General features: G+C 53.9%; 2 protein-coding genes across 7 annotated transcripts; both read right to left on the bottom strand.

The window, feature by feature from the left end:
- Positions 1-14,645: 14,645 nt before the first annotated feature.
- LOC122899465 (migration and invasion inhibitory protein) lies at positions 14,646-22,020 on the bottom strand. 2 transcript variants are annotated; one of them, XM_044237184.1, is made up of 10 exons: positions 21,955-22,020; positions 20,574-20,761; positions 19,989-20,324; positions 19,483-19,567; positions 17,446-17,554; positions 17,313-17,365; positions 16,509-16,638; positions 16,290-16,386; positions 15,258-15,392; positions 14,646-14,986 (listed from the first exon to the last, which is right to left on the bottom strand). In XM_044237184.1, exons 2-10 carry the CDS (start codon positions 20,685-20,687, stop codon positions 14,909-14,911), a joined length of 1,137 nt encoding a protein of 378 aa, XP_044093119.1. In that variant the 5' UTR covers positions 20,688-20,761; positions 21,955-22,020; the 3' UTR covers positions 14,646-14,908. The 2 variants fall into 2 exon arrangements, with proteins under 2 accessions (XP_044093119.1, XP_044093118.1); XM_044237183.1 differs by lacking the exon at positions 21,955-22,020 and adding an exon at positions 21,242-21,681.
- Positions 22,021-29,890: 7,870 nt separating this feature from the next.
- Positions 29,891-57,021, bottom strand: MFN2 (mitofusin 2). 5 transcript variants are annotated; one of them, XM_044237178.1, is made up of 20 exons: positions 56,938-57,021; positions 55,584-55,725; positions 55,083-55,167; positions 51,266-51,444; positions 48,915-49,050; positions 45,593-45,755; positions 44,778-44,902; positions 43,975-44,083; positions 43,745-43,852; positions 41,905-42,073; positions 41,395-41,462; positions 41,143-41,264; positions 38,271-38,397; positions 37,759-37,863; positions 37,390-37,492; positions 36,726-36,946; positions 35,980-36,135; positions 34,230-34,426; positions 33,264-33,398; positions 29,891-31,926 (listed from the first exon to the last, which is right to left on the bottom strand). In XM_044237178.1, the coding sequence occupies exons 4-20, from the start codon at positions 51,438-51,440 to the stop codon at positions 31,857-31,859; spliced, it is 2,289 nt and encodes a 762-aa protein (XP_044093113.1). In that variant the 5' UTR covers positions 51,441-51,444; positions 55,083-55,167; positions 55,584-55,725; positions 56,938-57,021; the 3' UTR covers positions 29,891-31,856. The 5 variants fall into 5 exon arrangements, with proteins under 5 accessions (XP_044093113.1, XP_044093112.1, XP_044093117.1 ...); XM_044237177.1 differs by lacking the exon at positions 55,083-55,167; XM_044237182.1 differs by lacking the exon at positions 55,083-55,167 and having other exon boundaries at positions 41,920-42,073.
- Between the last annotated feature and the right edge of the window lie 451 nt (positions 57,022-57,472).

Genomic DNA, 57,472 nt, shown 5'->3' with positions numbered 1-57,472 from the left:
CGTAAGAGTCATGCAGGCATCGAATGTGTCTCGAGGCAGCGTAACAGGCCTAGTTCGGTCACATGGAAGAAGGCAGATGTCAATGACTTAGTCACGTTTTCAATGAGAGTCAAACAAATTCAACCAAACCTGAACCGTATGAAACATTAATTGATGTCATAAGGTAAAGATCCCATCAAATCCAAACAAGTTAGGTACCTTAAACTGAATCAAGCAAAATGAAGTAAGGATTTAAATCAGAAAACTCCAGGGCGCTTGGGGGGTTCAGTGGGTTGAGCGTCTGACTCTTGATCGCAGCTCAGGTCCTGATCCCAGGGTTGTGCATTTAAGCTCCGTGTTGGAGAAATCAATCATCGGTCAACGAACTTCAACTCAAATTCACATCTAATAATTAAATTAAGTCAAAAAGAGAGAAGAAAAACCAAATTTAGATTTATTGAGGGTAAGTTAACGAGTTAACAAAGTAATTCAAATAAACAAAGTAAGAATCATATTTCCAACAATAGGCAGCTGTAAGTCCGAAATTACATATGGAATCTTTGACATCAGCTCTGGGCCCATCTAGAGAAGAATGGAAAGGTTATGGCTAAGCATAGTCTTTTGTGACTTTTCCCTCTTGAATCTCGGGGTGTTTAGCGTTCTAACAGCATGCTTAATAAAATGTACAACAAAAATAATAACTGAAAGCAATAGAGCTTCCCTGATGGATTCCCAAACATGTGTAGAGACGGGATTCCATCCCATCTTTAAGCATTTTAAAGGGTTACAGTCAGACCATGAGCCAGAACAAATCATGGGTTTGAAGGGTTTCGCTAACAACTCTAGAAAGGAATGTTCATCTTGTATTGTAGGTTTTGTATATCTTCGTTCACTACAACTAGGTTGTGTCAAGTGCAAAGGCCTCATGCATGGTCCATGTGGCACGTTGTGAAGTGGGTAGGCTCGCTGGGTAAGATCTGATGGACTTCTCTGAGTCCTTCTAAGTTTTCACCTAAAAATGTTACCTTAACAGCATACAACATTTTCATACATTCATTGTTTATGGTGATAATAATATCATTCATTCTAGCGTAAGGAGAGAACATGACCTCTGAAAACCCATTAATGGAAATTACCCAGTTAAAGTGTCCCATGTCTGGGGCGCCTGGACATGGGTTGAGTCTCTGCCTTCGGCTCAGGTCATGGTCTCAGGGTCCTGGGATCGGCCACTCATTGGGCTTTCTGCTTGGCCGGGAGCCTGCTTCCCCCTCTCTCTCTGCCTGCCTCTCTGCCTACTTGTGAGCTGTCTGTCAAATAAATAAATAAATAATAAAATCTTTAAAAGAAAAATAATAAAGTGTCCCATGTCCAGGGGCATTTGGCTGGTTCCGTCAGAAGAGCACATGACCCTTGATCTCAGGGTCATGAGTTCGAGGGTCGTGCTGGGTGTAGAGATTCCTAATAAATAAACTTTAAAAAATAAACAAAGTGTCCCTGTCCAAAAATAAATTTTCAACGGATGTTCTTTTTTTTTTAAGATTTTATTTATTTATTTTACAGAGAGAGACAGAGACAGAGACAGAGAGAGCACAAGCAGGGGGAGGGACAGGCAGAAGGAGAGAGGAAGAAGCAAGCTCCCCCCTGAGTACGGAGTCCAATGAGGGTCTCGATCCCAGGACTCCGGGACCATGACCCGAGCTGAAGGCAGTTACTCAGCTCAACTGGCCGAGCCACCCAGGCGCCTCAACGATGTTCTTTTTAAAAGGGAAAAGATTAGCGTTAATTAGTCCGTGCCAGGTATAATACATGGCATGAGACCATTGGAATACCATCTCTTTGGGTAACAAGCATTCATTAGGCCAGGAGTGGAAGCGTGTATGTGTTGCCCCAAGTACAATGTCACCACATCCTTGTGGCACAGCATGCATGTCATATGCTAATAAGCTTTGACCCCCTAATAGTCTTAACCATGAGCGTTTACATTGCCCTGGATTGTCACAACTGCAGGTCTAGAGGTGTCTAATCTAAAAGAGATTCCCCCCAGTCAGAAGAATACATTCTTCCTGTTGCAGTGATGTTTCCAACATCATTCCAAGCTCTCTGGAGGCGCTGATGCATTCTAGGGCAACTATTTTATGCAGATATCTCTGAGACAAAGTACATTTTGTGGGTAGGTCTGGGCCTTACGGTTGGTGTTCTAGTTAAAATCCCATTGGTAGGCATGGTAACCAGGTGCAGCTGAGACAGGGAATACAGGTTTCTGAATGTGAGATCATCTTGGGACCTAAACTGACGACTGCATGAAGCAGGGGGTTCATGTGTTTAGTGTTTTTTTTTTTTTTAAAGAGTTTATTTATTTATTTATTTGACAGAGATCACAAGTAGGCAGAGAGGCAGGCAGAGAGAGAGAGGGAAGCAGGCTCTCCGCTGAGCAGAGAGCCTGATGCAGGGCTTGATCCCAGGACCCTGAGATCATGACCTGAGCAGAAGGCAGAGGTTTAACCCACTGAGCCACCCAGGTGCCCCCTCCTGTGGTATATACATGCACATAATTCCTGCTTCATAGTCTGGACCTCTGCTCCCTGAATTCCAGAGGAAATTAGGTTAGCAATGATGCCTAATCCTACCAGGATTGTAGGCTTTCCAAACCTAATCCTATCCATGGGGAGGGGGATGGTCAGCTGGGCCATTTGTGGGTAGTTGTTCCTAGCTCTGTGCCCTAAATGTTACATTCAGGTTGTATATAGCACAAATTGAGTTGTTCTTTCTGGAAGATTATTTCTACGCTCTGTGGCATGGGTTTGTATACAACCCCCAGAGGGTTAGGTAAAATAGGCTCAAACGTATTTGGCCTGAGGAGTTGGTAAAAGCAGGTGTCCCTTGGGGCTCCAGTCCTCATGCAGCATGTAGCATTCCAGCATCTTCTCTCGATAATACGATAATATGGGGGCCTGGACTCCTGGGTAACACACCGCATTCGTCAAAGCTGACTCGGTGGGCTATGTAAATTGGTATGGGCGGATGGGTTCTGGGCATATTCTCAACAGGATGCCGCGCTGACCAGTGTGTTCCCGCCCACTGCACATCCAGTGGTTGCGTCAATAAGAAGAAATATTATTTCCATCTGCATCAGTCTGTGTTCCTAAATTTGCATTAAAACCAATTCCCAATATTTCTCACCATGCTGGTGATTTTCTTTGTATCATTGAGGCTTTATGAACCCAAGGATAGATCTTATCTCTTTTTTAAGATTTTATTTATTTATGACAGAGAGATGGAGAGCACAAGTATGCAGAGACACAGGCAGAGGGAGAAGCAGGCTCCCCACCGAGCAGGGACCCCGATGTGGGGCTCGATCCCAGGATCCCCGGATCACGACCTGAGCCAAAGGCAGATGCCCAACTGACTGAGACAGCGGGGCTCCCCTCAGCTATCCTATTAATGGGCAGTTGCCTACTTATGGTATTATTTAAGAGCTTTGATTCTATTCCATTCTGTTGCAGATGTCAAAGGCTGAATATGAGCTTATCTCTCCTGCTCTAGAGCAACTTACCGGTCCATCAGAGTAATGCCCACATCCTGTAATCCAGCGTTTTAAAGTCTGCATTGTTCCAGATGGATAATTTAGGCATGGGTTTCTCGAATATTCTGCGTAAAAATATCCCTTTGCATGTGCCGCTGTAAGGCTTCGTTGGAAGTATATGAGGATTTGTTTTAAAAGCATTGGCCTGGGTGGCTCACTGGGGTAAAGCCTTTGCCTTTGGCTCAGGTCATGGTCTCAGGGTCCTGGGATCGAGGCCCGCATCAGGCTCTCTGCTCAGCAGGGAGCCTGCTTCCTCCTCTCTCTCTGCCTGCCTCTCTGGCTACTTGTGATCTCTGTCTGTCAAATAAATAAATAAAATCTTAAAAAAAAAAAAAAGAATGTGAGTGGCATATTGGTATGAGATGTTATTACTGTCTTCACTGAATGCGGGATCCGAGCATCACTTCCTGCAGGAGCGGGTGGAGAGCAAGGGAAGTAAAATGCTACCTGCTACTCATAAAACTAAATCAGAAGACAATGTCAAGGAAGAAAAAACACGAAGAAGGTGTAAGAAAACATAAAGACAAATGAACCATCAAGTGAGGAAAGTGATCTAGAAACTGACAGTGAAGGTGTGATTGAACCAGATACCGATACCCCTCAAGAAAGGGGAGATGACAATGTAGAGATGACCAAGGGAATGATGGATCAGACGAATGATAAAAACATGGCTGTCATGGACGCCCTAAAGGATGGTGAGCTACCGAAAACCACCGACTAGTTCCCAGATGCCAACCAGCAGATTCCTCACTTGGCTCTTGTGTATGGCAAGAGAGCCTGTGTGTGTCTTCATCAAATTATGGAAGCCAAATGCTGTCACCCGAGACAGGGACAGAGCTATTGAAATACATCCTGATGCAGCTCAGCCTTACAAGTGGTGGCTCAGTTGTGAAGCATCTGCCTTCGGCTCAGGTCATGATCCCAGGGTTCTGGGATTGAGCCCCACATTGGGCTCCCTGCTCAGCCAGAAGCCTGATTCTCCCTCTCCCTCTGCTGCTCCCCCCAACTTGTGCTGTCTCTCTCTCTTTCTCAAATAAATAAGTAATTTAAAAAAAAATCAGGATAATATTGGCAATTATAAAGAACATTTCACCCGGTGGCGTGGTTGGCAGGAAACAAGATCGACGCTGCATTTTTGTATCCCAGTTGGTGATGTGTGTGTGTATGTGACTTGTCCTACAATGACAAGCGCAAGGTGAGCAGAGAGACGAGAATATATAGCCGTTTTCTGATCTGTAATATGGGGCCTCCCCGGTATATCATTTTCCTCCAGTTATTCTTAAAGTACATCCACAGGAGAAAGATCCTGGATTCTCTTAAGCTGCAGCCATCCTTTGGCCACTGTGGTCCAGTAAGAATGTCTGTGCCTGTGAACGACAATATCCTGTGATGAAACAGAATGGTCCTTTGGGGGGCGCCTGGGTGGCTCAGTGGGTTAAGTCACTGCCTTCGGCTCAGGTCATGACCTCAGGGTCCTGGGATCGAGCCCCGCATCGGGCTCTCTGCTCAGCAGGGAGCCTGCTTCCCTCTCTCTCTCTCTCTCTCTGCCTGCCTCTCTGTCTACTTGTGATCTCTGTCTGTCAAATAAACAAATAAAATCTTTAAAAAAAAAGAAAAAGAATGGTCCTTTGGTTTCTGTGATAAAACAGAATGGTCCTTCAGTTTCTGTGATGAAACGGAAACTGGGATGAAACAGAATGGTCCTAAAGTCGCTCCTTTATACGGAAGTCTAGGTCGGCCTGCTGTTGCCTGCCTTTTCCCTCTATCTGGGGTGGGAGTGTTTAACATCTTCTGGGGCCTGTCTTTCTGTAATCTGTCTCTGATTTAGCAGAAGGCAAGCTATATTCAGGGCCTGTTGGAAACTCCCTTGTTTTTCTACCATCGTAATTCTGTTTTTAATAATCCATTAAATCTCTCTATTCATCCCAGTGCTGTAGGGTTGTCTCTAGATGGTCATTCCAATGGAAGTCCCATTGATCACGGAGCTTTTTAATTGAGACATCTGTGAAATGAGGTCCCTGCTCACTTTCAACTGTTACTGGTGCTCAGACTTTTCACTGAGCAGAGAGCCCAACATGGGGCTTGATCCCAGGACCCCAGGGTCATGACCTCAGCCAAAGGCAGACGCTTAACTGACTGACCCATGCAGGTGCCTTTAGGTCTGCTTTGATCATCTTCCCCACCAGAGGTGATCATAGACTCCTGAGTCCTCAGGATGGGGATCTGGGGTCCCGAGGGTGTTTTGCCCTTTATTTTTTTAAAAATTTTTTGAAGATTTCTTTCTTTATTTGACAGACAGAGATCACAAGTAGGTAGAGAGGCAGGCAGAGAGAGAGAGGAGGAAGCAAGCTTTTCCAAGGAGCAGAGAGTCTGATGTGGGGCTCGATCCCAGGACCCTGATCATGACCTGAGCCGAAGGCAGAGGCTTTAACCCCCTGAGCCACCCAGGCACCCTAACCCTAACCCTTTAAACTTAAATTAATCATTGACCCGTCCTTCCTTATCACTCTGCTAGCTAGCTCTTTGCCCCTCTGCCAGTTCTGGTCTAACTGCGAGATGGTTTTTATTGGTAAGATGGGAACCTCCAAAATTAGCACCTGGGACACTAAGGACTTTGCATTTTTAGAAGCCTTCAGATCCATGATTACATCTCCTGGGGTCCTGGCTGTGAGCTTCTTTCTGACTTCTAACTCTGTGGGTTAACACGGGTCTCCTACACAAAGTATGGTGTCAGGCCTCTTGTTCCTCTTTAGTACCCTTTTCCGGCATTTAGCTAGTGGCCACATCTTCCTTCTTCGTAACCTAGCAGCTTGTATACATAATTTCTTAACCATGCAGAGTTCTACTTGCTATGTACATCTAGAAAATTCAGATTTTTCCACGATTTTTGTTCATGTCTTTCTGCCAAGTCATAGATTAATTTGGCCAGTAGAGGCTTGTATCTTTGCAATGTTCCCAAATGGTTTAATTTTTCTTAGCCTTCCAAGTGCCTTTCCAAGGCAGCGTCCCATGGTCTCGACTTTGGCTAGTTCCACCTCATGCCCAGCATGCCAGGGGGTGAGCCCTGGATGGGCCTCCGCTGCTGACCGCTCCCTGCACAGAGCCCATCGTCAAGGCTGCACCTGTCCACCCCTGAGGATTTCATCCTCAGTGGGATGCCTGCAAAGTCTGTATTCGCATCCATTTATTCCTCTGTTTACTACTTTCAGTTCTGCTACGGTCAAGTCAAGCAAGATTCTAGCATTCTTTTCAGATTCTTCTCAATTTTCCGACACACGATGAGTCAACGACATGGAAGCCTGCCGGCCACGCCAGCCGTCCTGAGCACGCGACGAAGGCGTGCACGCGAGCCGTGTCTTTCCACGATACCGGCTTTATTCCATAGTAAAGCAGGGGTGACATAATTAGGAAGCAGGTCCAGGATTCCAAACTCAATGACATTTTACCTGCTGATTAGCTTGGCTTCTTACAGGGCACAAGAGCAGAACACGAGACAAGCCACACAACAAACAGGAGGACAGAGGTCGCAGGAAGGTGATGGACCAGCCATGAAGTCCGTCTACGGGCGTCCGGTTGAGATGAGACCTCGGTCCAGCCCGGGGCAGCGCTCACCACTCACTGCTTCTTATGTTCAACTGAGAAGCATCTCAATTCTGTTTGGAGATCCGTCGGCCGGAGCCTCGGGGACAGCTGCGTTTTTGAAGCGATCAGACAGAGAGGGGTCATGTCTGAAAAGTCTGACCGTTTGCTACGAACATCCTCCCCTTTTTAAAGGAGCTTAATCGATCTCGGGCCCCTGCAGACCTGGTCTCCTTCTGCTGGTCAGTTCTGGGGCGTCCTCAGCTGGTACAGGTTTCAGCGAGACCTTGGAGCTGCAGATCCCTTCACTGCCCGCGTCATTGCTTGACATGGGCCCCCGCTTGGCATGAGGGACTCCATATTGCTCCGTCCAGGCCACCTAAGCAGATCATGACAGGGTGGACATGGTGGTCAGAGAGGGCTTCCCTGAGGAGGTGACAGACAGGCTCAGAACTGTGGGGAGAAAGCACAGGAACCCACAGAGAGCAGGGCTGCTGGGAAGACCTCGGCGAGGGCAGTTAGGGGGAACTTCCAGTGGCCCCATGGGGCCCACGTGTTGCTGAGGGCGAGGAGAGCCAGCTCCAGATGAGGACAGAGGTGGGCAGGACCCTGGGTTGCTTAGTCAGCACCCAGAAAGAAGGAGGCTTGGCCCTCCAGCAGCCCAATCAGACCGAGAAATATAGATAGGTAATAAATAACCACCGCTGAGTCATCTCAGGCCCTGATTTGTGAGCCTGCTTTGCAGCTCTCCTCAGCCTGCATCCTTCCCAGGAGGGGCCCCTGATTTCAAAATGACCAGGTCAGGCAGAACTCAGCACCCCCGGGGCCCCTGTGTGGGAGCTCAGCCCTGCAAGGGCCCAGGAGCCAAGGTGGCTTCTTCTTGCAGCAGCTGCGTCCCTATCCCCGTCTCTATCCCCGTCTCTGGACTCAGCAAAACGAAGAGCACATAGAAAACCTCTTTCACGTGATCCGTGCTGCAAATTTAAAACAAAAACTATAACAAAACAACACCACCACCAACAACAACAATAAAATGCAATGTTGGAGGTAGCCAGGTGTTGCTGAAAAAAAGAAGAAGAGTTGTTTGGGAAAGCCAAACAAAGCTGGTTTCAAACCGCTCCGCTGTCCCTGCCACCACCGAGCCAGCTGGAGGGAGCTGGTTAACCTCCCCCGACTGGCTTCCCCACTTCAGAGGGCCCTGCAAAGATGAAAGGAGCTGATGAGTCTTCCATAGCGCTGGACCCACAGGAAGCTCTAGAATATTCATTGGCCAGCAACTACGAAGATGGGGATCTATTCTAAACATGCAAATGTGTGATCCTCCAGGACAGAGAAGGCCCCCAGTCTCCCTGCAGACCCCAGTCTCCAGGGTTCCAGGAGGGAGCGGTTACCCAGAGAGCCAAAGGACCCCCACGGAAGCGCGGTTCCCGGAGCGCAGGGAGTTTTGCCCCAGTGGTTCAATGCTTCCCCTCCCCCCACCCCCCCACCCCCCACTGCCAGGACTTGGCCCTGTAAGTATTTGTTGGTTTAATGAAGACAGCCCCCCTGGGTGAGTAATAATGTTGTACAGTCCGGATTGGCAGCCTTCCACTGAGTCTGCTGCTAAAGACAAGGAGCCCAGAGTGCTTTTAGAAATTTCTTAGTCCTCTCTGCGGGGCGGGCAGCCAGGGCCACGTGTCTGAACAGATGCCCTTGCTGAGCATTCAGTTGTCGCCTCACAGTTTAGGAGACCGCCTCCACCCCCGCCATCTCCTAAGACTCAGCCTTTGTCCTCCAGTAACATTATTTTTATGATTTCCCAGCAGTGGAAGCCGCATTGAGGCCGCATTGAGGCCGAGGGTAAACGAACGTGTTCCCTGACCCACAGGGAGGCAGGCTCGGTCCCACGGCTGGAGGTGGTGCAAATAGACGGTGCAGGACAACAGCTGACCTTGGATGTGCCGGGACAGCAGGAAGAGTGACCTCCCCACCATACCGACTCCCATGCATTGAGCGGGGACTGTGCGCCTGCCAGCCACCACGGGAGCCCCACTATTAGCTCGCTGCTGCTGTTGTAAGAGACTACCCCGGACCGGGGGGCTTCAGACCACACACCTGTTTCTCCCAGTCCTGGAGGCTGGAAGCCCAAGGCCCCTGTGTCAGCAAGGTTGGCTTCTCCCAAGGTTGCAGACCCCTCTCCTCTCTCCTCGGTTTGCAGACAGCTGCCTTCTCAGGGTCCCCGCACGACCGCGTTCGTGCACGAGGGGTGCACACCCTCAGGTCCGCTTCCTCTTCGGCCCACTACCGGTTCGGGGCTCTAAGGGCCCGATTGAACCTTACTTCCCTAGAGGCTCTGTCCTCGCATTCGGTCACCTTGGGTTTTAGGGCCTCAAGTCTGGGCTTTGGGGCAGCACAGGTCCGTCTGTGACTGTCCTCACCCATGTGGGCTCTTTCATTCTTCCCCGTGTCCCCGGGGGGTGGGGGGGTAGCATTAAAACAGCCAACGTATGGCTACGAGATCGAGTTGAGAGGCGAATGGTCCAAGAAGGGAAAAAAGAAAGCACTTTTCTGCTATTCCAGAGATGAACAGCCCTCCTCTGCGGCCCCTGCCCCCCAGGTCCACATAATCTGGAAAGGAAAACGGGAGTCTGAGGATTTGGGGTCGGAAGAGTCTCAAAGCAGGAAGGGGCTGTTTTCTCCCACGGATCGTTCTAAGACTTTCCACTTAACACCTCTGAGTTAAGGAGGGCACAGAGTGCCTGCCCCCAAGCCACTGCTGGCAATGGCAGGAGTGCACTTGAGTCCTGCCTGAAGGAAGGGGGTGGAGAACCCCAAGCCCTGTGCCTGGGGGAGGGGCGGCACAGCTGGGGCAAACAGGTGTGGCACCCCCTGGGGGAAAGCTGCAGCGATCAGCTGGTGACCCCAAGGCCCTGAAGGGGCTCTAGCTACCACACTGGGATCCTCTGTGCCCCAACACTTCTCGAACTGCTCACAGGAACCCCCGGCTGAGGACGTTGCATGACACCCTTAGGGTCTGTCCACAAGCTGGGGCCCCGCGGTGAGCTCACTTCTCACCCTCACATGTCCTTCCCCGTACCCCCTTCCACTCCCCCCCCAACCCCCCCTACCCCTGCACCTTCCACTTTGCAAATAGGCTGGGCAGCTGGGGTGGGGGAGGGGCTGACAAGCAAGGCCCCCTCCCCCCTCCCCCCTTACTGGACACCTCAGAGAGGCAAGAGCTAAGCCCGGAGGTGTGGGGCCAGAGCTACAGCCTGTGGCGCAGTCAAAAACCACAAGAGAGAGACACTGAGAAAAAATCCTTCCCAGTCAGAATGAAAAGTGAGACCGAGAGAAATTGAGTGAGAAGCTCTCGGCAAAAGAAAAGCCAAGCGTTGGCTTCCATGAAAGCAACGCAACCTAGTGGGTTGTTAAATGACAGGACTGCTCTGCCCCCTGCTCTCGGCAGCGGCCCCCCGGAGCAGCCAGGGGAGCAAGGCTTTAACCCCATTTACTCCGTACTCCATTGCTCCTCCTCCCTGGGAGGAAGGGGGCAAGGAAGTGTGAATTCCGAGAGGGCACCACACCCCATTCCAGAGGCCCTGATCTTGTGACTGATGGGGCGGGGGGCTTGAACAGCCGGTGACAACTGTCGCGTCTTACCAGTTAGGTCCCTGTTAGGTCAGCCTCCCCACCCCCCGCTGGCCCTGTCACCCTTGACAGAGGGTAGGCCGAGCTGGAGTTATGTGACATGCCCAACGTCATGGTCAGAAAGCCGCCAAACAGCACGGGGTAGGGGGGGGGGTCTGAACCCCGATCTCTGACTTGGGGTGCCCAGTAGAAATTTTCTTTGTACCAAAATGTTGTCAATTCCCAGAACATCAGAATGCTGAGTTCAAACAACACACGGGGAGCTAATTCTGGAAAATCCAGCTTTTTGCTATCTTCTGGGCCACACGTGTTCCACCTCCATGAGGACAGAGGGGTAGGAGTAGGGTGCCTGTTCAGCCGCTCCAGGGAGTCACCCGCCGGGATGGCAGCTGGGAAAGGCTTCTGTTCTTTGGGAAGTTGGAGGGGTCCCCTGGGAGGCCAGCTAGCGGTCATTCCTCCGTGCCTTCCCCATCTGCACACCAGGGACTGGGGCCCCCAGCTGCTGACAGGTGCAGGAAGTTGCTGGGAGGGAAGGGTCACTCCCCACATGTCCTCCCAGGAGGCCAGAACCCCCTTGGTTTGCCAGAGACGCATGACAACACGACCCACTAAAAACCAGTGACAGTTCTCATTCAGACTGGCAGAGCCAACGTCCTGGGACGCGTTCTCTTCGGGTCCCAGTGGCCTCTGCCTCCCCAACACCTAGGGGCTCATCCATGCAGTCACTCGCCCACCATCTGACATATATGCCTTGTGCTGCTCTGGGCTACAGCTGAGCACGAGTCCCGGCCCAGCTCCTGCTCCCAAGCGTCTCACTGTTGAGAGTGAGGGGGCTCGGGTGGGTAAGCAGAAGGGGCCTCAGACACAAGCGGTCGTACCCCGTTCTGTGGGAGCAGGGAAGGCCTCTGAGCACCGGATGTAGAAGCTGAGGCTTGGGTGGGAAGAAAGTGCGGGGCAGAGGGAGCAGCGTGGATCAAGACCTGGAGGCCAAGGTTGGCCAGCGGCTTGAAGACTCAGAAAAAAACCTGGGCTGGAAGATTGCTCTGGGGGTGGGAGGCAAGGGGTGGGGTGGGGGGCAGTGGTCAGCACTCACCACCCCGACACGTTACAGTGTCAGCTTCTCCTGCATGGGGACTCTGGGGGGAGGGCAGGACCCTGCTGTCACTGTCGCCTGGTTCACTGCTCACTCTGCGGAGCCCCAAACAGTGCCTGGCACACAGGAGGACCTCAACGTGGCGACCGAGTGAGCGTGTGTGTGAATGAACGGCCCACGTGGGTCTGTGTGTCTACACAGTGATACAGGCAACAGAGGTCAGACTCCCCATTTTGTTTTGTTTCTAGGTTTATTTAAATAATCTCGATCCCCAACATGGGGCTCGAACTCACCACCCCCCAGATGAAGAGTCATGCACTCCACCAACTGAGCCCCCCCTTTCTTAAGTGACTGACACACATCAGTGTGGGAAGAAGTAGGCAATCTTGCTTTTTTCCTTTGGAATTTATGCCACATACTTGGAGGGGGAAGAAAGAAAAAGAACGTTACTAATCTGCAGGAGAGGGGAGAAACATGCACGGCCCATCAGGGTGTGCACCCAAACACGAGGCTCCTTCGGGAAACTAAAGCCTCGACGCAGGTGGGAAACCAGGCAGGAGGAAAACACCAAACCCTGAATACAGGTGAGCCACTACTTTTGAGAAAATGAAACAAAACAACCCAACTAAGGAAAAAAGACCCTTCCACTCTCACAAAATTACATGCCAGCGGGGGAGAGAGACACAGAGCAAGGAAGCTCATGATCAGGGACTTAAGCTGTAGGGCCGAGATGGACGAGAGTGGGGAAGAGAAGCGTGTGACGGGGGGCAAGGGGGCACCTGAGGGGCACAGCAGCTGAGATGTGGAAGGTTAAGGGACAGGAAGAGATCTGGGCGATCCTACGGGAGGGGCTGCAGGCTGAGTGGAGCGGGCCCGGGAGACACGAAACTGTCCAGGGGTGGCTCAGTCGGTTAAGCGTCTGCCTTCGGCTCAGGTCGTGATCTCAGGGTCCTGGGATCGAGTCCCCTGTCTGGCTCCCTCCTCAGCGGGGAGCCTGTTTCTCCCTCTGCCTCTGGGCTCCCTCCCTGTCTCTCAAATAAGTAAATAAAATCTTTAAAAAAGAACAAAATGAAACAATTTTTGTGTCTCCTTCATTCTAAGTAGCAAATCCTTTCACATTTTAACATCTCTCAGATTAGCACAATCGCACAGGCTGGGAGGCAGAGCTTAGACCCACTTTTCCCGGTGGCGGACAAAGTAAGGGCGAGTCTGACTGTCAGTAGGGTCACGGTGTTGGGAGACCATGGGTGTGGTTTCTCGTACAGAGGAGTGACTGGAAGTAAACTGGTGAAACCTACATTTTCAAAAGAATTGTGTTTCCAGAGAAACCACCTACCCTGAGGCTTTCGTGGACCCAACAGGCAGTCAGGATTTTGATAGGAAACATCTGTCTCGGTCCAACTGTGGCTTTTCTGGGTCAGCTGAACTTCTAAGCTGATCTCAACTGTAAATTTGTAACTTTTGTTTGGCTGAAGGTTTCCAGATTCTCTTTTCCCTCTGGCCAGAGAATTTCTAACAAAACCACGGACTCCCACAGGCCCTATGACTTAAAATGACATGTGAACAACATAAAAAAAAATCCAACAACAACAAAAAACCCCCAAACAACCCGATTTAAAAATGAACAGAGCACTTGAATGTATGTTTCTCTAAAGAAGACATACAGATGGCCCCCAAGCCCAGAAAGAACGTTCCCCATCACTCATCATCAGGATAATACAAACCAAAACCACAATGAGATACCAATTCACACCCATTTGAATGGTTAGCATCAAAAAAGCAGAAAATAGGGGTGCCTGGGTGGCTCAGTGGGTTAAAGCCTCTGCTTTCGGCTCAGGTCATGATCCCAGGGTCCTGGGATCGAGCCCCGCATCGGGCTCTCTGCTCAGGGGGGAGCCTGCTTCCCTTCCTCTCTCTCTGCCTGCCTCTCTGCCTACTTGTGATCTCTGTCTGTCAAATAAATTAAAAAAAAAAAAAAAGGCAGAAAATAAGCAGGGATGTGTACGCGGACAAACTGGAACCCACAGAAGGTCCTAAGAGTTGGCGGGTCCATCAGTTCCTGCAGCAGAACCTCCCCTGCCCTGACTAGAACGTGAGCCATGCGCAGCAGGCAGACCACGCTTCCCCGGCGTCCCAGCTCCCGTGGAGGCCACAGGAGACCACAACCCTCGTTCCAGCCCTCTGAGCTGAGAAACCTCAGAAAAACCATGTGCCTCCTCTGGGCTCCGGGCTCCCACTTATGCCATTTTTATCCTACAAAACCAGGAATTGCATCATGTTCTACCTACGAGGAGGAAAACAGATACTGGCTGGTAACCCAGGAGGGGAGATCTGGACCCTCTGCCAACCTGGCCTCCAGCTCACCGCCTGGCTCTTGGCTTTCCTGTCTGTGCCTGCGGTCGCTCTGATCACCCGTGGCCCCCAGGCTGGGCTAGAGAGGGCAAGGGAGGAGCCGCTGGCCCAGGACTTCAAGAGAGGCTCTCCGGCAATGGCCCCCAGCTTTAGGGACCAGGAGGAAGGGGAGAACTCACTCACTGCCAGCTGTCCACAGCTTGTCTTATCCAGGGGACCAGCATGAGACCCTGAGCCCTGGACCCCCACCTGGGAGGCCACCCACCCGGAGCTGGTAGCTGCACAAAGATCCACGCCCTGGGCCGTGGAATCACCCAGCCCAGTGCAGGTCCAGTGCAGTGTCTGTCCCCAGGTGAAGGGAAGAGGCTGCTGCCAGGGCACCTCCTGGCCACAGAGGGCATCAGCAGGACAGACCCAGCACACAAGGCCATCTGGAGCTACACAGAGTACTGAGCTTTATTTATAAACATGCCACAGAATCCTCTTCCCCCCACTTCCCAACCCTGGAGACCCCAGCTCTGTCCCCAGGAAGGAGAAAGGCCTGGGCCCATCCACCTGCCCAACTAGGAGCAGGAGACCCAAGTCCACCTCCAGCTGAGGCCAGGCAGGGCTCCCTTGTCATGGGTGCTCCAGCAGAGGAGAGGGGTCACAGGTGACGGTAGGGGCTCTGTCCTCCTCCTCCAAGTGGCCAGTCCTCAGGGCTTCAGCCAGGGGGCGTGTGGCTGGGGTTCTGACCAGATTGGGGTGAATGGCGGGACTCTGGCTGGTAGGGCCTGGATGGTAAATGGGGAGGTGTCAGAGGGAACCAGTTGAGAGATCCCCCTCGGTTCCCACTTCATCCCCTTCTGGATCAGAGAGTCAGGGTCACCTTCCTGGGTGGGGTCCGGGAGCTGGCAGGGAGTAGGACAGCCTAGAAGGGTGCCATGGGCTGGGGGTACAGGCCCCTTCCAAGAGATACTTCTGGGCTCTGCAGTCCCTGCCCCTGGCTGCCCCCCAAGGCCTGCTCCAAGGCATCTGTCCCTCCTGAGGCACCCTGGACCATACCAGGTGGGAAGTACTGGCAGCTGACAGCTTCTGGTGCTGGGCCTCAGAGAAGACACAGGACCAGAGGTCCAGGCTCTTGGGGGCTGAGCTCTTCTCAGACTTCGGAGGGACAATGTCCCAGCCCAGCAGGCAGTGCTGTGGAGAGCAAGGGGTTAAGGCGCCCGACCTGTGGCAGGGCTACCTTCTGATGAGGTGCAGCCCAGGGAGGCGGCTGCGTCCCCCCAAAGAGTCATGACGTGCCCCGGAGACTGAGGCTCCCCCAGGGCAGGCCTGTGCCCACCCACTGGGTTACCCCAGGCCTTCCTTTCACTACTGACCCAGGACCTGGGCCTGAGACGGAAGGAGGGAAGCCCGTGGATGCTGACAGAGCTCTTCCTGTGAGCCAGACTCTGCCCCACGCCCCTGACATGTACTGATTCACTGAGGTGCCCTACTCATCCCAGTCTGAGGACCGTATGCTGTACCCATTTTACAGATGAGCAGACTGACTCTCCTCAGCATCCCTTCTCCTCCCATAATCCCAGCTCCCCCAGCCTCAACTGAGAGTGGGGTCCCCACAGACCCCCCACCCTACCCGGGAGACACAAAGAATGCTTCCATGGGAGGCACTAGGAAACACGAGGACCTGGGTTCAAATCCCCACTCTTCCGCCTGCTGACCCAACACCTGTCACCTCCCTCTGCCTCAGTCTCCTTATCTGTACAGTGGGATGGCAACAGGGCCCGCAGTCTTGGGGGCTGGGAGGGCTCCATGAGCTCATCCTCCTAACAGTGCACACAGCACCCCAGAGCTCAATCCGCGAGGTTCGTGTGCGCGATGCGAGCAGCGGGCAGACGCTTCTGGAAGTGTTGGGGTGGGGGGGCAAGGAACAGGGAGCAAGCACAGTCACAGGTGACGGAAGGAGCCCAGCCTGAACTCTGGAGACCCGCATGCTCGCTCTCCTCGTGCCCAGCCTCACTTTCTGGGCCCCAGGATCCCCCTGGGGCCTGGGCTCTGAGCCCAACTCCACCCCCGCCCCGCACGGCGGCTCACCCGGGGCAGGGCCAGTGTGTCGGAGGCGTCGAAGCTCTTCCGCCGGTGGATGCGGTACTGGTGTGGGGGGTCCAGGATGGACAGCGGGATGCTCACCCTGCAGGGGGACAGCGGACTGGCTGCTAGGGGGTCCACTTTGCCCTCCCGCAGGCCGGGCAGGCCTCAGGCTCGGCTCTTCTCCAACTGCCCCGAGGTGTCCTACATACTCGGGCCACTCACCTGACCTGCGCCGGCGCCTCCAGAGTCTCAGGACGCTTCTGGTCCCGAGGGGTCCGGCATAGGCGGCAGGGGGTGCCGGGATCAGAAGGCACCAGAAACAGCCGCCGGTTGACGCGGTAGCAGTACACGCCTGCGGGGCCGTGAGAAGGAGCATCTCTTCTCAGCTGAGCCCCCAGATCCCTGCACGCCCCCCGCCGCTGCCCCCAACACACAGGCCCGCCAACACCCCCCAAGGCCACATGTACAGGCACACACATGTGCACACGTACAGAACATGAACACGCACGTGCGCCCCAGCAGGACACACACTTGGATCTTGCACACGAGCGCAAACAGGAACCGTGGCTTCATACAGTCACGTTCACAGACACACGTGCTTGTGCCTAAACGGGTCATCACACGTGGGACACACACACGTGTTCACGTGACTAGCCCTTGCCTGTGACGTACGCACACATGTGTACCGCACGCTGCAGCTGTGAACCCAAAGCAGAGACAGGTGCTCGTGTGACGCAGTCGGCGCTCCCACCCCCCAGAGCGCGGGCAGCAGAAGTGGGGGCGCACGGGAAAGCAGGTGGCTGGGGAGGGGTGATGGGGGGGCGGGGAAGGACACAGGGCCGACCCTAATCCCCACAAGGCCTGGCCTCTGCTCCCCCCACCCCACTCCCCAGCCCCCATCCAAAGTTTGCCCCATCCTGTCTGGACCTCAGGCCCCCCTCTGAGTCCCCTCCATCCCAGCTGCTCTCCCAGGCGCCGGAGACCTCACCGGCCGGGCTGGGGTGCCTGCCGGGAGCTTCGACTCACATTCATGGTCCTCCTCCAGGCCGCTGCTCTCCCGCAGGCCGAGGAACTGGGGGCTGTGAGGGGAGAGGGGTAAGCAGGCTGGGCGATGGGGGTCCCCCAGCCGCCCTGCTCACCCCTCGGCACCCCTGCTCACTCAGGGTCACTGTTAATGCACAACTCCTTGTTTGCTTCCCGGAAATCCTGTAGCTTCGAGAAGAAGGCCTCGGGCTTGCTGGTGATGGGGGAACTGTTGTCCAGAGACCCTGGAGCGGGCAAAGCACCGGGAGCTGCTGTGTGGCCACCGGCCGAGACTCAGGGGGGTCTTGGCACGGCCCTCTAGTCTGCGCTGCCCCTACTCTGTCTCGTAGAGACCTGGAGGGGACATGCCACTTGCTGTGACTTCTGCTCCTGTCTCCGTGCGTGTCTACCCTCACACACTATCATCCGTGCAAGAAATATTAAAACAAAAAATAATTACAGAGCCTCTCCTAGGGGACGCAGTTTTACGTGCCACGGGGAGAGGAGAGAACTAGACAAAGCCCTGCCCTCAGGAGCCTTACAAAAACAGTGGCAAGGGGGGTGCCTGGGGAGAGCTGTTGGTTGGGGGTCTGCCTTTGGTTCAGTCATGATCCTGGGGTCCTCGGATCGAGCCCCGCATCAGGCTCCCTGCTCAGTGGGGAGTCTGCTTCTCCCTCTCCCCATCTCCCCACTATTTATACTTTCTTTCTCAAATAAATAAAATCTTTAAATAAAATAAAGAGAGAAATATTTCATTGGGGTAGAAAATAACAGGTTGCAGCTTTACTGCTGAGCAGATGTAAGACTTTGTGAAGTGGCTCAGGGCCGGTGGTTCAGCCTTCTCATCTGTCCACGGGGACAGGGGACAACAGCTGCCCCGGCCTCATCAGATCATTGAGAAGAACAGAGGAGTTAACAGGAGCAAAGCCGAGGGAAGCTCATGGAACACCACACATAACAGGCCTGAAACGGCGCCCCATAAAACCTATGTTCCTCACCCTTCCCAGTGCTCACATGCTGGTGGGACCGATGGAGGAGGGAGAGATGAGGAGGAAGCAAATCCTCCGGGAATCCAGAGGGGACGGGGCAGAGCACACAAATGCAGGGACAGGCCTGAGATGGGAGCGTTCGTTCCCCCTCGGGAAGGAGAGTGAGCACAGGGACAGGGCAGGCAGGAGGTGGGTGTCTCCACTTTCCAGAACAGGAAGCAAGGCAGTGAGCTGACAGGCCAGGAAATCCTGGAGACAGCCTGCGTCCCCACCACCCCTGGGTCCCAGCAACCCCACGGAGTACCTGCCTCCCGAAGTAACTCAGCCTCTCTGTGCCTCAGTTCCCCCTTTGTGAAATGGGGAGCCAAACAGCAGAACCTCTTATGGCCGTTCACTCACACATTCGACAAGGGTTGTGTGAGGGCCTACTGTGCGCCACATGCCTCTAAGCCCGGGCTTAAGAAGATGGCTATGGCCCTGCTTGAGTGAAGCTTATGTTCTACTGGAAAACTCAGCTAAGAAACAAGGAAACAGGACGATTCCTGAGAACAAATGATATGAACATACAAATGACTGATGCCACAGGCAGGGATTTGGGGGTGGGTTTGAATCCCCACTCTCAGGTTCAGAGGCCCCTGAGCTGGGCCCTCAATGATGAAAAGCAACCAGGGAAGTGCATTCGGGCAGTAGGAATGGCAAGTTCAAGTGCAAAGGCCCCGAGGCAGTCATGGACCGCACAGAGGCCTGTGAGGCTGGAGCAAAGAGCCAAAGGCTGATAGTCAGAGATCATGTCACATGGCTAACTGAAGCCAGGTCTTACCTCATAAGTCTAGAGAGTAAGTAAGTCTAGATAGATTTTGGATTTTATTCCAAGTGCTAATTACTCTGATTCCCATGTTTAGAAATTCATTCTGGCTACCATATCAAAAATGGATAGTTAGGGGGGTGGACAAAGTCAGAGGGAGACCAGTCAGGCCACTGAGGCTGCTGGGGGCGGGGGTGTGGGGTGATAAGCAGTTCTATGTAAAGAGATGATATGCACACAGAGTTTTGCAGGGCCCTGGCACCAACACACACTAAATAACGTGGCAGCTCGGACTCCTTCATTCAGCACCGGCAGGGCTCGGGCAGGCACAGGGAGGTGGGCATACAGGGCTCGGGCAGGCACAGGGAGGTGGGCATACCTGCAATCCAGTCGTAGCCTAAGTACGGCCTCAGGCGCCAGCTCTTGTCAGGCAGTGCAGCCTCCTCACTGAAGGTCACTCTTGACTGAGCAGGGAGACAAAGAGGGGCAAGGGCTAGGCAGGCAGGCCCAGCCCAAAGGGAGGCCCCGCCTTGTGGGAAGGAAAGGGACCAGGTCTTAACTTACACCCTGACATGGGCCCCAGGGCTCAGCCAGGGGCCTGGGAGTTGGAAGATAACAGTTTGGCCCCCAAGCCCCCCTCTACGGGTCACTCTGAACAAGCTTAGCCTCTGATCCTTGGTCTTCCCATCTGTATAATGGGCTTATCACCTTCTTCCCAAAGTGCTGAGAAACAACAACCAACCACCACTTTTTAAGCGCTTCCGTGGAGCTGGACATGACTCAAGGTATCTCCGAGAAGCCTCCCACCCTGAAGGGAGCCTGCCAATGAGTACTTTGTGAGACAGGGAGACTGAAGTTCAAGGAAATGCTGTTCTCCCATGTTACCTTGGACAGCCTGCTTTGCTGATCCAGGGTGGAGCCCTGGGCCTGGGACTCCTGAGGCCCGGGACTGTCCAGCTCTGCTGAAACGTCCGGGTCATCTGGGTTTGAGATGGCCAGCAAGGGTGCCGAGTAGGGCCTCAGAGAGTCCAGGGATGCCTGGTGTCCGTACTTGGCAGATGGCAGAGAGGTCACTCCAGAGTTGGTCCCATCAGACCAGGACGTGTCACAGGGATCACTCTCTTGGGCGTCCTGTAGGCTGGAGGCTCTGAAGGCCATTAAAGACATCTCCTGGGACGATGGTGTCTGGGAGTCATAGCTGCTGGTGGAGTCCTGAGCTGACTGGAACAGGGAGGACAGGTCACCCACGGAGCGGCCCAGCCACCCACCTAGCTGACCTGCTCTGGGCACAAAGGCCTGGATCCTCAATCCTCATCCCCACTCTGGCCTCTGCAGTATCCCAGGCCAGTCCCTTCTTGGCTGGGCCTCAGTTTTCTCCAAACTGGATGCATTGCACAGGAGGCCTGGGACCTGCCTGGTCGGGCAGCCACTTCCATGCCTGCCTTGAGAGTTCTCAACGTGGGTGCTCACCTTTGAGGCCGCCTTGGCCACTGACCGCCGCACAGCATCCTGCCCGGCCCACAGCTGCTTCAGGAGTGCCAAGCTGAGCTGCCGGAGCTGCACTAAGTCCTTGGTCTCCACCATCCCAGGTATACGGCGGGGCGTCCCCCTGGGCTGCAGTGTACCCTCGGGCTAGGTTCCAAGCCCAGCTCTTCTACCTAAAGCCAAGACAGCACGACACCAGCCAAGGAGGCTGGGTTCGAATCCCCACTCTCCTACTTCCTAGCTGTGCAGCCTCAAGCAAGTTATTTAATCGCTCTGTGCCTCAGTTTCCTCATCTGCCAGATGGTAACAGACCTCCTGAGATTACGCAGGGATTAAACGAGGTAATGCATGTTGAGCCTTAGTACGGTGCCTGGTACACAGTGAGCATTCGACCAATGTCTATTATTAAACAGGCCAGAGTGTGTTTACTTACATGCCCCAAAGGGAACGATCCCCCTTTAACAACCTTAACTATGACATCAGTTTAATTTGTAGAAAACAGTGAGGGCACGTCTTCAAATGTAAGTATTATAATTTGCGAATCCAACACAGATCAGGCTTCTGAAGGGAAGCGTCTCTCTGTCCTGCCCACCCTTCCATCTTCCCCTTCTTTCTACAAATGAAGAAACCAAAGTTCAGAGGAATTAACCAACCTGCCCCACGTGACACCGTTAGTAAGTGACAAAGCCTGGATTTGAACCCGAATCTGGCTCCAGGACTTAGGGTCACTCCAGCCTCTCCCTTGAAGCAGAGAGGTGCCTGGGACGCCACCTCCTCCTCCTCCTCCTCTCTCAGCCTTTTGCCCCCAGGGGCCCAGGCTCGAAGCCACACCGATGCCTCTAGAAGGAATTTCTGCAGGCTGGGGGGAGGGGGCTTCCTAATCCCCTCGGGGGTCCAGGCCCAGGCTCCCCCCAGAAACTCGGTCTCCCTCACTGCGCACCAGGCCGGTTCTAACCCTACTCTCAGAGAGCCGGCCCGGCCCCCCGCCCGCCCCAGCCACACGGGTCAGCTGTGGACTGCCCACACCGGGAGCAGAGGCCGAGCGAGGCCAGGCTCCGGGGACAGTGCTCCCTCCCCCCTCCCCCGGGCACAGACGACCCTGGGAGGGCGGGGAGGGTGCCGACGAGGGAGGCAAACAGCCTGACCCGCACCACCGGGAGCCCCGGCCCCGCCCTCTCCCGAGCGAAAGACCCGGGGTCACAGCCTCTTTCTCAAAAGAAAACGGGGGCAACAAAACTGCCGGCGGGTTCAGCCTCCTCGTTCTTTCCCATCGCGGCCACCGGATCCTCCGCGGGGGGCGCTCGGGATGGGGGGGCTCTCCCCGAGTCCTTCCTCCCCACGCCAGCCGCGCAGCTCCCGCACTCACCGCCCGGAACCCTGGAAGCCCGCCGCCCGCCGCAGCCTTCGCAGCCAGGAGTTCCGCCCGGCCCACCCCTCGCTTCTCCGGCTGGGGGCGGGGCCCGATGCGGCCTCCCTGATTGGTCAGATTGCGGGCGGAGCGGGACGTCCCAGCGAGCGTTACTCCGCGTTCAGAAGCTGCAGTTTCAACGTTGGGGCGGGACCAACAGCAGGACTCAACAACTGATTGGTCAACGTTCGAGACTGCGTCCTGGTCGTCGATCATAGAAGTGGGGGCGTGCCCCCAGAGGGCGAACTCCGATTGGTCAGGATGGGGCCGCCGGCCACGCCGGATTTGGCGGCGGCAGTTTCAGAGTCTGGACCTGAAGCCGCTCGCAAATGGCAGAGCCCGGCCGCGCGAGGCGGGGCGGGAGTGGGTGGTCGGTGGCTGGAGACCCATTCTTCTCTACTTTCTTCCCAGTATTTGTCGTGCCTCCTTTGTACCCAGAGGCACAGTGCCAGGCACAGGGAGGCAGAGAAGAAGGGCGAGGGAGGGAGAGGAGTGGGTTAAGCACCTGTAATCCATGCCAGCCCCATTTTACGGAGAAAACCCAAAACGAGGTGGTACCAGATGAACTGACTTGACCAGAACGTTTTAAAACCAGTCAGTGTAATTCAGCAAATTGACAGGTAGGAAAAAAAGGATAGTAGTGAGGGAGGACGGAAGGAAGAGACTAAAGCAAAGTGGGCGGGGGGGCCAGGAGGGACGATTCTGGGGTGCTGGACACGCTCTGAAGCGGGGCTGTGGTGCAGGCTGCACAACCTTGTAAACTTGCTAAAATGGTTTGGTTGTACACTTAAAATGAGTGAATTTAAGGGTGTGTAAATGACGCCTCAATAAAGCTGTGTTGTTGTTAAGTTCATACCCGCTGCACGAGCCATTCTACTCCTAGTCATTTATCCAAGCGGGAGAAAATTGTCCCTACAAAGATTTGCATAGGAATGCTCACAGCAGCTGTTTCCAAACACAGGTCAACAGGTGTCTGCCGAATCAGGGCATATCCACACAACGGCTGCTATCCTGCAATGGCCATGAACAAACTATTGATACGCACAGTACGGATGCATCTCAAGATAATTATGTTGCCTGGGAAAGAAAGGGTACACACCGTATCTTCCATCCGTATAGACTTTAGAAAATGTGAACAGATGTGTAGTGATAGATCAGTGGTTGCCAGGAGCGGGGATGGAAGGAGGAATGACAAGGGGGCATGACGGAGCCTTGGGGGTGATGGGTATGTCCACTGTCTTGGTTGTGGTGATGGCCTCACGGTGCATACATATGTCTAAACTTAATGTACACTTTAAACATTCAGTTTATTGTGTATAAATTATATCTCAATAAGGGACGCCTGGCTGGCTCTGTTGGTAGAACATGCGACTCTTGATCTCGGGGTGGTGAGTTCAGGTCCTGTGTTGGGCATAGAGCTTACTTTAAAACAAATAGATTAATTAATTAATTAAATCTCAATAAAGGTGTTAAAAGATGTGAAGCAGGACGCCTGCGTGGCTCAGTTGGTTAAACATTTGCCTTTGGCTCAGGTCGTGATCCCAGAGCTCTGGGATCAGCCGTGTATCAGGCCCCCCACAGAGCAGGAAGCCTGCTTCTTCCTCTCCCTCTGCCTGCTGCTCCCCCTGCTTGTGCTCACACTCTCTCTCTCACTCCGGCAAATAAATAAATAAATAAATAAATCTTAAAAAAAAAAAAAAAGATGTGAAGCGAGTAAAAGAAACAAATAAGAACTTGGTCTCGTTGGGCACAGTGTGTTTGCACTAGCTGGAATGGACAGCTGCCACTCCTGTGTCACCACCAGCCCCTCTCGAGAGTGGCCCTGAGGACAAAGATGAAGGCCAATCCTCCCAGTGGACACAGCTGTGCACTGCACACTTGGTCACTCATGCATAAAGAGGGATGAACGGCCCGAGGGAAAGGCGCACACCACCACCCTGGGTGGTGGCAGGTGATCTGGCTGGTGCCCAGGAGTTTCTGGGACAAAGTTCGGAAGATGGGGTCCCAGGAGAACTGGGAGGCGGTAGAAAGATAAGCCAGTGAGCACCAATGGGAGGGGCACAACAGATGAAATCCGTGTCTCGCGTTTCAAATCCACCCATCAGAGATGTCCAGGGCAGGGGAGACAGTCAACAAACAGCTGGAATGGGAGACGTGCTGGTAGACATCGGCCAGCCTCCCTCCGCAGCCTCCCTGGTGCGGGTGCAGAGGGCCCAAGGACAGACACGGTGGCTATGATGACAGGAGTGAAGCGGCCTGGGCTCCTCTCCTGAAGGCTCCAGAAGGTCCCGAATGCCTGGTCTGCCAAAGCAAAACACCATCTCCAAGGGACCAGCCAGCCATTGGTAGCAGGTGGATTGCATCTGACTTCTGTCTGCCCTGGAGGGGGGCAATTTGTACTTACTGAGATGGATGCTAATCCACGTACTGTCCGGCCTGCAGGGGGCTCACCCCGACCACCATCTGAGGGCTTTGGATTCCCCGATGTAGTGACGTGATATACACACATGGGCTCACACTAAGGGACCTGTTTTTGGTAAAATGTGGAACAATGTGCTTGTGACCAAAGGACACACTGATCTTTCCAGGAATGCCAGCACCCGCGTGGCATTGCCTGGAAGGACCAAGCTCAGGGACCATACCTCACAGCTCTGCTCTCTGAGCAGCTGAGATAGGCCACCGTGTCCCCTGCGGCTAGAATATTTGGGGACAGGAAGCAGAGGGTGTAAACAGAGGCCCTTCCCTCCAGCACTCCAGTGACCCACTTCTGGACTATGTGTTTCCTGCGCCCGGAGGCAGGAAGCTTCTGCTGAGGGACACGATACAGTCCCATCGAACTTGAAGATGTGGCCATCCCCCGGTGGCTGTGCCTGTCCTGCTGGTGGACCAGGGGACAGAGTCGCCGTGCTGCTGGGGAGAGATTCTGATCCCCGTGAGGAACCACGGCTGCTGCTATGCGGTGGGACAGAGGACTGTTGGGAACACCCTCGAGTATCTGTCCCTTGGTGCCTCTACACCCACTGGTACCCGCAGCGGCAGTCATGGCAATCGTGGCCCAAGCAGGACCAGACAGCCAAGGGTTCAGGTCCCCTGGGATGAAGTCTGGATCACCACACCAGGAACCGGCACAGCTGCGGCATAGGCTGGGACAAGGGCAATCCAGAATGGGGCTGGACGATGGACCGGCTGGACCAGGAGGGCCTGTAGCTTCGGTCACTAGTCCCCCGAGGCAGAGACCTTAGGGCTCGTACCGCCTCGTAGGGCTCTGTCAGGTCAGACTGAGATCTCCCCTCCCGGGAAAGAAGGGAAGGAAGGCAAATGCAGCTCTGAGTGATCTGGGGGACAGAATTTTCTACATAAACCCTCTCCTCCGCCTCAGACCCTCTTGGCCTCACTTGCCTGTTGCTCCAGCTCTGCCGGGGCTGAGTGATACGGGGCAAGCACGACCGGCCCCACCGCCCTCCAGCCCATGCCCGCCCCCCTCACCTCCGCCACCCCCCCCAAACCGACCCCAGTTTGGTGCCCCAGCATTCATATATGCAACGCAGAAATACTCAGTGTCCCAAGGGGCAAATCTTCAATCAGTGGGAAGAGACAAATAGTGGATAAATTCTTCCCCCCACCTCCGTCCCCACCCAGGAAAGGTACGAGATTCACCTGCAGGGCTTCTCAAGGTCACCGTCTGTTAACCTGCAGGCCCATCCAACTGCGGCCAACTCTAATGAGTCCTTCTGCCAGCTCCCTCCTTCTGACTTCTCTCTCCCTCCCTCCCCTCCCTGCTCCTCCCTGGGGTTGTTCCGCAGAAATAAAATGAGGGTGCGTGAGCCCTCTCCTTGAGGCTCCGCTTTCCGGAGAACCCTGGCCAAGGCGCCATCCCTGTGCTGACTCCCAAAGGTGTATCTCCAGGCCGGACTCCGCCTGAGCTCCAAGTTCTCGTGTCCAGCTACAGAAGATGGGCCTTACATGTAACAAGTCCAAAAATGGAGTCCTGATTTCCCCCAAATGTGCTCCACTGAAGCTGTCCCCCTCCTACCATGTGCCCAGGACCGCGAGTCACCATGACTCACCCAGTCCGTCAGCACAGCCCATCATTTCTAGCTTTATATATTTTTTAAAGATATGTCTATTTAAGAGAGAGAGAGAGAGAGAGAATCCCAAGAAGACTCCGCCCAATGCAGGACTTGATTCCATGACCCCAAGACCATGACCTGAGCCAAAACCAAGAATCAGATGTTCAACCAACCTAGTCACCCAGGGGCCCCCATGTGATCTTTAAAAGGACTCCAGAGGGCACCTGGGTGGCTCAGTTGTTCAGTGTCTGTCTCCGGCTCTGGTCATGATCCCAGCGTCCTGGGATGGGGCTCCACATGGGGCTCCCTGCTCAGCAGGAAGCTTGCTTCTCCCTCTCCCACTCCCCTTGCTTGTGTTCCCTTTCTCGCTGTCTCTCTCTCTCTCTGTCAAATAAACAAATAATATCTTAAAAATAAATACATAAATAAAAGGACTCCAGAACCCGACTGCTTTTCACCACCTCCATGACAGTCCCCTGGCCCCAGGCACCACCCTCTCCTCCTTGGAACACGGGTCACATTCTGACTGGTTCCCCTGCTTCCATCCTTGCTCTGTTGTCTTCACAGCAGCCTGCAACCCCATAAATAGGGGGGTGCCTGGGTGGCTTAGTGGGGTAGGCCTCTGCCTTCAGCTCAGGTCAAAATCTCAGGATCCTGGGATCCAGCCCAGGATGGAGCCCTGCATCGGGTTCTCTGCTCAGCAGGGAGCCTGCTCCCCCTACCCTGCCTGCCTCTCTACTTGTGATCTCTCTCTGTCAAATAAATAAATAAAATCTTAAAAAAAAAAAATGAAAGGCACCTTATGGGACTTCTCTGCTCAAAGCTCTCCAATTGCACCTACCACACTCAGAGTAAAGCCAAAGTCCTTACCTGTGAGATGCCGGTCTGCCTCCAGGTCCCTTTCATACCTTGTCTCCTACTCCTCTTCCCCTCCCTCACTCTGCTCTAGCCACATCAGTGTCATTATGTTCCTTAAAGATAATGGGCATGATCCTACCTCAGGGCCTTCGCACCTGCCAGTCCCTCCATCTAGAATGCACTGCCCCAGGTGTCTACAGGATTTCATTCGCACTGTCACCCTTCAAATGTTGTCTTCTCAGAAGGCCTACCCCAACCACACTGTTGTAACACCTTCCCCAAACTTTCCCAGCCTCATTTTCCCCCACAGTCCTTATCTGCCGATATACTATGACTTTTACTCAACTGGGTTTTGTTTTTTTTTTAATGATTTTTATTTATTTGACACAGAGATAGAAAGTACATAAGCACGGGGAGAGGCAGAAGCAGGCTCCCTGCTGAGCAGGGAGCCCGATGTGGGACCAGATCCCAGGACCCAGGGATCATGACCCGAGCCGAAGGCAGACGCTTAACCGACTGAGCCACCCAGGCGCCCTATTCAACTGGTTTTGCCTGTAGTCCAGCTCTCCCCACTAGCATACCAGCTCTGGAAAAAGACAGACGCTTTTATCCACATGACTCATTGCTGTGTCTCTAAGCTAGCACCATGCTCATCAGCACACAGTGGGCACTCAAATGTTTCGATGAATTTATGAACTCCCTCATCTGCACAGAGACAAACAGATTACCGAATATCTGAGATTTGGGTTCATGCATATAAATGTCCGACACGTGCTCAGCTCTCCTTTAACATAGGCTGTTCTAATCTCAAGCCTGATGACTCAGAGCCAGAAATCCGTGTCCCGGAGCACAGGGTGAATTCAGCTGACGTCTGTGAAGAGGGCTCAGACTTGGAAGAGGGGCACATTCTGGCCACTTTGTGATTTTACTTTGTGATTAAACAGGGACACTATTACTGGAAAACCAAAAATCCCACCTCTTGGATTCCCCAGAACTCTCAGTGGGTGGGTGAGGTAGGCTGAGCAACCACAGGCATCTGGTCTCCACTGAGCACAGAGAACTAGGCGGTGCTGAGTGAGGAACAGGGTGTGGAACACCTTTTTCCAAACACGGTAGGAGCAGCTGGTGAACAACTTAGTGGATTGTGAACAGCAGCGGAAGAGAGAATCCCTATGCATCACAGGAAAAGGGCATTGACTTTAGATCTTCGGCTTTACCTATATATACACACATGTGTGCTGGTTCATCATGTATTTCTAATTGTGGGTAAAGAAGAAAAACAGAAAGACACATAGACAGAAAGAGAGAAAGCGAGAAAGACAGAGAGAGAGGGGGGCGCCTGGGTGGCTCAGTGGGTTAAAGCCTCTGCCTTAGGCTTAGGTCATGATCTCAGGGTCCTGGAATCGAGCCTTGTATCGAGCTCTCTGCGCAGCAGGGAGCCTTCTCCCCACCCCCCCACCCACCCCCCGCCTGCCTCTTTGCCTCCCTGTGATCTCTGTCAAATAAATTAAAAAAACAAAACAAAACAAAAAAAACCTTTAAAAAAAAAGAAAGCGAGAGAGAGAGAGGTGAAGGAAGGAAGGAAGGTTGGAAGGTAGGTAGGTTTGAAAGCCACTAGGCTTTGGGAAATTAAGACTTGGGCTCCAATCCAGGACCCATCAGCCCTGCAGCTGTTGACATTTGAACATCCTAAAGCCACTAGTCCCATGCCTACTCTTAGAGCGTTTCCAGTACCATTTCATTCTGGCCCCCAAGCCTGGAGGGCTGACAGTATGGGGACTGTGTTATCAGGACAGACCTCATTAACTCAGCAAGGATTAATGCTGAGTTCTGATTCTGGGCCAGGCACTGAACTAAATGCTTGACATTATCAATAAGCAAAACAGACAAAAAGCTCAAGCCTTGCAAAGCTAGTGTTCTAGCAGGCGGACATATCAAACAAACCCTATTACGTGAGGAGGATGGCTACTGGGAAAACGTGCCTATCCCATAGGCTGCAGGGCGAGGTCCTCAGAAACGCCAGCCAACAGGGAAGGAAAGAAGGATTTTACGCAGGGTGGTCTGGGTAGACCCAGACAATGAGGTAACATCTCAGGAGGCTTGGCAGTGAGAGGGCTAGCTGTGATGTCTAGAGGAACAGGAGGGTCAGCCAGGGCCAAGACCTAAGGAGGTTATGTGCTTAGCACTTTCAAACAGCAAGGAGCCAGTGTGGCCAAAGCAGAGGGCACCTGGGAGTAAGGGGTACTGCAGACCTGAAAGGGCCACCGCCAGGATCTGGGCCCATTCTTGGGGGGACAGGAGCCAGGGCAGTGGAGTAACATGAACTGAGTTCAAGTTCAAATCTATGGCAAGGTCACTCTGGCTGCTCGCTGCCTTGAAACAAGCACCTGAAGGCAAGGGTCGGAGGGACACGTTGGGTGGCAGTGCGCAGGGCTGGAGTGGGGGCTGTGATGGGCCGGGGAAAGTGGTCAGGGTCCAGAGGCATTCTGAAGGTGGAAGCAAGTGCCCCTGGAGTCCAGGAGGACACCCCAAGTTCGTGGCCTAGGTTTAGCGAAGGATGAGGCTGCCATCGAGCGCGGTGAGGAGTGGGGGAGGCAGAGCCCGGGGCACAGGTGTCGGGGGCCAGGGAGGCTGACGAGTCACTGCCGAGGGCCCTTCAAAAAGCAGAAAGCTCACAGCCAAGTTCTCAGAAAGCAAACTAGGGTGGGCCCGTCTGAGTCATTACTTTTTAAGTGAAAAATCAATGGCTTGGAGTTACAGCGAAATCTGTAAAGACATCACTCTAGATTTCCTGGTTCTTAAAGATCGGTTACGCCTTTTGTTCTCAGAGTATGAGTCCTTCCAAGAGCAAGAGGAACCCATAGGCAAATCACAATTGGAACTTCCCCTGAACCAAGTTAAGGTCATTTCAAAATACAGCCAGCAGCCGTGGTTTGCCTAAGAACAGTAAACTGAGGCCCCGCAAAGTGTTTCCAACTAGGTTTTATTTTAGTGCCAGTATTATCAGCAATGATACAGGAGTAATTCAGGCAAGTAGATCACCTTAAGTACATCAGAGAAAACACTCACTGTGTCAAGCACGTCTCACACTCTAGCGAATGAACGTAAAACCGGAGAACAAAGTTAGCAGCATCAAATTAAAGTGCTTTTTGCCACACTTCTGTCCGAGCCTTTCCCTCAGTGGGATATATTTAATTCCACTTACTGTAGAAGAAACTCAAAATTCATTCATTGCCCAGGGGCTACATTCAAAAAAATTCATGTTTAGTTATTAAATAATTTCTTTTTCCCCAAAAAGCACAAAATTCATTGGAATTGTGTGACAATGATTTCTCCTGACACGCTGTGAAGTGACCGTGTAGGCCTGGCAAAAAGCTCGAACATCCTCCTGCTGTGGGGCGATCCCGGCAAGGCCCCCCACTTGGTTCCACACAGCAGCTGCACTACGGGTCTGAACGAGCGGGCACCGGACAGGATACCACCTGTGTGGCCATCTACTGGGGAGCAGAGGCCACCAACCCATTTCCCGGAAGCTCGGTGGTGGCGGGGCGGGGGTGGGGGGGATTTCAAGAGGACAAGCCCCAGCTCTTTCTGGGAGAGAGAACCTGCTGGTTTCTAGGAAGTTCTCCGACCTGAACTGTGAAGGCTGTTTGCCCCAGTTAACACCCTGGAGACAGGAACCTGCCCCCACTTCAAGCAGTAACAATCCCAAACTCAACAGGGAACATTTCTCAAAGTCAACACGAGGCCAAGTGAGGGTCAGCAAGAGGCTGTGGGGAGCAGGGAGGGCGGGAAGACCGGAGGAGGGCTGCTGGGTGTCCCACACCGTCTCTCGGGCAGCAGCAGCCTTACTGGCACAGGAGACCTAGTCTAGGTTCAGAGGTCAAGGGCAGCCTGGGCCAAGGTAGGGGGGGTGGGGGCAGGAGCCTTTCTTAAGGAGCCTAACAGGGACACAACCGAGCTAACAGGGTGGGCTCTCGGACCCCGTGAGGGCTCTGGTCTCCGTGGAGGCCATTCTCCAGCCATCCTGGATCGGGCCCACCCCCCTCCCTCTGCCTTCTTTCCTTCAACTACATCCTCGAACGCTCTGGACCAAACCATCTCTGACCAACAAAAAAACCAGACTACACGGGCTAAGGACCAAAACCGGAACAAGGGACGCCATGAAGAGGAGGAAGGCCAAGGCCCTCCCTCATCGGGGACGCGGCTACCTGCTCTCCCCACGCGGCCCCTGCCCTCAGCTACTCTGACTCATCGCTTCTGCAACACCTCCCCCCTCCCAGCACCAGGAGGCTCCAAGACCAACCGAGGCGAGCCCCGCCCCCAAGACGCGTCTGAAATGCTCTGCCGAAGGAGCGAGGCCCAAAAGCTGAAGGGCCAAACTGACACACACAGGCAACAGCCCTTCTGGGACGGACTCGGCCTTTCTGGAACTTGTTCCAGCGCAACCTGGGAAGAAAACCCAACCCTCCCTCAGGCGGCCTTTCTCCACAGGGGTGCTGGAGTGCGCCGCAGGCGGTGTGCGCGGGTCAGTGTTGGTGCTGGCCGGAGAAGGGGGTCTGCCTGGCACCCCCAAAAGCTTCAACCAGGCATTCCGTGGGGCAGGCGGATCCCAGGACCTCGTCACGCACTCAAGTGAGTCTCAGTCCAGGGCTCCCGACAAAGCAAAGACTCGACTCCTTGGTGTCATGCTGTCCACGTCGTCATTAAAGTTTCCTTTAGGGGCACAAGCCAGATCTTCCTGCAACAGCAGGCAAAGGGGGGGGGAAGAACTAGCGATCAGGGGCTCAAAATGGCATGAGACGGGGGTGCTTTCCCTCTCACAGTGGCGGCCACGGGCAGGAGCTGCGCGTGGCCCTGCTGGGAGGCCCACACTCTGGCGGCACCGCCCTTGCCCACACGGGCTCCGGCTCGCGGCGGCCCACTAGCCCACTATCTGCTGGGCTGCAGGTACTGGTGCGTGAACATGTTGAGCTCGCTGTCCAACCAACCGGCTTTGTTCCTGTGGAGAAATGGTTACTTTGTAGCCTTTGGAGCTGATCACGGGGACAGCAAGACAGACCACGCACGTTCTTCTAAGGACGCGTGACGTCTAACCTCGTTTACTCCTCCGGGCACCCCCCCCAATTGCACAGATAAGGGAAAGAGGCCCAGAGAGGTCACGTAACTTCTATAGTCAATTGTCGTGCCAGAGCCGGAAGTCGGGCTTTTCTGACCCTCCAGCCCTACACTGGCTTCACCGGACCACAGGCAAGTCCCCAAACTGTCCGGAACTTGGTTTTCCTGCCCATTGGCAAAGGGTTGGGTTGCTGGATAAGCAGCCCTTACGGTTCCCCCCGTCCCTGTTGGTGACAAGTGGCAGAAACACGCTCCACCACACACGCCCCCCATGAGAGGTCCCACGTGTCCCCAGAGAAGGCCTGAGCCAGGCTGGTGGGCGGGGAGGGCCCATCTGCACTGTCAGGGAGGGAAAGTCCACTAGTCGCTGAGGGGACCGGCGCTGACGTCAGCGGCAGGGGCAGGAAGCACAGGGTCCCCGCGTGCTGATGTTATCTTGGGCCAAGCGGGCCGAGGACCTTTGCACAGCACTTTTAGGTGCAGCTCTGTGGCTCTGTCATGAAATCCTGCCCTGTTCTACAGATGGAAACAGTAAGACCAAAGAAAGCTCTGTGACCTGCCCTAAAGTGAGTGCTGGGCACGAAACCAGGCTTCCTGCTCCTTCGAGCCATCCTCTCCAGCACAGCATGGACAGCAGCTCTGACTCTCAACAGGGACCCCACAGGATGGTGTGCCAACGCGGGCCCTGCCAGAGCTGGGTACCCAGCTCTCCTGGCGGTAAAGAGGCTGACCTGCCCGTCCCTGGGCTCAGAGAGAAATGGAGTAAAGCAGGTGGCAGGTCTAGCCCGGAGGCCCCAGCACACAGTAGACAATGAAAGATCATCAACGTGCAGAGCCACAGCCTGCTGGGGCACGTGTGCCTGGAGTTGTTTACTCCTGGCCTGACCGCATCCCATGGAATCCCAGGCAAGTAACTTCTGGAGGCCCCAATTTTCCCTTTCAGAAAAAGGAAATGGGTCGTACAAGCCTGGAGAGATGCCCAGAGCTCAAGTGCCAGCCACGGGTTGCTACGAAGACGCATACATCTCGGTTCCTCCACTGCCACCCTGGGCCCGACTGCATGCGTCTGGAGGCCGGTGGCCCTCCATCTCGCTGGTCCTCCAGCGGCGTGCCATCTAACCTCTCCCACGCAAGTGAGGTCCGTGTCAACACCCAAGACAGAGCTGCGCGGAGGCCCCCACGGCGCACCGGACCACCTCTGGCCGCCCAGGCTGACCTCACCTGAGCAGTTTTGCTTTGCTCTGAAGTGAGTCGAGAACCTCAATCTTCTTATTCATGGCAGCTATTTCCTGCTCCAGGTTCTCCCGGGTGACATCGACTTGCTGGCACAGATGAGCAAAGGTCCCAGACAGCTCCCTAAGGGAGAGAGATTCCGGATCAACCGGGCCACGTGGCTGTTTTGCCGAATGCCATGCCTGGCTAAGTCCCACCGAGTGTGGGGCAAGCAGGTAGCCCGTACGTCAGCCACTGACAGTTCTGCTCTGCGCCACCCCCGTGTGGCTCCCTGCCCCCAGCCGACATCTTGTCACAGCCGCCACCCACACAGCATCGCCACAGGGAGAGAGCCAGGAGCACCCTGCCTTAGGCATGACCGGCCAGGATTCAGATCCCAGCTCTGCTGCTAATCACCCAGCGGCAGGGGAAAAGGGATGACTCTTCCAGTCTGTTTCCCCATTTGGGAAAAAAAAATGTCGATGCAAACAACGTCTATGTCAAAGGATTCACGGAGAAAATGAGAAATTAGGTGCCAAGTGCCGAGCAAGGGGCCTGCCACGGAGCAGCGTTCGGCAGGCCTGCACTCCCACCCGCCCGCCCCGCAAGCAATCCAGTCCCAGCTGCCCAAAGCTATGCCAGAAGACAGGCCTGCGCCTTCGCATGTCAAAGCTCTGCCTGTAAACCAAGCCCTTCAAGGCAACCTGTAATAAATGCTCCAAGTAATGTCCCTTGCTTTCCCATCTCCTCCTTTCTTGGGGGAACAGAGGCCTATGTGGACCCAGCCCAGGACACAAGGCGTCCCTAGCAAGACCCTCTCCCGTCCCTGGTCTCAAAGCTGACACTACACAGCTGAAGGCCAGTGGCAGAGGATGCTTGGGACCCAGTTGTATCCAGGCCCGGTCCAAAGGGAAACTACAGGGCGTCCTGAGCCACAGGAGCCAGCACCGGCCCTGGGGCAACGGGGCCACTCACTGTTGGACTTGGTGGCTGCAGTTGGAGCCAGTGTAGCTGATGACAAGCTGCAGCTTCTCGCTGGCGTACTCCACAAACTGACGCTTGAAGGCCCTCTCCTTGGCCTTGGTGGTCCACGTCAGGCGCTCGTAGACATACAGGAGGCCATAGAGTCCAAAGGAGAGGGCGATGAGCCGCCAGCCCACCGCCTTCCACACCTGCAGAGGCACAGTGATGAGCGGACACAGACCCTCTGGGTCTCACTGTCCATCCTCTCGGCTGTCACCACCAGGACTTGCCCAAGGGTCCCAGTTCAGAAACGAGAGTAACTTCGTGTTGACCACATAATGTAACTCGTGCAAAGAAGACAGGGGGTCAGGGAAGGTGGTCTTAGGACCAGAAGCATAGACACAGACACTCAGAATTCTTAAAGATGAATGTAGGCATGCTCTAAAGTGACATTCCATTCCAATGGCACTGAGAAGTAGGAGTCTGCATTTTGTTCCTCGGTGGGTGGCTTCTGTTGGCCTGGTCTGTAATATTTCAGTTCAAGGCAGTGTTGTTATAGTCAAAGAGCAAAGGACATGGAGCCAGACAGTAAGGCTTCGGTGCTGCCTGCCTGCCTGAAACTTGGGCAAGTTTCTTTCCGCCCATTCTTCCCAAAAGGGCCATAATGGCCTCCACCCAACTCACAGGATTGTTTGGATAAAAGAGGGTATTTAAGGTAAGGGTCATATGACCTCAGGTATCAGCGTCTGAGCTGACCCCCTGCCAGGTCATCCTCTAGGAAGACAGCAGCACAGAACGCACCACCTACAGAGAGGGAGGGCAAGGGGCCTCAGGTCCGTCCCTTCCCAGCCCTCTAAGCCGAGAACAACTCCTGGCAGCTCTGTCACTGTCACATCTGCCACCACTGTATAGCGCGAAAGACCATGACCAAGAGCGACACCACATGTTAGGAAAAGTCAACGTATTACCAATGGTGGCTGCAGAGTGTCTTGGGTCAGGACGTGGGGAGCACGCCGGTTATTAAGAAGGCAGCCTGTGAGCTCAGGCCTCGGGGCAGAAAGAGAAGGGCAAGAAAACCGGGAGACACCTTTGCAGGTTTTGCTCTCGGTTTCCTCACCTACAAAGGAAAAGCTCCTGGCCACACCCACCTATCTAGAACAGAGCTGAGCCCATTTCTCAGGTCTCTTCCCTATCCCTCATGTAGTGTAGGCTCCATCGGGGACAAACATGGCCTCGAGATCAGAGTTTCAATCCTAACTCTGTCTTTGGCAAGCCAACGAGATGTTCCTCCTCTGTAAGGTGGGACTGGCAATGTCTAAACCTCACGTTAGCGCAGGGAGACTTTAAAAAATCAACGAATACGGGCGCCTGGGTGGCTCAGTGGGTTAAGCCACTGCCTTCGGCTCAGGTCATGATCTCAGGGTCCTGGGATCGAGTCCCGCATCGGGCTCTCTGCTCAGCAGGGAGCCTGTTTCCCTCTCTCTCTCTGCCTGCCTCTCTGCCTACTTGTGATCTCTCTCTGTCAAATAAATAAATAAAATCTTTAAAAAAAAAAAAATCAACGAATACGCATTGGGGCTTAGGCTCAGGCTGTGCAGTTTCCCATGAGACCACTGTGAATAGTCACTGGTGGCCATGAAACCACCGCTGTGCCTGCTGTGACACATGGGGCCAACGCAGGGACCCCCTCCCACACCGGGACTATGCCCCCCAGGCCCCGCCCTCCCACCCCCAGCCTTCCCGGGCAGGGCTTGTCACTGACCACGCCTCCAACAACGAGAATGCCCATGGAGGTCCTGGACGTCAAGGAGGCCAGGCCGGTGACCATGGAAACCATGAGCTCTTCTTGGGTGAGGGAGCCCTGCGGCAGCGGGGGCATGCTAGGGTTGGCTGGCGTCAGAGGGACCGGGCGCTGCACCTGAAAAGAGATGACCAGAGGGTGAAGGGTGTGGCCAGCCTCTCGTTCAACAGAATCCTCAGTGAGCCTCAGGCCCTGGAGGCTGGGAAGTGGGACACAGTGCGGCTCTGCCATTTCCAAATAGCAAAAAAAAAAAAAAAAAAAAACCAACCAAAAACCCAACAAACTTTGCATTCATTCAGCCAGGAAGCATTTAGGCTCCAAGGGGAGGATTAGAAAACCCCACAAAATGAGAGCCCTGGCCTTCCCGCCTCGTGTGGGATGTGCCCCAGGAACAGGACACACATAGTTCAAGTGCAAGGACAGCAGTGGTTTGAAATCTGACTTGTGCAATGGTGCCACGTGGGCTCATTTAAATCTTCTACATTCAACAGTATACTTACTGTAATATATACTAAAGACAAAATTCAGCTAACCTGTTAAATTTCGTTAGCTATGGATACTTAGGGGAAGACTCGACTGATGTGTGGCAAAAATCGGGAGCCACAGTGTGCTGTGTGGCCGCCGAGGCGCGCCGGCTGCTACCGCGGGACAGCCCCATCCGAGCGGTCCCCGCGTCTGCAGAAAGGGTGCGGCGGGGCACTGCTTGCCTGGTCGTTGTAGCCCATCAGGGCCCGGCGGCTGTTCTTGGGGCCCAGGAACCTGTTCACCAGCATGGTCCACCCGAGAGAGAAATGGAACTCGATGTCCTCCTGAAAGTCCGCACACAGCTTGTCACAGTTCAGGTCGTAGCTGAGGGAGAAGCACTGCCGAGGGACGAGCACGTCTATCTGACTCCGCACAGACGGAGGCAGGAGGGGTTTCAAACCATCTGTCAGGAGCAGAAACGAGGAGAAAGCCCATCAGCTCGTCGGCCCTGTGCCGCACCCGTGCCCAGCCTCGGGATGGAAGCCATGCCAGCCCCGCCGGGGACGCGGACAACTGCGCAGGAGCGGGCCTGGGGCGCTGCAAGGGCCTCCTCAGAGAGGCAGGGCAGCGCTCCCCGGGGTTCCGTGCAGAGGCTCTACACCTGCTGACTTCTATGCCCCGTGTGCATCTCAGGACAGGCCAGACCCTCAGTCTGGGACAGTTCCGTGGGGTCGCCTGAGCCGGCTCCCAGAGTCTGTGTGTGGATGAAGGGACAAGACACCCCGAGAATCGGAGGGTCTGGAACGGACTCATCAGCACAGCTGACAGACAAGGGAAGGCCGTCGTCCCCATGCACGGGCCTCCAGGGCGAACCTGCGGGCAGCACGGGGCCCCTGAGGCACTGACCTATCATGTCCTGCCGCGTGGCCTGCAGGGAGCTGCTGACGGCCGCGGAGCAGCGGTCGGACATGTTCCGGCCCAGGCCCTCCTCGATGTGGCGGTGCAGTTCCTGTGTGCGGACGGGAGAGGTTAAGGGAAGCAGAAGCAGCACAGCATCAGGAGCTCCTTCTGGGGACCAACCTGAGGCTGGTGAGCCCGCCCCCGCAGGGGACCGCAACACGGGCTGAAAGCTGGGGTCCTGCCCACCCCCCCACCCCAGCTGAAGGGCCCGGACACAGACCAGCAGGGGCCGAATCACCGTCCTGCGTGGCCGTTCCACCCCGCGGCCAGAAGGGACAGAGGTGAGTGCAGAACCCGTGCCGCTTGACCACTCACGTTCTTGTAGACCTTGAGGACCACCGGGGAAGGATGGAAATCCATCTGGTACTCGTCCACCAGCACGGAGAGGCGCCTGATCTCCTCCGCCATCGCGGTGGACACCTGCGGGACAATGAGGTGCGCCGTCGGTGAGGGCGAGCACCTGCCATGCCAGGAGAGCCCCCAGGCGACGCTCGCAGACCACACGAGCGCCCCCGCGAGCCGGCAGTTTCCTCCGCTCTCACCGCAGAAGGCTCCCGAGGCAGAAGGGATGTTGCAGATGGGCGAGCAAACGTCTGAGATGTGGAGGGGAGGCCCGGAGGACAGGGGCTGGCCCAGGGTCACAGAGGGGACAAAGGAGCCCCAAGTGTGTTGGGCGGGGGGTACCGTGCGCTCAGGACAGAGCCACAGCCTCCTCTGCAAGGCTGAGAAACCCTCACGGGAAGGACGTGCGCCCTTTTACCTTCCCAGCCCTCCGCATGCGACCCGGGAGTCCAGAGCTCCCCGAGTGCTTCCTCCCCGAACCTCACCTGCCTCTCCACCTCCTCCGTGATCTGCTTAATCCGCAGCTTGTAGTCCTGCGCCAGGAGCTCCAGCTGCTTGTCAATAAACCTCAGCCGCTCCTGCCGCTCCTCGCGCATTTCCAGGCAGTAAACCCTGCGAGAGCGCACGCTGGTGTCAAGAGCGGGTCCCCGTCCAAGCCAACAGAGGAGCAAGGGGTCCGGGGAAGCCTGCGTGTGCCCCAACAGTTTCCTGTGCATGCCTGGAGACATGCTCTCCGCCTTCCCAGGTGCCAGCCACGTACTCTTGGGTCTCCCGCCTCAGAAGGGGGCGCCGGGGCAGGGAGCACACTTCCAGGGGGCTCAGACCAAGTTCTGCCCGTTCACAGAGGCAAACAGCTCAGCCTCATTAGTCATCGGGGCAACGAAATTACGAAGAGGTTCTACTCTAGGCAGGCAGAAGCCTGACAAAAAGCAGCAAGTTTGAAGTGTTGGCGAGGCGTGGGAGGAGCTGAGTCCCGGCAACACGCTGCTGGGGGCACTGGGAGCGCATGTTTCCGAGAGCAACAAAGGGAAACGGTGAAACTGAAAAGGCACACACCCCGAGACGAACAGTTCCGCCTCCAGGAGTTCATCCCAGACAGACTTCCAAATCTGCACAAGGGGCCACGTAAACTCATGTCCGCTGCGGAAGGGTTTGCAGCAGGAAAACAACGGAATCTAAAAACCAACCCACAGGAGGGACTCCTGGCCTACTCAAGTCAGTGGGGCACCCGACGCTCGATCTCGGGGCATTCGAGCCCCACACCAGGTACAAAGGTCACTTCCATAAATAAAAACTTAAAACATCCATGGGAAAACGAGGTATACTCCCCAGGGAATATTCTATGGCAGTTCATGGTCCCAAACTCCAACTCCATGTTACTGGCAGCGTAAGGGGCAAAACCAGTGCTGGGCAGAAACACACGGTGCACTAAGGCAGACGGTCCCAATACGACATCTCTGCTTTTTAAAGCACACACAAAGCAGGGCAACTGGGTGGCTCAGTGGGTTAAAGCCTCTGCCTTCGGCTCAGGTCATGATCCCAGGGTTCTGGGATCGAGCCCCGCATCGAACTCTCTGCTTGGCAGGGAGCCTGCTTCTTCCTCTCTCTCTCTGCCTGCCCCTCTGCCTACTTCTGATCTCTCTCAGAAGTAAATAAATAAATAAAATAAAATCTTTTAAATAAGTAAATTTTCGATGAATAAATAAATAAATAAAATCTTTTATTTTAAAAGATTTTTTAAATAAATAAAATCTTTTAAATAAATAAAATCTTTAAAAAGAAAGAAAGAAAGAAAGAACACATGAAGCAACATTACATACTCTTCCGGATCTGTGTGGAAGTACTTTTAAATGGCTACAGCTACACACCAATTCAAGGCTGTGGTTACCTCTGAGGAATGGGCAGATGACAGCGGCACAGGGGCTAAAGAATCAAACAGCATTTGGGGCGCCTGGGTGGCTCAGTGGGTTAAGCCGCTGCCTTCGGCTCAGGTCATGATCTCAAGGTCCTGGGATCGAGTCCCGCATCGGGCTCTCTGCTCAGCAGGGAGCCTGCTTCCCCCCTCTCTCTCTGCCTGCCTCTCCATCTACTTGTGATTTCTCTCTGTCAAATAAATAAATAAAATCTTAAAAAAAAAAAAAAAAAGAATCAAACAGCATTTAATGGTTTTTTTTTTTTTTTTTAAGATTTTATTTATTTGACAGGGAGAGAGACAGCGAGAGAGGGAGGGGGGAATGGAAGAGGGAGAAGCAGGCTCCCCGCTGAGCAGGAAGCCCAGTAAAGGACTCGATCCCAGAACCCTCGGACCACAGCCCGAGCCAAAGGCAGATGCCTAACCATCTGAGCCACTCAGACGCCACCTGGTTTTTTTTTTTTATTCAACTTTAAGATAACATAAAGCAAACACTGAAAGAAACAAGATGTTTTTGTATTATTCTCTCAACTTTCCCAGATGTAAATTTCTAGCAAAAAAAAAAGCCTTTTAAAAAAATGTCTCCTGGGTGGGATGCCTGGGTGGCTCAGTCGGTTGGCTGAGTGTCTGACTCTAGGTACCAGCGCAGGTCCTGGCGTCTGGGTCCCGAGACTGAGCCTCGAGCCGGGCCCAGCAATCAGCCCGAAGTCTGCTTGAGGTTCCTTCTTCCTCTCCCTCTGCCCACCCCCCAAATTTTCCTCTCTAAAATAAATAAATATATCTTAAAAAAAAAAAAAAAAGAAAGAAAGAAAGAAGAAAAGTATCCTGGGGGGAGAGGGGAGCCTAGCTGGTTCAGTTGATAGAACACGCAACGTTATGAGTTCAAGCCCCACGTTGGGTGTAGAGATTACTTAAAATAAAATCTTTAAAAAAAAAAACCACGGGGCGCCTGGGTGGCTCAGTGGGTTAAAGCCTCTGCCTTTGGTTCAGGTCATGATCCCAGGGTTCTGGGATGGAGCCCCACGTCGGGCTCTCTGCTCTGCAGGGAGCCTGCTTCCTCCTCCTCTCTCTCTCTCTGCCTGCCTCTCTGCCTACTTGTGATCTCTGTCTGTCAAATGTCTAAATAAAATCTTTAAAAAAATAAAAAATAAAAAAAAATAAAACACATGTCCTGCTTCAAGCTCTAAGAAATGCTGCAGTGCTCAGTGTGGTGCTAGGCCCAGGCCTCCAACACGGGCCTGTGGGGCAGCGTTTCAGGGGACCACCATACACACCACAGAGGACACCAGACACCCAAAGGACATCCTCAGTAGGTGACTCCACACAGGTCTGACTGGGCCTGGTGGCAGCCCAGAGACTCGGCTCTGCCGGCAGGCACACGGGGGAGGAGGTGGTGATCACCTCCCAGCACTGCCCTCCGCGGGCACGCGGTCTTGGGTTCTTACCGCTGCTCCTGTGCCGCAATGTGCAGGGAATCCATGATGAGACGCACGGCCTCTGCGATCTGCTTGGCCCGGACTGTGTGCTGCTCAAATTTGGTCTTCACCGCGGACTGGGAGATGCACTCCTGGAACAGACAAGAGGTGGTGAGGGGGGCACCAGCCACAGGCCAGGCTCGGGCACTCACTGCCAGGGACATGGATGGTGGGTGCTGGGGGGGCCACAAAATAACAAGATACTGGAATCAAAGGGCTCACCTCAAATCTCCTTTCAAAATTCTGAAACTCGAACATCCTCACTTGAAAGCCTTCTGCAAGAGCGCCCCCTAGGAGAAGTGCACCGCATGAGTCAGGACGTGACGGCACGGAAGAAGAAAACCCTGAAATCCCCCAAAGCCAATCCGACCAAGCACTGCGTTTCCGGCACTGGCAGAGGGGCGCCTGGGTGGCTCAGTGGGTTAAGCCTCTGCCTTCGGCTCAGGTCATGCTCCCAGGATCCTGGGATGGAGCCCCGCATCAGGCTCCCTGCTCAGCGGGGAGTCAGCTTGTTCCTCCCTCTGTCTCCCCTTGCTCGTCCTCTCCCTCTCAAGTAAATAAATACAATTTAAAACAATAATAAAAAACGAAATAAAAATAAAATACCAGCAGAGAAGCAAGGAGCTTCTTACTCATGGCTCTTCTTACCACCTCATGCTCAGAACTACCTTCTACCGGCTGACTTAACACAAACCAACTGTCTCAAACATCAGGGAAAAGGAAGAAGGAAACCTGCTCCCTTGTCACCTCCTTCAGGCATGCCCTGGGCCTTCTGGATCCTGGCGTTGAGCACCTCCTTGGCAGACACAAAGAAGATGCGGTCTCCAGCCTGGCCTCGATCCACCACGCCCAGCTCGTCCACCAGGAAGCTGGTACAACGCTCCATGTGCTGCCGCCGCACCTGAAGCCCAAGCAGATGGGTGTAACCAAGCGGGGTGCCGGGGGACCCTTCCTGAGGGAGCCCGCAGCCCCAACTGCCTCTCCTCCAAAGAACAGGTAATATAGTCAGGTGGTTCAGTACCCCAAAGGTACACACACACACACACACACACTCTCTCTCTCTCTCGAACTCATCTCCCACCATCACCGTTCTCTAGGCACCAAGCTCCCCAAAACCAACACGATCGGGGTCTCTTGGGGTACAGGCCGCCACAGCTACTTTATGCACATACAAGCAGAAATGCTTAAACACGGGACGCCTGGGTGGCTCAGTTGGTTAAGCAGCTGCCTTCGGCTCAGGTCATGATCCCAGCGTCCTGGGATCGAGTCCCACATCGCGCTCCTTGCTCTGCAGGGAGCCTGCTTCTCCCTCTGACTCTGTCTGCCACTCTGCCTGTGCTCACTCTCGCTCTCTCTCTCTCTCTGACAAATAAATAAAATCTAAAAAAAAAAAAAAAAAATGCTTAAACACATGGGATGCTCAGTCGGTTAAGCATCCAACTCTGGATTTCAGCCCAGGTCATGAACTCAGAGTTGTGGGATCAAGCCCCGCATGGGGCTCTGCATTCATCTTGGAGTCTGCTCGGGATTCTCCCTCTCCCTCTGCCCCTACCCGCCAAATCATGATCTAAAATTTAAAAAAAATAAAATTAAAATTAAAAATAAAAAAGTGGGGTGCCTGAGTAGCTTGGTTGGTTAAGCATCTGCATTCAGCTCAGGTCATGATCCTGAGGTCCTGGGATGGAGCCCCACATCGGGCTCCCTCCTCTGCAGGAAGCCTGCTTCTCCCTCTCCCACTCCCCTGCTTGTGTTCCCTCTGTCGCTGTGTCTCTTCCTGTCAAATAAATAAATAAAATCTTAAATAATAAAAAAAAAGCTTAAATATGCTTCAAACTGCCCCTTGTTAGATCAGCACAGCGTCTTCACTTTGTTGCCCGAGAAGGAAAGGAACACAGGAGCCAGGTAAGACTCTAAACCTGGGCTCTGTCCTGTCAAGCCGAGACCTCCCAGGGCCTCACGTATAGGATGAGTGACTGGAAAACCCCTCCTGGCTCTGAACTCCTAGGGTTTTCCTGCCCGGTGCTTTCCTCAGTGTGAGCAGACCTCCTCCTTCCAACAACTCCGTGACAGCCGCCTCACTGGTGAGGGGCTTCCCAGTCATCCTGCTGGGCACCGGCCAGCCGGCTGCGCGCTTCGCCTCCCTTGTTGCCAATCCGCTACTCCTTTCTCTGGCCTTTCCGGTCTTGCAGGACATGCGAAGAACCGTGAACCATCAGTGAGGATCAACTCTTCTCCCCTCCCCCTTCAGGCTTCTCTCCGGGATGTCTTCTGAAAGCTGAGCGTGTTCTACAGGATTAATTCTTTATGAACTGAACTGAGCACCCGCCTCCAACAAGGGCACAGCGAAGGCGGCGGGGACGCTTTCCGGACCTGGACGGCCGCCTTCGGAAGAGCAGGGGGAGTAGGGGGCGAGGGCGTGGGGAAGTGGGGGCGAGCTCTCGGAGGAACACGTGGGAAATCTCTGCTGCAGGACCCTGTCACAGGCCTGCTGTGGCCTGGGCGCCCACGAAGAGGTCCTGAGTAGACACACAGGGTGGCGTCCCCCACGCTGACGGGACAAACAGCCACTAACCTCTTCCATGTACTCGGGCTCCGAGGCAGACGCGTCCCAGCGGTTGTTCAGGATGAAGATGTTCGGGCGGGACAGGCGCTCGCTCACCTTGTGGAAGAACTGCTTCTCCTGACGGAGGAGAGACCCCGGTCAGAGGAAGGGCTGTGCCGGCCAAGGACCTGTCAGCCGCGCGCCCTGCTTCCCGCTCAGCTGGGTTCCCGGGGCGCAGGAAGAGGTGGGAGAGGGGTTACCGTCTGCATCAGGGTAGACTCTGAGTTGGCCACGAGCACAAACACGTCAGCGTCCAGGCAAAACTTGTCAATCCAGCTGTCCAGCTCTGTGGTGACATCGATGCCAGGGCTAGAGGTAACAGGGGCAAACTATCGTCAGGCACACAGACCGGGGCCCTATTCTTCCTGCTTTGCACAGACCCAAGGCAGCCAGGCAAAGGAGGAGGAAGTTACAGATCTGAGAGAAATCGGGCCTGGCCTTATTCGGAGGCCTGTCTTCTTTTCATTTCATACTCTCCTCGACTGTCTGAAAACGTGGGTTTTGTTCCATCCCTGCATCACTTTTACTAAAAAAATGATTTGTAATTTCACTTTAAGGTAACAAGTAAGATAAAATTTTATGTGCATAGGACTCCCAAAAACACTGAAGTACTGTATATCCTTCCCAGGATAGTTATAACCCATCCCCAAAGCATTGCTTCGAGAGAAATAAAAATACCACAGGGACTCCACCACGACCAGCGTCCACCCCTCATGCGTGCACCAACGTTGGGTCGAGGCTGAGACCCTCCTTCACTTTTGGGCGTTCCCCCCATCTCTCTTTACAGACCACCACTGGGGCCTCTCCAGGGCACTGCCACCAATACGGTAACCAAACCCTGCGAGATCCAGGAGGCAGGAGGACGGGGCTGGGCCAGTGTGAAAGGCCGCCCACTTAAGCAGAGCCATGACAGGCCCCGGGGGACCCTGGTCTGGACGAGGCAGAACCAGAAACCTGGAGACTGGCCAGTTTGGACCTCCGAGGGAGGCTCTTGCCCTCTCACCTGTCCATCAGCACGAGGTCATCCTTCAGGAGCGGACACTTCGAGTTGGGCCACATCACACTCACCAGGCTGCCGGCGTGCAGCTGCTCGTCCTGGTGAAGGGCATGGGCCAGCTGGTTCACAGTCTGACGCGGGAGGAGGGAAAGAAAGAGAGGTCAGGGCTGAGGGCTGAGGACGAGTCCCCAGGCAGGACGCTGCCCATGCTGCTTGGCACGCCCGGCCCGGCGCCCCGACGCTGCGGCCTGCTGCTCCCCCATCTCCTTTCATTCCGCACAGAAAAGCCAAGAGCTGTGAGCTGCCAGCAAGAAACCACTACTCCTCACTCCCCTTCTAAGCTTCTTTCTTGGATGTTGTCCTAAAGCTGCGCTTATTCTGCACTGATGAGTTCTTTATGAACCGAAAGTAGCGCCTGGCCCCAAAGAGGAACGCAAACGGCTCTCAGAAAAATAAACACAGACAAGCCGCTAGTTCCGAATCACAGAGCCAGAGTGGGAATCGCTCTCTGGCCGCCGCTCAGGAAACGAGGCCCAGGCACACTTTGCGGCAGAGAGAGGCCGGCGGGCCTGCCTGGCTTTCCACAGGAACCGGAGCCTCCTGACCCCCCACCGCTCCCGAAGCTCTGGCACCTCCTCAAAGGCTCGGATCCAACGGGGCTTCCCCTCTCCCTCCACAGGGGCTGCTGTCCCCTCCAGGTGCTGACGGTCCGCTCACCAGGGACATGCCGGCTGGTCCGAGCGCTGAGCTGCCGGCAAGCCCAGGGCCGAAGGCCGCGCCCGCACGCGCCAGCTGGCGTGGTCCCCGCCACAGCCCCTCACCTTGACGCTGCGCTTCTCCTCCGAGCCCTCTGTGAGGAGGAAGGCCTCGTGACCGTCTGTGCCCTCGACCCGCAGGAAGCAGTTGGTGGTGTGGCCAATCCCCGAGGGCAGGACTTTGTCCCAGAGCATGGCATTGATCACCGTGCTCTTGCCGTTGCTCGTCCTGTGAGGGGACACCCGGCGTCAGGGATGCTCCCCGAACCGGCATTTCGGCTCCCGCGGTGAGGCTGCCAGCCCGGAAGCCCAAGTCTCCTTCTCTGTGGGGCACCAGTACCCACACAGGCAGAGCGGGCACTCTGTGTTTATGAGGATGGATGGACAGACGCCTCTGGCCTGTGCCCGTGGTGTGCTCCCGGTCCATCACTGCACGCCTACCCACAAGCAGACGCTTAACCGGTCCTTGCGGACCCGCAGCCCGCAGCATCACCACGGAACTCTGTCTCCCTCCGAGGGACAACCCCCCTGCTTCTACTGGAAACCAGGGGCTCACCCCCGGGGCGGCCTTCCTCAGTCTAAGTGACCTCAGCTGAATGACCCCCACGCCCATGGCTTTCCACAAAAGGCCCATGTGCTGCTCTTCTCCCGTCACGCGCCCCCTAAGGCGAGAAGCCCCCCCTCCTTCAGTCCCCCGGATAACTGGTACCACCAGGGAGATGGCTGGAGTCTTCTTGTCCAGCACAGCCCTTTTCTACATTCTGGTGATGAGAGGGCCACATCTCTGAGATGAGGATGAAGAAGTGACAGCCCCCAGGAGTGGAGGGCCACAGACTGAGACTGAAGCCACCTTTAATAGAGGTTCCTAAGTACATGTGACTGATTCACTAACCCTCGTGTATCTATAAACCTTGCATTCCTTTCTAGAAGGCAAACAGAAAGCCCCGACACGTCACAGAACAGGAATTAGATCTCTTGCACAACCTTTGAGCACAGAAAGCCATAAACAGGCACAACCGTATCTACCCAGAATCAGGAAATATTAGCAGCCCCTACACCTTCGTACTGATGAACGACCCCCATCTCTTTAAAATCCTCTTGGCGAGGGGCACCTGGGGGGCTCAGTCAGCTAAGGTCGGACTCTTGGTTTCAGCTCAGGACGCGCATCAAGCCCCGGGTCAGGCTCTGTACGGGTGTGGTGCCTACTTCTCTCTCTCTCTGTCCCTCCTGCTACCCTCTCTCCCTCGTGGGCCATTAGGGGCAGGACTCAAGGCAGAACACCTTCTCCTCAGATGACCGCTATGTGTATAGCATCCAACCTGTCCAGGTGCCTTTTCCCTTATTAGATTTTAACCTTTTTAAAGGTACTGTGATAAAATAAGGAATGTATTTGATTTGTTTTCTATCCCCAGTTCTTGGCACGGAGCTCCTAAAATCCTTGGAATTTCCTAAGTGACAGAAGTGTCTTTGGTCATTCACAGGAGCCGCTTTGGAGCAGCTTGTCTACGCTGAGAGGGGACCCAGGGTGGGATCCCCAGATAGTCTCAAAATGGGCGGGTCACCAGAAAGACCAAAAGAAGAGAGGGCTGGACTTTCAGCCCCACCCACCCGCTTCAGGGAAAAGAGGCTGTGATTCGACTCCATAAAAAATCTTGGACAAGGTGGTTTGATGAGCTTCAGGGTTGATGAAGCATCCGCACCCCTGGAGGGCGTCATTCTGGACCCCACCTATGTACCTCTTCGTCGGGCTGTTGTTCTGTATCTTTTATACCAAACCGGGAAACCTAAGTCCATGTGACCCCAGCTTTCTGAGTCACTCTAGCACATTAATCAAAGTTGAGGAGGAGTCACGGGAAGGTCTGTTCTATCGCCAGGAGGGCAGAAGCCCAGGTTTCCCAACAGCATCAGAAATGAGGCCTGTCTCGTGAGACCAGGCCCTTAACCTACGGAATGTGATGCGTCCTCCGGGTAGACCGTGTCAGAGGTGAGTTCCACCTGCGGAATACCCAGGGTCTGCTGAGAACTGCAGAACTGCTCGGGGTATGGGAAACGCTCCAGACCTCTAGCATCTACTAGACCTCCAAGTAACGAGACCTGACGGCTAAAACTGTAAGATCCTTGTAAGAAAACAGAGGAAAGCCTCATGACATTGGATCTGGCAAATTCTTGGATATGACAACAAAAGTAGAGGCACAAAAGCATAAATAAATACAGGGGACTACATCGAAATGAAACACTTCTGTGTATCAAAGGACACACTCAACAGAATAAAAAGGCAACCCAAGGAATGGGAGAAAATATTTACAAATCACATACCTAGTAAGAGATTAATCTCTGGAATACCCACAAAAACACAATTCAACAAAAAACCCACAAACATCCCAATCGAAAATGGGCAAAGGACTTGAACAGGCATTTCCCCAAAGAAGATACACAAATGGCCAACGAACACAAGAAAAAATGCTCAACATCACTAATTAATAGGGAAAGGCAAACCAAACCCCAGTGAGATCCTATCTACACCCGTCGGGATGCCTATCATCAAAGAAAGAAAACAGGTGGAGAGAGGATATGGAGAAACTATAACCCATGTGCACGCCCGGTAGGGATGAAAAATGGTGCGATCGCTAGGGACAACAATATAGTGGCTCCTCGAAAAGTTACAAGTAGAATTACCACATGATCTGGGAATTCTACTTCTGTGCCTACACGCAGAACTGGAAGGAAGGTTCATCCAGGCGTTTGTACACCCGTGTTCACGTAGCATGATTCAAACAGCTAAAAAGTAAAAGCAACCCCAGTGTCCATTATGGATGAATGGACAACCAAGACATGGCCTATACACGCAATGGAGTACTATTTGGTATTATTCAGCCTTACAAAGGAAGGACGTCCGGAGATGTGACCCAACAGAGATGAACCCTGAGGACATGATCCTAAGTGGAAGAAGTCAGTTACAAAAGAACAAATACGGTATGATTCCCCTCACTGGAGGTCCCTAAAGAGTCAAATTCACAGACAGAAAGCAGGATGGTGGTTGCCAGAGGCCGGGGCTGGGGAGGAGAACAGGAGTTAGTGTTTAATGGGGACAGAGTTCAGTTCTGCAAGACGAAGACGTTCTAGACACAGATGGTGGTGATGGTCCCACAACAACATGAACGCACTAAACACTACAGGACTGTAGTATACACGTAACAGTGGTCACGATCATGAACTTTCTGATATGTGTATTTTACCACAGTTAACAACTGAAAAAGGACGGGGAGGGGAGCCATGGGTTCTGAGGCACACCGGCTGCTCCCCACCTGAGGTGCTCAGACGGGGAGATCGCACGAATGCCCCCCTCCCTCCTGGCCAGGAAGAAGTGGGGAGGGCTTCACAGACTCACCGGCCAAAAAAAGCCACTTTCATGTGCCGCCGGGCCAACACCTCGCTGATGCCCCTCACTTTGGACAGGTAGCCTTTGACATCCAGAACCTGCTCTTCTGTCGTAACTGGGTCCAGTTCTGCGTTCCTGTGAGTGTCTGGAGGTGGAGATTGAAAATGAGTCACTGCAGGTCACGGCAGCTCCACGGTCACAAATCTGTTGGGGGCAGAGTCCACCACCATGGCTCTCTGCCATCGCCTGCAGGATCCTATCGTGGCACTGTGACCCAGCAGTTCGGGACAAGGCTTGGAAGCAAGGCTGTCTGGGTTCCAGTGCAAGGCACATGCTGCACCTCCTGTCTTCCCAGCTCTGTGACCTCAGGCAAATGAACCCTCCAGAGCATCCGTCTCCTGACTCTTAAAATGAACAGCAGCAGTGCCTACCTCCTACGACTGTTGCAAGGATTAAATAAACAAAATAAAGAGATTTTGCCTGGGAGGCTCGGTCAGTTAAGCCTCTGCCTTTGGCTCAGGTCATGATCCCAGGGTCCTGGGATCGAGCCCTGCCTCGAGCTCCCTGCTCAGCGGGAAGCCTGCTTCTCCCCCTCCCTCTGACCCTTCCTCCCTTCTCATGTGCGTGTGTTCTCTCTCTCTTGCTCTATCTCAAATGGATATTTTATTTAAAAAATAAATTTAAAAAAATAGAAAAGAAACAGTCAGTGGACTGACAAATCTTTAGAGTCCAGTCCCAAGGCAGTCACCATACTGCCCCCTCCAAGCCAGGTCCCAAACACATCTCAGAAGCACTCCGGCTCTCTCCTCCAGCCCACCAGCAGAAGAGGCCTCAAAGTCGGACAACAAAAGGAATCTAAACACCCACTCCTAATGGCAGCCCATAAACACCTTCACTAAGCACGTGTCCATCCACAGCACCACCTAAGGAAGCGGCTCAGAGCATCAGCTACGCTCAGCCTGGGCTCTGGGAGGAGCGGCCCGCCCGCCCCATCTCGGCACCCCCAGTGCCTGGTGCACCCGAGCTACTGCCGAGTGAACGGGTAACGAGCTGGAATAATTTCAACTGCCAATCTCAGAACTTTAGAATTCAGGTTTTTAAATTAACAAATGCAGAGACTGCTTTCTCCTGCATCAAGAACCACGCTGGGGCGAGGGCAGAGCGAGGCCATTCTCAGTCTCCGTTTGCTCAGGCTGCTCTAACCGAACACGACAGACATGGTGGCTCATTCAAATGGGAATGCTCTGCTCCCAGTTCTGCGGCTGCAAGTCTCCGAGCAGGGTGCTAGCCTAGGGGGTGAGGGTCCTCTCTCGGGCCACAGACTTCTCACTGTATCGTCATGTGGCAGAAGGGGGCCAGGGAGCTCTGTGGGGGTCTCTTTTATAAGGGCACTAATCTCATTCACGAGTGCTCCCCCTCACGCCCTAATCACCTCCCGAAGGCCCCACCTCCTAACCCCAGCACACTAGGTCTTAAGATTCCAACACGGGAATTTGCGGACACACGAACATTCAGACCAGAGTACTGGAAATACTTCCTTTTTATAAAGGGAGCCTTAAGCAGTGGCCTGTCACGTAAAGCAACCAAGCCGAAGCCAACCCTCTCTAATGGAAAGCAGAGGGTGACCTGTGTCCCTAGGGCACTTCCACTGAACATCAAGAGTTTTGCAGACCAGAATTTAAAAAGCCCCGGTCTCGCTTGGGCACCTCTTTCACAAACAAGGAAACCAAGGGCAGGGAAGGCTCAGCTACTGGGTCTTTGCTGACAATCTCAGACACAGGAGCCAACATGTGCCTTGTAGAACGGTAGCCTGAGAAAGCCCGAGGGGTTGGCAATCGAGTGAGTGGGGCCCTGGGAACCCTTCCCCCTCTGCTGATCGAGCAGGGACTAGAGGCTGGACTCAAATTAGTAACTAGTGGAAAAGGTGCCAGTGACGCAAGTTTCCTATCCATAATCCTATGGACTATAAATATCAGAGAAAGAACACCCCGGCCAGAGACAGCCAATACCCACACAGGGCCTGGTATAAACGGGCCAAAGAAAACACCTGGCCTCAAGAGTCAGAGACACACGGTAGAGCCCTGCTGTGTCACTGAAAGACACTGAGCAATTCTCAAAACCTCAATCTGCTTGTCTTCTACATGGCGGTAAGATGTACCGACCTTTCATGAGTCAGTGACGCAGAATATGCTGAATTCCTAAATGACAGGTCCCTTGTTTTCCTGGCCCCATCTCCCTTGGCCCTGTCTGGGCATGAGCTCCCCAGTGGCCAGGCTCTACCTCCCCACCCCCAAATCCTCCCACCTAAACATGGAAGCTGCCAGAGGAGTGAGCCCCGCCAAGCAGGTCGCCTGTCTCACCTTCAAGGAAGGTGGCGCTCTCCTGGATGTAGGCCCCCAGTTGCTCAAAAATGCCATTGATCTTCTTCTTGGCAGTGACAAAGTGCTTGAGGGGGGAAGCATTCACCTCAGCCATGTGTCTCTTGTCCTTCTTGACTGTGACAATGGAGTTGCACCGAGAGAAAAGCAGGGACATCGCGCTGCAAGAGAAGACAAGGTAAGTAACCCACGAACGCCCAGCTTGGATGTTCTGCTAGGGCCATGGCAGGGCACGGTGGGGGGTCTGGGGCTAGCTCTGGGGGCCATCAAGAGCCCAGGCCCTCCAGGACTAGCTCAGGGATGGCAAGATAAGAGTCAGTGTCCACAAGCGAACAAAGCAACCGCTGAGGACATGTGGGCAGTTTCCCTGTGACATGGTGTGGCCACTCAGCTGGGGCCAGGGCCCTGAGCGAAGGCCTTGGGTGATCACACCTGGGTTGGGGGATCCTCACCGGGGGGCAGGCCCTGCCTGTCCCACCTCAGAGAGTCAGGCAGGGATCATGAAGCCCTCTTCTCAGCCTCAGGCAGAAAAGTGTGACAGAAATCTCACTTCTTTCCTACACAACACCCACTTGAGAAAAAGCACTGAATATTGAAAGCGGTGAAAGCAAAGTGATGCTCAAGGTCCATGACCCCCATCATAGCCGAACCCCCCCGCCGCCCCCGGCCAGCCACCCTGCTGTCCAAGTCACAGAGCTAATTCCTAACCGGTTGTTTTGTTTTGATTTTTGGTGATGGTCGGGAGTGGACAAAGGTGAGGCTCAAGTGAGAGAGGCTTACGTCTACTATTTACTTAGAAACACTGATTGGTCTTTTTCATTATAAATATGAACACACCGCAGAAAATGTGGAAACTGAAGGGGAAATCCATAACCCCACCATTCTGTGTAAGCACTGTTTCTCAGGAGCCTGGTTTCTGCAGCTCTCTCGCTCTCGGTCATACACACCTTTTTATAGCCTTTATTTTTCCGAGTAGCAATAATCTGTTAGGGGCTGTGAGGCTTAACTCAAAGTCCTAGAGATCTCTGGTCAAAGCCCAAAGAGGCAGACAGACCGGAGACGATGGCACCTGGATGCGGCTGTGCCTACTCCTGAGTCCCACCGTGCACAGAGCTGCTTCCCCAGCACAGCCCTCGGATCCTGGATGTCAAAGGACAAAGGCCCCTCTAAGGGTAAGGGGGAGTGTGCGCAGCTACGTGTGCCTGGTTCTCTGGCTCCAACACCCAGCAAATTCTTGTAGGCCACTCCCTTCCCAGCCGCCCTCATCAGGGCAGCCTCAGCCTTCCACCCGCCCAAGCTGGCAATCAGCACTCACTGCCTCTGGGAAATGAGGAGAAACCTCCCAAGGGTGCCAAAGAGTATACACAAGTCCCGGAGAAGCAGAAAGAACATCGAGAGAAAGTGCAAAACACCTGAAAACTGACTCTTAGGATCTAATCATCCCCAAGAACGGGCAGACAGACAGACATACAGGGACGAATCGACCCACATGTTTTACCTAAACTTACAAATTAAATTACTGTTACCGACTTCTAGGGAAACAGGAGAGACAGGTAACTGTATGTCCATTTCTACCTCCCTCCTCTGTAAGCCACCACAACTGTGAGATTTTCCTAGTGCAGAGGTCGTGTGTCAAGGAATTCTGGGGCTAAAGAACTCTGAGAAAGGGAATTGGGAAGAAAACACTACTGGCTACCCCAAAGCATTAGAGTGTACTGAAATCAGGCTTCATGTGGCCCAGCAGGTAAGACTCTCCGGAGAAATGCAGGATGAGTGCAAAAAGTGGAAAGCATCGAAAGGAGAAGAGAAGGGATCCAGGATGGGGTGTGACACATCCGTAGATGAGATTCTGGAAAAAGACAGACCTGGGTTTAAATCACACTCTTTCTGGGCCGCATAAACCTGGGCAGGTTACTTAACCTCAGAGCCTTGAATTCTTTGTGTTTGACAAGTGTGACACCACACAGACTGAGAAGACTCAAGAGGACCCAGTACAAACTTTAAGGTAGTTGTATCTGTTATAAAGCAGAGACAGAAACTCTTCCAGCAATCGCATGACTCTCCCCTAGAACACCCAGCCTTCGGGGAGGGGCAGAGACAACACCAACACACCCAGGGCTCCCCCGCCACTGCCATGGGGACTCCAGCAAACAGGTCTGTTCAGGGCTGAGGATTAGCAGCACCCAGCCCCAGAAGTTGACCTGCTTGAGGCAGAAAGTTCCCTGAGATCAGGGGGAGTCTAGAAGCATATGCTTTTGATTTCTGGTTCATTGTCTAGAAGCCCAAAGGACATGAAACCAAAAGTGTTAGTGTTCTGTAAGTGTTAAGATTCAAAGGCAGGCACATTACACAAAGCTTAGTAGTTCAAAGTTGTATAATCTGCTCGGAGTCGCTCCAGTCCAGAAGCTGACCTGCTCTCACCATTCCCCAGCCTACAGCCACATGCCCCAATCCTTTCTCACGGATCCTATGTCCGACCCATCTAAACTGTCCGATTTCTCCGGCTCAGTGAACTCCTGAACTCCCGTGTCTGTGCTGCTGCTTCACCCGCTCGGCACATTCCAATTATCCTTCCAGACCCAACTCTCGTGTCACCCCCTCTGTGAAGCCTTCCCTGGCATCCCCAAGCAGGACATGGCAACCTTACCAGACTTCTGGTTTTTTAATCACACTGTCTCCTCATCTAGTCAATGAGCTTCCAGAAAGACAGTCTGATTGGGTCGTGACCTATTTCCATTTTTTTCTTCCTCCTCTATGACTCTGAGAAACACGGATGAACTAGTGAACGTCCCTCAACGGGTCCGCCCTTTTACTACCCTCCCACCCATCTTGTTTCTTAAAGAGCAGCTTTTGGCACATCAGGTTTCTTAGTGTTTGGAGCTCAGGGAATCAAGACAGTTGAACAAACTTTCATATTCTAGGATCTGATCCTTCAAAGAGCGAGCTGGACATACATACGTGCACCAATGAACCAAAGTTGCAGAATACACGCACACAAGCCAAGACAGAGGCCCCACTATCTTGGGGCTTTGCCTGCTGGCTTCCGACCCTTACAGGGTAGTAGGAAGCAGCTGGGTTCCTGTGCCTCCTCTGGGAAGCCCTGATAGTCCCTACGTCACTGCAGGGCTCACGGCAAGCTTGTGGGGCCAGTCCCCCAGGCACAGCTGGGTTAGAGTAGCTCTAGTATCAGCTGGGTGTTACGTGGCATGCCTCAAGCTGTTGTGATAGCTACGAAGTGCTTTTCAAGTCAGGGTTTTGGATAGTTTACTGAAGCATTTCCCAAAATGAGGTCCACAGAAAGGTACTACACCCCGTGCTCCATGTAAAGAGGGTTCCATAGTGAAAAAGTTTATAAAACACTATATGCCACAGTCTGCCTCCAACAGAGTACACGACCAAAGCAAAGACTTTGGAAAGGAAGGCCTGTTATAAAGACACTAGTTTAACTATATTTAATGTAGCATTTCACTAATGTATCTAAAGAAATTCTTCTTCTACATAACAGCATTTAAAATCCTGAGGAACACACTTTGGGGAAAGCCTCATTCATCCTGGTACTGTCCCTCTTCCACCCAAAAAATTGCTAGGGGCACAGCATTAACACGTTATTAACTTAAGACCAGAACCAAATCCAATTCTCAACTGAAAAAAAAAAAAAAAAAAAAAAGGCTCGGCCTCAACCTAGGCTATTAGCTGAGGAGTATTAGGCATCTTGCATGTGCGAACAGCGGTAGCAAAATTCACTGCACGATGTGTTTGGATCCCAAGCACAGTCCCTGAATCCACACCACCTCCTTACCCAGTTTTATGCACAGCAACTCCTAGCAGGGAAAATAAAATAGGTCCACGGATCGTCTGCTGGCACAACTGGAACAGAGGAGAAGCTGAGAAATTGAAACAAAAGAGTATACAGGGTAAAGGGAGCAGAGGAGACTCTCAGAAGAGCTGTGATAAGGAGCCAGTCTCTGCTGAGCAGAGAGGGGGAGGGAGGAGCCAGCATAGCAGAGAACAAGGGAGAGAGATAGAGACTAATTCTTCAGGGAACCCAAAGATTCTAGACACTTTCTGAACTATCAACCTTTAAACAGGCTCTCTCCGCCACCAATGAAATCGTCCATGGAAGTAGAAAGGACATACAGTTGTGGGTTTTTGTTTTTGTTTTTTTCAACACAGATTGGAAAACTCCAGCTCTGTACAAAGATGACCCGATCCAAGACACGTGCCACTGGATGGCCAGCAGAGCACACCCCTTTCCATTCAACCCAGATCCAGGATGCCAAATATCACGGCCATCACTTACTTTTTGGATGGTGAGAGACCTTCACAGGCTGGGCATCATGGGCATGGCTGGAGTCAAAAAGACGAAAAGAATCTGAGTTCTCCTCTGTCCTGTGTCTCAGATTGAGGTTGGCTACTGATTGTGTTGACTCCACCAATTCCAACTTATTGGAAAGGAAAAGGAACATGCCAACAAGCAGCAAATTAAAAAAAAAAAAAAAAAAAAAGGTGCACAAAACATGTTCAATCAGTTTTAAAGCCAAACAGCCAAACAAACTCATCCCTGAGGGAAGCTTAGTCATTGCCCACAATAGGATGGTATGTGAGGGAAGTGCCCAGGAGAAAAACACAACACACAGGTGGGGACAATCCTGGGTGTGCACAAACATGTGGTCAGCCGCGTGCTGGTGAGACGCAGGAGCTTGCTAAAGGCACGTCCAGAGTGGTATGAGGAGAGGAGGTAGCAGAGCAGGGCAAAGACTGGGCTAAAGGACTGTGGAACTCAAAACTAGAGATGGGAGAGTGGGGGTGAAGAAGAGAAGCAGAACTTATTGAAAGGCTTTGTGTGCTAGAGGCTGTAAAATCTCTCACTTAATCTTCAATTCTATGGGGGCAAACAGAAGCTTGGAATATTTAAAAGATGTACAGACTGCTGGTTAAGTGGCTGAGCTAGAAACTGAGATACCACCTTCCTTTGACGCCAAAGCACACTTGTTTTTAACTTCGTGGAACTGCTTTACTCCACCCTTGCAGGTGGGAAGGATGTAATCAGAGGCCTTTCTGGGAGGAGAAAGAGAGAAATGAAAGGAACAGGGCAACGAAGGACTACAAAGGAAGGGTAGTTTTGTCTTCATGTATCCAAACAGCTCGTTATTCGGCATCTTGTGTGTGCCTCCTGTGTGCTGCTAGGCGCTAAAGTTAGGGATGCGTCAAACAGCACCGGCCCTCAGGGCGCTTCCTTTCACGTGAGAAGTCAAACAAGAACTAGGTGACAGCACGGGAGTGCAGTAAGTGCCCAAAGTGGGAGAGGACAGGATGCTAAGGTGGTGAACCTGGGCACTTACGTGCTGAGTAAATGCTGGCATATACAGAAGACTGGATACGAAACGGCCAAAGGGCTGGGGTGGAAAGTGGCGGGGAAGGAGAGGGAGACGAGGAACCTCAGGGAACCCCACCCCGACTCCCGACACCCGCGTCCCGCCCCCTGCTCTCAGGGCCGCTGAAGGCCCCGCAGCAAGGCCAGGGCGTGGGACGCCCGCCTGCCCGGATCCCGAGCCCCCGGGGTTTCGGCGTCCCACCGGTCCCCGCCGGGCTGCTCAGGACTCGCAGGGCTGGGCCGGGCTAGTCCCCACCCCTCCGGCGCGCTCCCCTCTCACCTTCACCTTCCCGGCCTCGCGGCGGCCATCATGCCCCCCACGTCACCAGAGGGCGCCACCCCGAGAGAGGCGGGAGGACGCTCACGTCACCAGCCGCCGCACGCTCGCCGCCCCGGCCCGGGTCTGTCGGTGGACTCTGAGCGCAGGCGGTTAGACCCTATCAGTCCTTACAGGTCTGCGAGACTGCCGGCTCAGCGCTCGGAGAGGGACTCAAGCAGGCTCGTTCACCGCCAGGGCGTCCCAAGCCCATGACTTAGGCCTCGAGACTCCCGCTGCATCATGGGGGCTGTAGTTCCGCCGGGCGCCCGTCAGGGCGGGGTGGGCGGGGCCTCGAGCTGTCTAGGGGACCGCGAAAACAAGGGCGTGGATCAGAGGTTCCCGCTTTCTCGTTTATTGCCCAGGAGCCTGACCCCAAGGCCCCTGCCAGCTCTGTAATACCAGCCTGCGCTCTGTAATTTTACAGAAGAAATCTTAAGAGGAAGACAGGAAGCAAACTTGGGCCTGCTGCCCTTCAGTTGACTTTGAGGAAGCAAGA

The sequence above is a fragment of the Neovison vison genome, chromosome 2, assembly GCF_020171115.1.
Source record: "Neovison vison isolate M4711 chromosome 2, ASM_NN_V1, whole genome shotgun sequence".
In the NCBI taxonomy this organism is placed as follows: Eukaryota; Metazoa; Chordata; class Mammalia; order Carnivora; family Mustelidae; genus Neogale; species Neogale vison.
This window is presented reverse-complemented; position numbering and strand designations above follow the sequence as displayed.

Bases quoted from the DNA above. Each gene is read 5' to 3' on its own strand.
- MFN2 (XM_044237178.1), bottom strand. From the start codon at position 51,440: ATGTCCCTGCTTTTCTCTCGGTGCAACTCCATTGTCACAGTCAAGAAG. The intron at 34,427-35,979 runs GTCAGTGACAAG...GTGCCTCTGCAG, and splicing joins TTCTCGTTGTTGGAGGCGTG to GTGTGGAAGGCGGTGGGCTG. The intron at 31,927-33,263 runs GTGAGGTCAGCC...ATTTCTCCACAG, and splicing joins AGCAAAGCAAAACTGCTCAG to GAACAAAGCCGGTTGGTTGG.
- LOC122899465 (XM_044237184.1), bottom strand. From the start codon at position 20,687: ATGGTGGAGACCAAGGACTTAGTGCAGCTCCGGCAGCTCAGCTTGGCA. The intron at 17,366-17,445 runs GTGAGCAGGGGT...CTCCCCTCACAG, and splicing joins TGCATTAACAGTGACCCTGA to CCCCCAGTTCCTCGGCCTGC. The intron at 15,393-16,289 runs GTGAGCCGCCGT...TGCTCTCCACAG, and splicing joins ACACACTGGCCCTGCCCCGG to CACTGCCTGCTGGGCTGGGA.